Genomic DNA, 70,223 nt, shown 5'->3' with positions numbered 1-70,223 from the left:
ATTTTCAGTGGAGGGAGTAATTAAACAACCTCACCACTGAATTTTAATTAGTGATACAAGGACTATTTCATTGCTCAGCTCTAAATGTGCTTCCTGATGAGGGCATAATATCTAAATAGATCTTGCATAATGCTCCTTCTGGAAGACAGGGAAAGAGTTCAAGTTTGAAGTGCAAGGACTGTTCCCTCCAAGTCAAAGCCTGCTCAAGAGCTGCAGCAGTAACATCATCAGGGCATATGGGTTTGTAGTTTTGTTTTGTTTTTAAAAAAACACTACAGAAGGGAGTGATGTGGTTGAATTTACCTCTGGGAAGGGTCAAACAAGTAGGACACCCTCAACAACTTAGAAGAAACAGAAACTGCAGCTCAGGTCCAGGTCAAAATTTTGGTATGTGCTGCTGAATCCTTAAACAGACATACAAAAAGGAGTGTTCCGGAGGAATGCCAAACTGACAGCAACATTAAAGAGCAATTCAGGAACATACAACGTTTTGCAGCAATTTGCAGGAGATGCTCCAGATATTTAAAATCCAAAGACAGAAGAAAGTTTGAATAAATTAAGAAAAAAGAAAAAAAAAAAAAAAAAGACAGTATGGAAGAAGAAATAGAGATAATTTAGATAGACATGATAAATATGTCTAAGATATAGATATTTAAATATTGGTCATTATTAGTGGGACAATTTAAATCATGAACTGACAGTCCATCACTTAAATTTTCAAAAATCTTTATCTTCGAAGATTAGGGAAGAACCATAGGTTTACTAAAGAAAAGATAAATAAGAAGCATGATACACACAGGGTGAGACAAAATCCTCTGAAGGCTGGATAGCTCAAACATTTTCTTATTTTGTTGTCAAAAGAAAGAAAAGTTGACTGTCAGACTGGTTACTATAGCCCAGTGGTTCCCAAAATTTTTGCCTTACAAATCACTGCTAACCTTCAAGATTTCTCGCAAAGCACCATATCCCTGCTTTAATCACTCTTATTTAAATTACCCTCATAGTTATATACCTAAAGTGTGCATTTACCATGCACTCAAATATCCCCAAGGCCTGAGCACCATGCCTAGCAACTACTACTCCTGTTTTCTTTTCCTGTGTTGACCTGATATCCTACTGATTTCTAATGGCACTGTATCTTTTGTTATGAGAACACTTTCAGTGTAGAATAAATTTACTTAAAATACTTGCTTAAATTCAAAATGCTCTTTCATAGTCTTCCGTTCATCTGATCAGTATTTGTATGTGATTATAAGTTTATATGTTTGTATGCACATGTATGAGAGGAAATGCATATTATGCAGCAGTACAGATACAAGACCACAGGCTACAGCATTAATATGCAAAAGCCATTAAGTTCCTGAACACAGTACTCTGATGAAACCCTTAATAGGATGTAGACTGCTGAATTAATAACATTCATCGTGATTATAGTGAGGTGCCAAGACTAATTGGAAAAGGTGTTTGATCATAAAAATAACTATCAGGGATTTTTTCCCCAATTTTTTTCCATAATGAATTTAAATGTGCAATGAATAGAGAGGGAAAGCAGAGGAGGTTAGAAAAATTATGGCTGGTATTGTGTGTGTTAGAAATACAAGTTAAATTAATTGCACATTTAGTTCAACAATCTTTCATGTTTTGTCAAATTTCAGTTTTTAAAACTCCAGTCTAGGTCAATCTTTGTGTAAGAACAATTCTTTTAATAGAGTTACATACCTGAGCAAAACTACTCAGAAATGTTTCCCATCTACAGATGATATACATGTAGGGAAAAATAATAATAATAATAAAATTAAACTTTACTTGGGAGTAATTTCTCTATTTGCCCCACTTCTTAATAGTTTGCACTTTACCTGCATGCCTTTGGAAGCATTAGCACTAATAGATTATCATGTTGTTTAAAGAGCTGGCAATTTGAAACTTATTCCTGATTTTACACATCTTAAGACTGATAGTATGAAAAAATACTCATGAACAAAAAAGACCAGAGTATAACAATGATGGGCTATTTTTAGTTCAAATAATTTATATCTTAACTCACAATTAATTTATCCTAAATATGAGACATTAAATTTAAATAGAAATGTAAATAGATGAAACTTTATTTTTTTAATTTCCATAGTTTTCTCTCTTTCTCTTTCTCTCTCTCTCTTTTTTTTTTTTTTTTTTTTTTTTTTTTTATGGCAGAAATTAGTTCAAATTTTCTTTTCCTAGAGAACATTTTTCAGGAACAGATCTTGAAACTAATTATGGTGGAGAGGGAAAAATCCTTGTGGACTTAATTACTTGCTATATATGAACAACAGTTGCAAACGGGATCAGTAGTCTTCCTCATCTGGTAGCTAAACTTAAGTACTTCATAAAGTTACCTTTTACAGAAATATCTATGGAGTTAACAAAACATTTTTCCTAACCTGCGCTGAGTAAAAGATTAGTCCTGAAAACTAAAGATGCGATCATTTTAAGAGAGATGTGTCTACAGTGAAACTGGTTCACATGATTCATATAAAAGCTTCCCTTCAAGATGGCGTTCCATAAGTTCGTTATGCAATACTTAATGCAATAAAACAAAACAGAAGACACACATTTCCTTTAGTCAGCTTTAATATGCTTCTGGAGAGCTTAATTATAGCTTGATTATATAATACAAGAAAATGGAAACAGGAGCAACTGGGCAACCTTTCCTTAGATATCTGTCATCCTCTCTCAATTTTTCCTTTCATCTTCACTTCTCCAGTGCTTTCAGTCTCCTTTTTTACTGGATCTTTCCAATATTTCCTATCCTTTTTGCTTCCCTATTCTCACCCCCCTTCCACTGCAATAGCTTTCAGAGAGCAACTGGAAATGCTAGGGCAATATGCTCAGGCAGAGGTCTTTTCCAGTCCATTTTATGTTGCTGACCTATGGCAGCCTCTAGTACATGGGGTGCCTCTTCTCCACAGATGGACCATATATGCAGGAGGAAGCAAATCAAAGACTCAATTCCCTTTGAACTGCATCATGGCTGTCTCAAGCAGTCCAGCTTCACTAGCGTGGGAGCATTTGTTTGGTAATACAGACCAGGATCAGAATGTCAAATGACGGGTCACAATGTTATGTTTGCCTGCTTATATTCCTTTCCTTAGATGACTCAGAGACCTTTAGGTATGTAGGTATTTGAAAATAAGACACAGAGACTCTACACCTCATGAAATTAGAGGTGGGAGAAAAGAGGGCAGCTTATGAAGAAATCAGAGATGAAGTTCCAAAATGGAAGGAAACTAGGTTAGAACTTTTATTGCATGACAGACACTTACCATCATTCTTTGCTGATGAAATAAAGGGTGATATTTTTCTTCATTTGCTTTGTGAGATGACTCTTTTTAAGTACTAATTTCTTGAGTTGAATGTATTAAAACATATATTCAACTATGTACACACACACACACACACTGCTGAGTCAAAGCTGAGGTCTCCTTACAGCAACTTGTGTCTGCAGACTAGATCAAGCAAGATCTTGTGATATTCTCTTCAAACACAACAAGATCACAATTTGAGGCTGGACAGTTTCAGGAAACATCCTCTAGGTGTGGTAAAGATTAGTTGTCTTCACCTGAAGCTTAACAGTATCAGAAGCAATTTCTAAAAATATCATAAAAGTCGCTAAAAATTGTATGGTGTAATGTTGAAGAGATTCAGGCAGATCACTCTACTACCTTTGGTACAGAGAGCCTGGGTAGAAATATTATTTAAGTTCTATGCTATTTGGAGACTAAATGAAAATTACTACTTAAGAATTAGAAAGCATACACTTCTTAAAAAGGAATTGAAAAAATGTGATTTTCACCTATACTTTTGGAATATTTAATTGTGTTTTTTTCCATGTTTGTACCAGAATGACTAGATTTTCTTTTTTAGTGACTGAAATTCTTCATTTCAAATTTAAATGGACTATTGATTTATAATTAATCAGACAATTTGTATTTTTAATAATCAAAACTATATCATAAGACAACAACAACAAAAAAATTAACCTTACCAGGAAGAGGAAAGAGGAGAGAGAAGAGGAGAAACAAATAAACAAACAAAACAACAACAAAAAACCACCTCTGTTTCTTCATATATATCTTCATACATTTCTTCATACACTGAGTGATACAATAGCTTTGTCTTGTTCAGTACTAAAAGAAATTTGGAAAATTTGAATTAGCTACAGTGGAAAATCCAAGTTTAAAAAATAACCAGGCTCAGCATGTTTTAAATCATCTTATACTGAAGACGAGTGCACTTTAAATAGGGAATTTCAGAGATAAAATTGGTTCAACTTCATTACTTTATATTTTCATGCAAATACGTGCAACGTTGCTTTTCTGATTCATTTATAAACATTGCACGTTAGGCAGAAACAGAAGTCATCAGTCATTGTTCAATAGAAAGATGATATATCAAAACAAGAGCATCAAGAACACAAGAAAAAAGAAATTGGTGTTTTTGAATCAGACATTTCAATATAAAATACATGAGGCTATTTCAATGTTCTCTTAATTAAAAAAAAAAAAAAAAAAAAAAAAAAGGCAATGTCCCCAGGGGAAAGACATACTTGCTAAGCCTAAAGAATTCCTTAGGCTTCTCAGACATTTATTGCACATTCTAACAAGGATTATTTTACAAGACTGTCAGTCTCTCATACACCTTTGTCTGTATTCCTGCTACAGCAGAATCCATGGAAATTCCAAGAAGATGGAAAAGGAAAGTCTCCATAGATATTCAATGAATGACATCAAATAAGGACACCAAACTTGTTTTGAGAATGAGAAAAATGAAAAATGAAAATATCGCTGTAGGTCTGCTACCCGTAGGATGCTCTAGGGGATATTACTAAGACAATACGCAGTGCTCACATAATGGCAATAGTTCACTGGGCAAAGAACAAACAAGCAACCTCTTAATGAATGGCTCTCAAAATAAAGCATGCAATTAAAAGATGCATATTTTAGCTCCCTCTAGGATATTCCTTTAAGATGGAAGACATGGTATACCATGGCAAAGGAAAGCATAGGAGAATGCAGATATTTAGATACACTGAACCAACATGAAATTAAAACTTAGGGCCAAGAGAAGAGATATTCAGGTCAGTGAAGAAGCAGAATTCCATTTCTCACATGAGTTTAACACAGGCAACTTCTATTAAAAGTCAGCAATGAAAGTACTAATGCCCCCTCAACTTCAGTGCTAAAAAAATGTCTCTATCACTGGAATTTCAATCTGTGTATTTACATACTCTATTCTCCACCCCCTCCTACCTCTTTAGGAGAAGTTTTTCATTCACTTTAGTAGTATTAGACCATTCCATGTATAAGCACATATTTTTATTTATAAATAAGCACGTCTATAAGTAAAGCCAGTTAATTAATTTAATTCTGCATAGGAAGATAAACTGTTCATTAGGTTAATGATGTACCACAGCCTCTAGAGCTAAGGTAGAAAAAGGGAACTTTCATAGCAAGGAGTAGTATGAGTAAAGAGACTGGTTGCTCTAAAGAAGTGTTGGTAAAATGTTGGTAAATAATAGATTTTTATGTTTTAGTAAAGAATGTAAACATATTGGGTGAAGTTTATAATGCATGTGAAATTATTGAAAATTTAATCCATGTTGTATTGCCTTTGGAATCCTGTTGTAATCATAAGGGCTGAAAGCATAACAAAACAAAACAAGACTTTTAAAAAGAGAGAGAAAAATGCTTTGGGAACAGTTTTTATTCTGGCAGAGTTTTCATTGCTTGTTTAATTTGGTTCACGGATTCTGTCCTCTTTTAATTCCCTTGTCATCCAGAATCTATTACAGGGAGCTAATGCCCTCATGGCACCATCTGGCATTATTTAATATGTAACACCATCTTATAAATCAAATTATAATTTATAATTAATCAGACAATTTGTATTTTTAATAATCAAAATCTTTATTAAGAAAAAAGTGAATATATTAACGCATCACAGCATTTTAAAAAATATTTATGATATGTGGCTTTTCTTTTTCTCTCTTTTCCTGCTTGGAGACAAAGGGTTTCATTTCAAAAGCAGTTATTAATTAAAATGCATCTTAAAATATAGTACAAGGAATTTTTCCAAAGTTTTGCGGAAATATACCAATGGTGAAATTAAAAATGTCATCCCAAATAATGGATGCTTCAATAGTTCAGAGTATAAACAGACAGCTGAATTAGAAATGGTTTTGCACTATACTTGCTGCCTATTTCAATCATTATAGATCCTGGATGGTGTTCTGCAAAGTTTGATCAGCAGTAGGAATTGTGTCCCTTAGTTTAAATATACCCAAATTTACCCTCTGGTATGTCCAGCTTTATACAATGACAAATACCGTTTATCAATTATATGCTTTCTATGCCTATTTAATATTTCGTCTTTCATATCCCACCACTGAAAAGATACAAGCTGATTGGAGTGGGAATAGAGGACCAATTGGATATGGATATTGCACTATAAAATGGAATAAAGTCACTTTTTTCCCTTCCATATAAACTATCAGACAAATACTAAATCAACGATTATTTCTGAGATAATTCATCTGGGCTTTTTAACAAAAGAGCTAAAAGCAAAAGACCAAAAATGAGAAATTACCTCCAGTATGGCACGGCCTCACCTTAAGTACTGTGTGCAGTTTTGGACACCACAATATAAGATATAAAACTATTAGAGATAGTCCAAAGGAGTGCAACAAAGGTGGTGACGGATCTAGAGGGAAGATGTATGAGGAATAGCTGTTGTCCTTGGTGTGTTCAGCCCAGAGCAGGGCAGGCTGAGGGGAGGCCTCATGGTGGCCTGCAGCTCCCTCATGAGGGGCGTGGAGGGGCAGGCACTGAGCTCTGCTCTTTGGGGACAGCAACAGGACCCAAGGGAAGCCAGGAGTTGGACTTGCCAATCTTTGTGGGTTCCTTCCAACTCAGGATATTCTGTGATTCTACAAGATAGTAATATCTGCATCACGCTGCTCCACATTACAGCATTACTCTGGGTATATATTGAGTGCATAAGAATTGCACTAACACGTGTAAATGACACAGCTAAAGATACTTATTGCCTGACTACTCAAGTGCTATAAGACTTCTAAGACGCTCAGTTTCACTTCCACCCTCAATGAACTACTGTCAGTTGCTGCAAGGCAAAGAAGGACTTTCATGAAATTAATGAGGACTACAGAAATTGTAATAGGAAGAGCAGGCACCTCTCAGCAAATCCTGCTAAACCTCTTCTGTTCAAAAAGGCCTGGGAAGGGGAGGAGCAGTGAGTAGCCAGAAGCATGCCTTAGCTCCCTTCAACAGAGCAAACTAGAGTGGACATCTGAGGTTCTCACCACACCTGTGTCACAAACCACAGCCTTAACCCCATGGGGACCCATGGTTGAACTAAGTTTAATGGTTGATATGTCTTGACAGGCATGACTGGGAGGCAGTAAATGCAAGGAAAAACAGTACAAATATGAGGAAGTGCTCTGAATCTGGCTGATGTCCCCCATCCATATCAGGTTTTATGACACCTAAGCCCAGCAACACTAACCCACATTGGAGACAGGCTCAAAATGTGCTTTTTATTTAAAGTTTTCTTCAAAGCCCAAAACCTGTTTCAAAGAGATGTTCCCAAACAGGTTTTCAAAGAAGCAATATTCACTTACTTGATGGATTTGCATGGTAGCAACAAAACTTTACAAGGGCCTTCAAACAGCACCTGGTAAGTGCTATCTTACATTAATCTTAGAAATTCTCATTTTTCATCTTTTTGTAATTCTTTGTTACTAAGATACATGAGAAACAGGAACTTTAAGGGGTGTTTAAAGTGCACTTTCCTCTGCTTCCTCTTCCCTGCCTGCAAGCGTAATCCTCTGCTTGTAATGTCACAGTTGGTGCTTGAGCACAGAGAAGATTAATTTGTCAGAAACAGAGGATTACACATTAAACAGGGGTGCAGACAGGTGAATGTGGTGTACCCCTGGGAAGGGAGCTCTGCTGGCACACAGATCTTGTCTGCCAGCTCCTCACTCGCTGAGAGTGAGAGCAGGGTTGGGATAACCAATACAGAGAAAAAGCGAAAAAGAGAGAACATAAACATTCCAGTATCGTTGATCTTTAAAAAGATACACTGAGGTTACAATGGAAAAAAATAGAAGCAATTTGTGAATGCAGGATCTCTGAGTTAATGCAGACTTAAGCTACGAAGCCCATGCTCAGAAGTACCACACAAAGATGATATTTAACTTTCCTGTGACATTGCACCATTCTTTAGTTTTACAGCAAGAGAAATCCCTCCAGTCAGCCACAAGAGGGGAGGCAGGAAGGCAGCAGTGACAGCAGCATGCCTAGGGACACCACACACTGATCCTGCTCTACCCAGCACCAGAGGCAGAGAGAGCAGGACATGAAGGAGAGCTGTGCTGACTGCTGCTGTCACGCATGATGTGGGGATGGAGAAAGCCCCAAATCCTGAGCCAGAGTGCTCCAGTTGGTTCCTTCAGCAGCAGAAAACTGCCCTCTAGACCAAGCATTGCCAGCTGGTAAATATTAATATATACTGCTGCAGATTTAGCCCTTCTGAGGAAAGAGTGCATGGAAAACTGAAGAGCTGGAGAAGTAAGATGAGTCTCACACTCAAGTGTTATTATAATTAAAGTAATATACAATAAATGTTTATGGCATTTGCAAGACATGGGCTGTCTCCTGCCTACACAGACAACAGTTAAGAAGAGAAGTGGCCTAAGTCTTCACCCCGGTTTTACATTCTGCTTTGCAAATGACTCTGAGTGACCTGCACAGCACTTTGGGGTAAAAACACGTTATTCCTGTGCAAGTCATGCTTTCATGCTTACAAGGAAAAGGCCTGGGATGTGAGATCCACAGGACCCCAAATCAAATGCTGTGAAAGGCAGCAGTTGCTAAATGGAGAGGGACCAGCAGCTGCTGCTTCTGGGAAGGACAAGGCAGGGATGGAGAGAGAACACATGGCACTTTGCTTCTTTGAGAGGCAAAATCTCCCTTCTCCTTCTTAGGTAAAGACTAAATCAGATCACATCAGGAAAAAAAAAAAAAAAACACAGCAGAAAAAGGATTTCTGTATAAAGAGAAAAGCCTCTTTCCATGCTCTGCCAGCGTAACAAGGATTTTAGCAAAGAGCCATGGATGTGAGATATTTACCTTTGAATCCATTTGTATTTTCCTCCTCCAGTTCCTAGAGCTTTTATTTACTGTGTAATGAGCCAGCTAAGGGGCTAAAATAACACATACGGCTTATATCTTTTGCAAAGCCTTTCATAAACGCTGGTCAGACATAGAAGAGTCCCTTGTTTGCTGTAATACACAAACAGTCCCCAGTTGCCAAAATGCCCACACAAAAGCAACCCTGAGAGCCAGCAGCACAGCTATGGCAACTTACCGTTGCACTCAATCCCCTTGTGTTTTCAGGCTTCCTTGGACAGGACATGTAATGCATTAAACAAGAGATTGTGGAAATGGGCTCCTGTACAGTGAGGTAAATTCTTGCATTTTATTCTGGCCTGTATAATTCATAATATGTGTCACATTCACAACATTCAAGTGTTCAGTCACACTGAAGTCTCATTACAGCATATCAGGGAGCATATCTTGCACCACTCAAGCCACATGGCTTCATCAATTTGGACCAAGTGGACATACAGCTAAGGCTACAGAAAGAAGCTCTAGAGCAGGTGAATGAAGCAGGGATCTGTGCACCACAGATCTGTGTACAGTGAAATGCAAGCAACTCTTCCAGTCTCAGCTACGGCTTTGCCTTGACTGTCTCTCACTTAAGTAATGAGCAAGAAACAAGCCAGGCTTCAGAGTTGGTAATGCAGTCAAAGGGGAGAAGAACTCACCAGCAGCGCTGAGATGTAGGCACTGGTAGCTGACTGCCCTGGACCCTTGATGAAACCTTGTGGGTCAATGGGAAATTCTGCTCAGGGCCTTGGGATGCAGTTGAACTCTGAATCCAAAATGCAATATTTTCCAGATTAAAAGCTATACTTAAGTTTGCAATGAACCCTATCTTAATATGTCATAAATACTCTTCTGTATTTTACTGAAGCTCTTCTGCTCTTCACACAGTTTGGGAATTCATAAAATACATGATTTTGTGAGACTCCAAATGGTCCAAGGAAGCTTCAGTCTTCAAGTAGGTATGTACTTAAAGCCTATTCCAGTTTGGATAACTGGAGCACGTCACTCTGTTCAAATCATGTACATAAGTCTTGCTGGAATTGGGATCTATAGGAGCATGTATATCGCTACTAACCACAATATACTGTATATTACTGCAGGAAGAGAATGCCTACAAAACTGCAGGTTAGCCAGCCACTAATTTATTGATGTTGGCACCGCTTTCTGCCTTAAACATTATACAAATTTACTTTTCAAATACTGTTTGAGTAAATATATGTCTAAGGAGGAATATTTTATCAGATGGACATTTCAATGAAATATTTTATTTCTAAGGTGGGATGAATAGAAAGTAGCTAAAGAAATATGCTGATACTAAAATATGAAGTCAAGGAAAGCGCTTTGATAGCAGTAGCAGCAGCTGTGTGAATGACTTGCAGAAAAGAATAAATTTGTTTTATAAATAAGCACATGAGGATAACATTAATAGATATATTTAATTGAAACCTGTAAAGCCAGTGAGATTTTTATCTCCTACACTTCAACATATTTTGTTCCTGCAAAAAAAAGACCGGAGAGATAGTGAAGGTGAATATGTGCAAAGCATGTGGTGCTGAGTAAAAGGTGTAAATGCCATCCTGCTCCATGCTTACCTATTTGTCCCCCCAGAAACATGGGTCTAACTCTGAAGAAATGCACCTAATCTGCACATCTGCAAGCGAGGACAGTATCCTTCCCCCCTTGCTCCCAGAATCTGTTCCTTACAGAGAGCAGTGGCTCAGATTGATGACAATGGGATTTTGCATAGGAAATACCATGAGCTGGAACAGGTCTGAGACTCACCAGAGGAGTGGGGTTTTTGGTCCCTGTTCTGCCATCGGGCAAGTAAATTCATTTTAAGCCACAAACCCATTATGGGTTTTCTGTATTTGGTTTGATGTGGGCAAAAAACAGTTTCATAATATGTATGGAAGAGCAGTGGGTACCATGACTGCTCAGTCATCACTAGGCGTGGTCCTGGCTGCCACTTATACATTCTTTCACTTTTATTAATTTCTCCCTCACTCTAATTAGCAGCTTCAGTGCCAGACCCAGCAGAGGTCTCATCCTCTTTGTCTCCCCTGGGACCTCAGGTCAGATCCTTGGGTGAATATACCTCATTTCTCAGTTGGCCATCACCTGATGCCTTCTGCACGAGGAGGGTGACTCTCAGCTGCTTCCCTTCCGATGCACTTTGGCATCAGTAGGAAGCACAGATCACAGATGACTTTGCTGGGAAGCAACCCTGAAGATGAAGGGAGAGGCAAGATACAGGCAAAGACCTGCCTTCTCCCAGTTCTCACCAGTTACCACAATAATGTGAAAAAATATACACACACACACACACACTTCATATATATGTATCTGGAGAAAAACTAGAGGGAAGAGCTTAAACTGCTTTGCACTTTTCCTTCCCTTAAATGGTTTATTTTCTTGAAATTTGACTTTGCATTTTCATTTTATTGTACTTGTAGTAGTTTCTCTAAGAATAATAGCAGCATCCCTGCTTTTCTTGCCTTTTTTTTTTTTTAACTTAAGAACACTTGATATATACTAAACCTTAACTTGATCTAACATTTCTATGTTAGGTGAAAATTAACACCAAAGCATTCATCTCCAGCTGCCTGAAATCTAAAGCAATGTTGTGTTTAATGGATACTCAATTTGCATGTGTCCAGTTTGTGCTGTAAATAAAATCTGCTTAATCACCCTAAGGAAGTGATTCCCTCCTTTCTCTTATATCTCCCATAAACCTACATCACCCTTATACTGTGACACACTGTCTGAAAATGTTATATGCCTTCACTCCTCCAATGCTACTTCATAAATATATTCTGAACCTAGCAGAAAAAATGTTTCATCAGATGGTCAGCTTGCTAAAATATTTTACTTCTAAGAGGGGATGAACAGCAGAACAGCAGGCAATGAAAGAAATACAGCTATAATAAAGGACACAGGCAGTGAAAAGGCTGTGGTAAAATCAGCATAAATGTCACCCTCTCCTCCCCCACCCCACCCAACCAGAATAAATTTTCTTTATAAATAAATACTGTGAGAATAACATTAATATCTTTAGCTGAGAGTGGGGAACTGTAAGAACAGTAAAAACTGTGCTCTCATATAAGCATACTTTTCTCTTCAAATTCAGGAGTTATGGGATAGAAGCTGTGGTAGTTATTTAATTCCAGTTTGTTCCACGTTGTGTTTTTCAAATGAAGCTGAGGGTGGATCCCATTGTGCAGCTTGGGCAAGACCAGTCCAAAGTCAGGTTTGGTAGTCAGCAAGCTTCATTTTAGTTTTTCATGATTACTGACCTAGTGCACGGTACCATCTAGTTTTACACACAACTTTAGACCTTCATTTGCCTCTTGACTCTGCCTTGGTTGTTGAGAGTGTTTGCAGTTTAGGGCCCTAATGAAATGCATGCACAGCACCTCTCCCACCAGACCCTTCCAAGAGCTGCCATATCACAAATCAAAGTGAAGGGTATTTGCACTCTGTGTTATATTTGGTGGTGAAATTGAGTCTGAGGTAACTGAGGAATATTATCTATGCTGTACCTCTTTTTCATTCTCCCTAGTATTTATTTATTTTAAAATTCTTTACAAATAATGGATACACCTTTAGCAGACGAGGACACCAATCTGATTAAGTGAGAAAGAGAATGAATAGAAAGTTGATAAGATGAGAAAGACAAGTGAAAAGCAAGCACTGGGCAATGCTTATCACTACTAGCAAACAGAAATTAAGACCTCTGTTCTAATAAGACTAGTGATGACCTTAGGTGGGAAGATATCTGTAGAACATCACTGAGGTAAGCAGAAACTAGTTATTGCGAGTACTAGAAGACAAGATAAGCAAAAGAGAGATGAAAAATTAGACCAAGCATCATGGAGAGAGTCTCTCTGTCTAGCCTGGTTGCTATATTAGTTTCTCTGTAGGACAGAGACATTAGGATATTTTTTAAGACAGGGAAGACCTGCGCTGGGTTACCTGGGGTAACCCAAATCCTTCTTCTTGCTCTGAAAATATCAGTTGGGCTCATCTTCAACAGTACCTCAGATTTCCTAATATCATTGATTTCATATTGACTTGAAACTCAGAAAAAAATGAAATGAAATTAAAATTGCTGAGGCAAAAAGACGGAACAACCACATCAGAATATGCAAGCACAAGCATAAAATCAACTTTATGTATTTTGCTTGTTGCTTAAAAAATAATAATAATAATTTAAAAACTCAACACTATTCTTTAAAAGTAAACAAGAACTCAAGATTACATATGCTTTTTTCAAGCTTTTCGCTTGCTCCTGATTACTTGTTCTTAGATGGACTTGCTCATCTTGCTTACCTTCAAATTTGCTTCAACACCTGCACTACAGCAGCACAGAGGGAACCCCACACCAGGGTCCCAAGTGACCTTGGGGGATTAATCCTGTGGCAAGGCCATTTGTTCCTACTTATGTTCAATGAAACTGTTTATTTATGTACCGGATCCAAGACCATCTGCACCAACTGTAATGGGAACTTCCGCTGTGATCATACTGGGAGCGTTAAGGCAAATAATTTGCATACTGTCAAAGCGTTTAGCTTGGGCTGGCTTAACTTCTAACGTTCACCTTCTAAGCACAGGAGGTCAGTGAGAAGGAAAAGGGGGCAGAGGAAGGGAGGTGTTGCAATAGCAGGGGACACAGAAGAGAGGCTAAGATTAGACAGAGATTTGGAAGCTTCTTTTAAGGGAGTAAATCCTTTCTCCTCTTACAGCATGATTCTTCCCCCCTGCCCTTGCCTCATCTTTTATTCACAATTTATCTCACACCCACAATGACAAAATAATCCTTTAACATGTTCTCCAGTGCCTCACAGTGGAAAAACTGACCTGCTGCATATTTAATTGAATGCAGAACTCTCTGAAGAATTAGAAGGAGCTTTTCTTAATCTTTTTCTTAAAATCAAGAAGCAAATTAAAGCTGGGGGGGGGGGTAGAAATGACTCAGTATTTTGTCTTGTGCAAAATTACGAACATATAAAACCAAGACTTAGGACATATATTTATTGCCTTTGTTCTTACCTAATGCTGTTCTCTTGCTAGCATATATGTTGTGGACTGGTTGGGTTTCTTCTGATGAATTTTTATAGTCTTCTCTGAGACCATGAAGAGACTATAGAAAGAGAAAAGTGATTAAAAACTATAGCCACCAAAACATGGTTAGCACACTAGTTCCTTAGATGCTTTGTAAATACCCTTGAATTTGTGACAACCCATTTGTATTTTGGCTTTGACCCATCTCTGAACAACCAGAAGAGCAAGAGACCTTAGGAGAAAGGCCAGGCCCCTGGGCTCGTTGCTTCAGCCTCATCCTTTACCAGCTGTGCATGCAGCCCTGCCATACAGAAACCCTCCCTGGGGGCTTAACACCTCTTATTGGCCCTTTAAATGTCTTCTGCTTTTTTTTGGCATGCTGCTTTAATACTAATTGGCATCATCTTGAATACCCAGAAGAGCAAAATTCTGCAGTGTCATAGCATGACAGAAGCCCTGCTCAGTACCTGAGTACCCTGCAACACAAATTTCTGAGAATTTGTAACCAAATTAAGAAAATAAAAAAAAAGAAAGAAGAAAAAAAAAAAGTACAAACATTTATTTTGAGATTACTTTAGCTAAAGTTTTAGTAGTTTTCTCCCTAAAAACAGAGACTGGAAAGACAGTGCTGTCATCCTGTAGAATTCAAAGGGGGTGAAGTCATGCAGAATATGCTGGCTTTGCTACCTTCCTCAACTTGGCAGGAGAATTTTCATGTTTAATTACTAGGAAAACAAACAAACAAACAAAAAAAGCCAATTTTTTACCTTTATGTATAACAGTTGTACTTCCTCTCCTCATTCCCCCCTGAAAATTTTAATAATGCAGCCTAATGCAGACACCATTTGGCATAGAAAATGTCAGGTCAAATAGAGTGGACAGGGGAGAACAGATTCACATATGGGAAAGTCTTTAGCAAACGTCACTATAGAGACATTTAGACAGACTTTACACACAAAAGAGATACGCAAATGAGACAAGGATGTCAAAAGTGAGGATTGCATGCTAAACGTTGTCTCCCTTTCCCTGCCAATTTTCCCTTCTTGCTTCCTTGTTCTCTCAGACTGGAAATACCAATTGTAACAAGGAAAAATGAAAACTCAAAAAAGGAACAAAAAAATCTAACTCTAGCTTCTGTTGTTGAATGTTTCCTTACATTGACAGCATAGAAGGTGGTAGCAGGTTCCTATGCCACAGCACATCAGACCATGCACGAATCCTTTGGTGGTATCTACTCATAAGGCTGATGCTAGAGAGAAAGTCAACAGTGCAAGCTAATATTTCAAGCTATGTCCTGATGGGATATACAAAGCAATTTCTTTCACAAGGAGAAACCAGCTTGCAGAACAGAAGCAGATGGGTGATCTCACATCGTTTCAGAGATAAAACACAGGAAGTTCACAGTGTGCCAACCACAGTACTGCTAGCTATTCCAGTACATACTTTAATGACTGGAAATATTCTCCACATACAATCTCCCTCCACCTTCTTTTATTAATAATAGTTATATGTATATATCTATAATTATAGATCTGCTTTGACTGCAAAAAAGCTGCCTTCATTTCCCTGTGTGCAAAGCATATGCTCCAACTTGAGTTCTCCAGATCACGTCTTCTCTGCATTTCTGAGGGCCAATTTAGCCATCAGTCTCATCTTGGTTGTTACTCTCCAAGGCAAAGCAACACAGTGAGAGTTACTAGTCTGGGAACACACAGTTCATCTAAACCACAGTCCTGTCCCCATCCATGGCTACATACCAGATTCTCCCTCCCCCAGTACTATTTAAAAGAATTAGTAAATTTGAAATACAACTCCCTCTGGATCTTTTTTTCTTTTAAAAATATTTTCATAACTGGGTAATCTAAAATATGAAAAGCAGTTTTTGTTTACCACATCTTCATTTAGATAAGCGATGAATCTGAACTACTATTATTTTGCACATACTTGCTGGTTTTCAGAGATTAACAGGTTTTTCACTCATTCACAGAATCTATGGTACACTCCATTGTCGTTGCTTCCTGCTGATCCAGAGCTGCTTCTTTGGATTTGTCCAACTTGTTATACCCCAACATGACACCAGGGTACATGGTATGAACAAATTGCTCAGCTCTGGTGGTTCATTTTCAGGACACAGGGGGCCATCCAAATGTCTCAAGGAAAATCATAGCTATGCCAGTTTGCACCAGTTTTTCCTAGAAGAGAGTATTTTCCCCATCTTCTGTTCTCAAGCTGCAAACAAAAGGACTAACCCACTCCTACTACACCTGCAGGAAAAGAGGAACCAGACTGGAAACCCACTGACCAAATCTGCCAAGTCTGATAGCTTATACATGGAGAACAACTCATCTGATAGCCCCTGGAGAATTATACCTTCCAACAAATCATCACAAGACAAAATAGCATGCCCATCCTGGATTCAGGGATTTTTAGGGCTCTTGTTATGTATTTCCTCTATGTCCTTTGCTCACACAGGCAGAGTTAGACAACACAAATATTGTCATACAGATTACTGCAGTTGTACCATCTGAGCTTCCATTCACTTCTCTTTTTGTACCTCACCACTATGGTTTTACTGGGAGATCTCTGCCATCAGCTACCTACAGAGACAGCATAAATCATTCACTAAGCCATCTCGTGTTTATAGCTATTGTGCCAAATTAAGCCCTGGTGTAAGCACATGCAACTCACAGCTGTAGCTGGCTTCAATCCGTTGTGTCTAGAAAGAAACATTTGTTATACTCCCAGTGATACTTTTATACTGTTACCTTAGTAAAGACTACAGTTGTGTAAATCAGCACGTTTTCATTGCCTTCAGTGGATCTATACTGACATAATTCTTTTTCATCTTTATCTCCCATCATACTTGTGATTCTTTGCCTATATTTCTTGCTTAGTTACATTGTTCCTGCCTGTGTCAGGCTTTCTATATCAAAACCAGATTATTTTATGAAAAACTTTTACGTGTATGGTGGACACAAGCATTGAACAGGCGTGGAGCTGAGTCCAACTAACTCAGCCTCCCAGCTCCAGTGGGGGTCTAGAGCTAATTGAGGAATAGAATAATGAGGATGTATTGAGTTTCCTGATTTATTGTAATCAGTGGTGCAGAGACATCTGGAGTTGGAAGTAACAACCAGGCTACTATTAAGAGACATGAATGTGTCTAACTCTTCAGAGAACCCATTTGTCCTTTAGACTTGAACAGAATGCTCTGGCAGCAAGACGTGCAGAAATCTTGCACAGGGCCTTCCACTGCTCAAAACTCAGTGTGTCTGGGGTTCCTTTTTACAAAATGGGACTCCAAATGAGCATAAATAGCCCTACTACTTGGAGTTCCAGAAAATATAAATGAAAAATTGTGAAACAAATAGTGCCTGTTGGAATGTCGCTGGTGCATAGGACTACCTGGGGCTAAACTGATAGGAACATAATTTCCCCTTCACCAACATGGAACTTACACTCAAGGTGCCTATCTCTAAGATTGCTTCTTAAGGTTCCTTTCTACCATCATCTGCATGAAAAGATACATCAGAAAACAAGCCCAAGCTCCAGCCCAGCTTTTAGGGATTGTAGTAGTAGCTTTTCATCAGCAATAGACAAATCAGCAAGGATGCAGAGTAATAAGAAGTTATAAGCCAGAAGGGACCATCTGAGACAAAGCTTCATTAAACCTGCTGAAAGGATTATTGCATGCCAAGTGTCTACTGTTTTTCTAGCAGCAGCTGGCTCCAGGTGCATTCTCAAATATTATACATTAATCCAGGTCCTTTCTGAACCTGCACTTCTTTCCCTCATCCTACTAGTTGTACTGTGAGGTTCAGATCAGAGTTTGTTCCTTGACCTGTGCATAAAAATCTCTGGAAGATGGCAGGCCTCAAAATGGAGTGATATCACTTAGTAATGTATTCCAGCCTGGTAATTTATTTTCTTTCTGGTGTGTGTTCATTAAATTGGCTTCCTGTGAAGTAGGGCTTCATTCTAAAATACCTCCTTTGATATTCAAATGTTTGCAGAACATTCACTCCTGCTTGCTTGGTTGGAAAGCTGAACTGTTTCTCTCTCCTCTCAGGTCATTTGTACAGGACCTTCTGGTGGCTCCCATGAACATGTTTGCAAATCCCTAGATGATCAAACTTTGTTTTGTTCCTTTTTCACATGCAGCTAACCTTTGAAAATCATTTCTAAGGGCTATTCTGAATAGCAGAATCCCAGCTGGAGTTTTTTAAGGTCATGACATAAGATTTATCTTTAACACACATTATGATTTTCTTTGCTTTGCCTTTTCTTTGATTCCCTCCCCCGGTGTTTTACTTTGTATAGCATTATGCTTTTTGTTGCCGTACACCATTACTGCTAGCTTGTAACTAAATTACTCTATTGTAAGCAGCGCTTTTCTGTTATGCAAAGCTGCTCATTGGTGAGGGAGGATGTACACCAGGAGATTAGAATGAGAAAAGAGGCAAGAGATCACCATCATCTAAAGGATGTGGGTTTTCCTGTGAAACATTAAAGGTTCACCACTATTGGGCACATGTATGTGTGGTGAGCAGAGAGCTTATAAGGGCCAAGAGCCGAAGAGCTTCTAGCTGGAGATGTGAGGACTAGTAGGACCTTGTTGCTTTGCTGCTATGGAATGTCCTCTTCAAGCAGCCCCCAGCAACAGGACTTCTATGTTTTTTTTTGCAATGTGGAACTACTGGGGATGCTTCTGATACTATTGAGATTAGTAGAGATTTCACAAGTGAACTTGGTGAGAAGATGGGCAAGCCCTTAAATACTGCAAATTGTACATGTGCAGAGGGAGCAGCAAAGAAAAATGGCCATTATCAAGTAAGCAGCAATTGTACAACACCACCCCAGTTTTCTGAACAAAAGAGGAGAGTCTTGTTTGGCAACTTGTACATCCAGGGGTTCCTCCACCAGACGCTCATTCACAGTGTTTCCATTAGTGCTTCTACTCGGGTCAAAAAGTCATCCTACAATAATTTTTTTTTTTTTCCCTCTAATTTTCATACCTTTTTCTGGAGGGAGGAACTTCAGCTAAGGATGCAGCCAGAACCCCATTAACACTGCACAAACCACTGCAGCAGAGACTTGCAGCAATTTGCCTGGATGTAGAGTCCCACTTGTTTGAGATTTTGCCTTGTAACTAATTAGTAAAGGTCAGACAAAGTATCTTGAGCTTACATCAATTAATCATGAGGTAAAGCACACAATTTCTGGTGAGGTCCAGCTTATGTTGATCGGTCAATTACTTTGTGCTGGCAGGCCACAGTTTGGCACATATTTAAAGATTAGACTATTGATCTAGCAACTTAGCTCTTACCTTTGACCTCAGAAATAGAAACAAAAGACCGCTTAATATTCATAAGCTTGTCATTCCCATAAAGTCAGGTCCATGTAGATTTGAATGGTAGCAGAGTATGGTTTAGTCCCTCATGAACATAATATGAACTGTACATGAGATGCAACTGAGTGAAATAGTTACCAGGAAAAAAAAAAAGAAAAAAAAAAGTCCAACTAACTTGCATTTTAAAAGCATTCACTGCATCAAATATATCGAGTGCTTCCTCATTTGATACAAACTCATTCAGTTCTACTGGCTTCAGCACAGCTCTTCTGGTTTACATTAGCAAAACACGAAGACCTTTAGCTACTGACCTCCTCTGCTCTGTTAGGGATCACGCCTTTGAATACCTAGTATATCTGAAAAAAGGAAAAAATCCAGTTCCATTTTGTAAAAAAGTATTCTTTGTGTTTAACAAAGAGATATAGCAACAAAAAGAAGGACTGACAGCAAGCAGTCCATCTAGTAAAACACGAGTCCAATAGGCTTTGAAAACATAGTCAGAATGTATCCCTAGAGACATGCAGATTATCTATCCAAAACATAATGAAACGGAAAATAAAGATTTTTTTTTTTAAATGGAGTAAATGCATGCGTTTGCATAAGCACTGCCTTTGTGAAATTTCAAGGGGAAATGTAATTATCTATACAAGAAAAATAATCTGCGACCAGTCTGACTATGAACAGTTAATCAATTTCATCTGCTATCATAAAGTTATGAGAAACAGATATCATCTGATAGTCCAAAGTAGAGTCTAACTTCTGCTGCAAGAGACTCTAGCTAGCTAGGACTAGCACAACACGTTCACTGCCCTTGGCAGGGGGTCACAGTAAAGTTCCCTGAAATATTGATAGACAGACATGCAGACTAGAAATTTTTGCTGTGGTAATTTAACACCTTATCAGTTTCAGCTGCAAACCTCACCTTCTGCATGAGGTTACCCTCCTTGCAACAAAAAGGAACAGGTGCTGACTTCTCAGCAGTTACAGACAAGAAATGCCAGCTTGAAGTAAGGGCTGGAGTTTTGCAGTGACCATGAACTGTGACAACTGAGGGATCCTGCTTCTCCTTTCCCAGTCCTACTGTGAAGGGTAACTCCCCAGTGAAACAGGCCAGGCAAGAACATGACTCTTGGTTGAGACTGCTTTCCACTTATGTGATCTAAAATAGCACAACAAAATGATTTTGATGCCTAGTCAGATATTTTAGTCACAAGCAGAGAGAGAGGGTATTTGAACATTTCACTTTCCATCACAGCTGACAGTAATCCCTCCACAGCTCTTACAAGTGATTTTGGACTTTGCTGGATCAGAACCTCCACACTCATACATCAAGACATCCAGCACAGCTGACTAAAGCTTCATTTACATAGCAACTCACAGGCACAGGGTCAAAACCTAAGATAGGAGAAGAAAACAGATCAAAATAGATATGCTGTATTTAGGAGTTGACCTCATGTTGTAGCTCTTCTGTCTTCTCCCAACTTGTTAGTAAGGTGCTGCGTGTTTATTTCTATCTCCTCCCTTCAAAACTTTACTTCACAGTATTTTGACAAAATGGTTTAGTTGCTAATAATTAGAGGAAATATTTTTGTCTGTCCTTAAAGTTGGCAAAGGAAAGTCCTATCAGCATATTTACAACCTGTGTCTAGACTGATAATGTAAATGCACACGTTAGAAAAATCTACAGTTACTTTCTGCTAGGGACTACTTTCCCTTCAATATATTTTATACTCAAAGAAAGAAAAGAAATTTAAGTCGCCCAGACCCAGAGTACAATGCGGTTCTTAATTTCTCATTAACAATGTGTCAGAAGAACTGATTTATCAGGAAATCTGTCTTCCTGTGAACAGCCTTACAAGAGCACCTGTAGTTTTCTTTTTAATTGATTTAGCAATGGAACTTTGCCTCTGGTTCATCTCCAAAAAGAAAAAAAAAAAAAAGGATCTATGATTGCCACATTCCTTTAATAGATATTTCAGTACATTCTCAGAGGAAGCATAAGGAAGTAACACAAGGTCAGTTTGTCAGCATCCTTTGCCAGATGCCTATGGCTCTTGTGATGTGAGAAACAAGAGAATTCAGATCTGGTGCCTGCATTTTCAATTAAATTACTGACATACTAATTTAAATGGTTAAATTCCTGCAGGGAGGAAAAAAAAAAAAAAAAGAGAGACAGTTGCCAAAATGCCTGCATTATTTTTGTTGAATTTTGTATTATTATTAAGACTATGTTAACATTACACAAATGCTGAAAATATAAGTAAAAGACATGGGGTGATCCTGCAGAGGAAGGCATGACTTCACCCCAAAAAAATAAAAGAGGAAAAAAAAAAGAAAAAAGTGCTTTCATGGATCAGTTATTACCAGAAACTATCTGAATTTTACCATAAACCTTCAAGTGCAATTCATTGAACTAAGACCAGGTTCTGTCCCTGCAATGACAGAAGCACTCAGAAGTGTTACACATTTCCAAGCATCAGCTGGAGTTTTGGAGTCATCATTGGGAGCTGTCTGCCTTTTGTTGTTGTTGTGTTTCTCAATGTCTCAGAGCACACATTTAGCAGTTCAGGGGGTATTTCTGGGCTATTTTGGAGAAGCTCAGACCAGGAGCAGGATGCACATACTTACTGTAAGTGTGAATATGAAGAAATTAAGAACTAAGCAGACAGTTGGATTTGGGATCTATTTTTAACTCAAACCAATCTGCAGCACAACATAGATTAATGCACTTGCCATCTCTGCTTCTGTTCCCTCTCAGGGCAGGGAAGATTATCATTGTGTGCTCACCCATCCTTTTCTCCATCTCTATGGATTAAACCAAAACAAGCGGCCAGGAATTCAGATGACCAGCTAAACCAGCAGAAGTTTACTCTCCAAGTGGGTCAGAACAGCAACTGATTGTTTGAGTAATGTCTTCATAAGCTGTGACAGTCAAAAGGGGATACATAAACACAGGCATCCAGTGTAGGGGCAGTGCTCTCCTGCCCCTGAAAGTACCGCAATGCAAGTGCAGTTAGCACTTCCCAGTTTTCCATTGCAGTTCTACTGGGCTTTTGTTTTCACATGAAGGTTTTGCTTCCCCAAAACTCTTCTCTCTTTTTAGATTAAATTATTTTGGAGGCAAGTACTGTGAGAGCAAGTTCCTCTTGAGCATGCACAGAATGGAAATTAGTCATTAATCAACTGAATCCCCACAGTACCACTAACTTAATGTAGTAAAATGAATGATGGAAGGAAAAATAAATGCTTCTGAATTTAACAAAGCAGAAATATTATATCAGCCAAAACACAACACACAGGCTATTCATGTAAGGGAAGGGGGGTGAGGAATCCTTTTTAGATTTATTATTTGTATTATTAATACTGATGGGTTTGGGAGAAGTAGTGAGGAAAAAAAAAAAAAAACAGTCTTCCATCCGGTGGTGCAGAAACCAAATATTAGGCAGTCTGGAAAGAAATGTCTTGAATGAACTTGAAGCAAAGAGCAACAAGTTATATTTTTTTCTTCTTACTTTTCTAAGTAAGGAGGAATCTCTGTAAAAAAGTTTCCTGCCACAAAATGACACAGTGCACCCTCAGGATCTGGAAGATGGATCCTGCTAAGGGGAAATACAACCTAGCAGTTCAATGTACAAAACTACTCTGCTGTTTCAGAGTAGGAGAGGAATAGAAAGAAATATGTTCATTGGTGACATGATTCTGTATCTTTCTTACTGAGAAAGCTTTTGCTTTAATGAAACAGTTCCCAAACAGGTGAAAAGGATTGAATGCAATAGAGCAGTTTCTAAACAGGAGACATCTCCACACCTGGGGATGCAAGAAAATAAGCTTGCACTCTTGCAAAATGAGAACGGGTATATGAAGCTTGATGTTCCCTGCCCTCAGGACATGAAGACATTGCTGAGAGACCAAATCCCCAGTCCACGACAACTAGTTCAGCAGACAAAGGTTGTCAAAGCCCCTCTGCTTCCCCCACTGCCCAGTCCTGCTGGGAACACCACATTCTTGGTTCTTCATGAAAAGAAATAAGTTCTGGCAGTGCAGGGGAGGGAACTGAGGACAGAAAATCCTCAGGCCTTTAGTCAGGCCCCACTTATGCTCTTGATGGTTTATAGGTTTTGGTTGGGCCCAGGAAAATTAGGCTTCAAATTAAAATGGGCTTCATTAGTGAGCTTCATTAGCTGTAAACAATCCATGTTTCATTAAGGGGCAAGAGAACAAGCACACTAACAGTTCTCCTAGGAAAAAGTTGCACTAAAAGAACAACAGGATATTAAAGGTATAAAACAGGTAGTGCCACAGTATGAAAGGGAATACTCAGAGCTGCAGAGATGCAAATTCTCCCAATTTATATTAAATACATTGGAGTTTGCTACTGATGAAAATTTCATCCACTGATGAGAAAACAGATTTCAAAAAAACATTTGAAATCAATCCAATTGGGATCAAATACTATTTCTGACTAGATTTGCGTATGGCCTTTCAGATATAACTGCACAGCAAAAAAAAAAAAAAAATTGAGCATCCTCACATACACATTTTTCCCTTGAGAACAGGTTCTGTACAAGCTTTTATTTTGATTGTGTCTAAGAATTCCCCCACACCCTCCACCTCCACATAAAGAATTCAGTTTACACTTTCCTGGCAGAGTTAAAGAGTGCCCCAGGAATAAGCTGACGTGCAAGTGAGTAAAATTCAAACCAAAGAAAAAAGCTGTAGCATAGGGCAGCCCCTACCCTTGTGCCAAGCAACAGGGAAAATTGGCTCTAAGCTCCTTCTGATGCTTTATTGAAATGTGTTGGTTTTTCCACACGGGAGAACTACCCTCTGGTTTGTACAATGCACTACAAACTCACAGTTCTGTGTACACGATTTTGGATAATCAAAAGCAGCAAGCATGCCAGAAATCTGTTTACCCTATGCAAACAGTGTTACCTTGTATTGATTTCCTTGGTGCATGTTAACATAAATCTGACATTAACACTAGCTTACCCACCACTCTTTTTGTTGATAAAACACTGATTTATAAACTGTGTTAACGTATGCTGTTTCCAGACTAACATCTCTTGGTCCTCTCAATGCAGTGATGAGGAACCTTTTGCCATTACCAGTCAGTTGCCTTTACTGAGCACAACTTTTTTGATTTCCCTTTTCTTTGGAGGCTCTGTTACATGATTGGACTGGTTTCCTGGGTTCTGCTATAATACCTTGCCATTATGCCAGGAAGCACAAAGACTCAAATATTTTTCTCTCTAAGATCCCAAGAGGGGTGACTGCTAGGGATCACTCAGGAGACAGACTTGTAGTCCTTTAATTTAGTAGATGTCATATACCGACTCAACCCTCATTCAGGTACTTTAAAAACAACTTGTTGCTGCCTCCCCAAATAGAAAACTCACCACACTTATTCACAGCCAATTTGACACATTCCCTCTCTAGTTAAAACCAGGTCCCTCTTCTATTGTATTTGATGACTTCAAACATATATATATATATTTAAATAAACTATTTTGCACAGGATTATGTGTTTTTAAAAAGACTGCTCTTTTTAATCTTTCAGGCAGAAAAAAACATACATGAACATCAAGAATGCCTTTTGTACCCCATGTTTCTATTTTTTAGTCTCTGAACACAATATGGAGCTCATTCCATTGTAAGGCTATGGGTGTTTTACGTTTCTATTTATCAAAGAAAACAGAAGTAAACATTTCAATTCATTCATTCTTTAACCCACCTGTTAAAATACTGCCCTCTCTTTCTTTGGATTATTCAAGCCAAACCCTGACCACTAGTCACACCGACAGATGTGATCTCAGCATTCACAGGACCTGCTGTTGGCTTCCTTTCTAATGCCTGCTGCTGTCACACAACAGCTATTCTTTGTTTATTTATGCTTGTCACAATCTGTTTCCTCCCCTTCTGTAAGATTATGGGGGTTACGTGTAGTGCACGCTTAAAAACATGACTAATTTTCCTAAATAAAAACCAAATAGTTAACAGCAATGAGATTATTTGAAAAGAACAGAAGCAAAGACAAGCACTATCAGGGAAAAAAAAAAAGTCAGAAGCCTGGAGAATCATTACTGATATTGTGACAAGCTGCTACTCTGAAACCTATTCTAAATAGATTCTCAGTAGTTATTAGGGAATTGGCAGTTGGCTACCAGAAGGAAGGGAGATAAAGACAGACAGAGGGAGATATTTTTAAAAATATTGAAATTGCAAAGCCATTTGCCTCTGTTAGGTTAAATGCTGCAACTTAAGCTCTTTGTATATCAGCCCATGAGGCTGCAGTGACAGATGTCTCCAAACAAGTCAAAAAAGGGGCTGTTCTTTTTTTTTACCTAGTGAGTAATACCTAACAATCAGCCTCCCAAACCAAGAAGTCTGTCTGCTCATGAGCTGGCGATTTGCAGAAATGTGTGGTTGTGTTTTTGGTTTCCACAAGGTGGCCTCTTCCAGTAACTTTACCCAGCACAGGTACCTCCGTGCAGAGTTGTAGATCTTGTAGGCATAACCTTGTTTCTGCTTCACTCCCTTTCCTTCCCCCAAATGGAGAAGCATGTAAGAAAGACATTAGGGTCATGAAAACAAAGTGCCCCTCTAAAAATTCTGATAGTTTATCCCATAGATCAAACCTAAATAAAGCAATCCCCATATTCTTTGAAAATACTCAGATCCTGTTGGTACTAGTAATTATAACAGATTGGACCTACAGCTTGGGTGTGCCCACCATGGTCTGCTGTGTTCTCTTAACACCTGCCAAGTCCCAGACTCCCTAGCCTGGTTCTCCAGCCTTATCGCATGCTGGTTACTGGCATGGGGGCAGTTCATTTCCACTGTAAACAAGTTAATTTAGGAAAAGCATAGTAACACTCCAGATTTGTGTTAGCAAACACTTCCCTAAGCTATTTACACTGAAAAGACAAGATACCTCCATTATCTTCACTAGCAGTACAAGTGACCATTGATCACATTAATCAGCTAGGGCTCTACTCCTATAGTAAGGTTTAGGCACAGAATTACTAAAAACAAGTCAGCAGACTTCTTTTCACATACCACTGTGAAGTCTTTGCAACAAAGAGTCCCTATCCTGCATTTTTAAACCTTTTTTTCATATAAAGCCAAGCCAGTATGGCATTAGCAGAACTGAAACACTAAAGTCAAGCATCAGACATTAGCACAAATGCCAAGTAACTGCAAACTTAAGAATGAAGCAATATTTTCACAATTGTGATGTTAGCCTGAGATTCAGAAAGCCTGGTTAAACCACAGCTCCTGAGCAACCTTGAACATGGACTGAATTTCAGGTTCCCAGCTCTTACAGAAGGGCTGGCTCTTCTTTACCTCACCTCTTTGTCCTCTTGTCTCTTTGGCCTACTTGACATCTTCAGCATAGAAAGTGTAGCTTATTGTGTGTTTATTGTGTCTCACACAGTGTGGTTCTGTTTCTGTAGTGATATTTGACTTGACTATAATAGAATAAATAAAGCAAAGAGGACCCATACAAAGACACATTCTTCTAATTTAAGCTCAAGTCCTTTACCTAAAAGCAACATTTCATGCAGCAAGGTCACAAGCAGCTTTTAAGTCTGGGGCTGTAAAACTATGCTATCTTTGCCATCTGTCAGAGACCCCTAATTCTTTTAGCAGCAAGATGAAGGTTTTACAAGGAGGATTTTTTTTTTTTTTTAAATACACTGTATAACTTCCCCAGTCAAAAAAAAAAGCCTATCCTTAAAAGCTTGAATCTTCACATTCTCTTATTCTCTTTGGGCAGTTTCCACAATGTCTTCATAAATGGTTGATACCAGTTTAAAATAGAGCTCTTTGTGAATGCTGTATGTTTTATTCAAGGCCCCAAATATCTTCCGGACAAAAACATGTTCTGTTAGAATAAACAAACACAGATCAGAGGAAAGACAAACCTAAAAAAACCCTCTGGGTTTCAGCAGATTACAGTTTACAAGTGGCCGCATATTTTCTCTCCTATTCACTCTCCTTTTGGCCATCAATTGCCATATTTTCCTCCTTTAAACTCGCTTCTCAAAAGCTACAAATCTACTGGAGTATTTCTATAGAATAGCACCAAACACGTCATATGAATGAACTTTCTAGGCCTAAATGAATCTCTGGCATTCATGGATGTATTTGAAGGCATCAATTTTCCCTGCAGGACATTGTTATGTGTTAGTTCAGAAGAAGGACAGAAGCTGGTAATAGATGATACATTGGGGTGCCAGAGCTGCAGTGAGGCTGAAGGAGTGCCTCAGTGCACAAAATATGTCTCTGGCCTTTCTGGAGTGAGAAGAAAATGACAGAAGTGTGAGATTTGAGCTATTGCATGGCACTGGACATGTCTAGGGATGTGATTCTACATTTTTATGGGAGAAAAAGCCACAGTGTATGCCATGAGTATGCATGGGGATGACAGAAATGAGGTAGAAGGCACCAGACCCAGCAGAGGTCTCTTAACAAGACTGTTTGAAAAAAAAGCATTGAAAGCTTTATCAAAAATAGAAAGCAAAAGGTGTTAATTGTAGTTTTCATCTCACAAAGCCAACTCAAGAGGAAAGCAAAGTAGGTTAGAATCCATTTCACATGCTCACCAGTTTTGCAGACACCTTTTTGAGGATGATGGGAGAATTGGCTTGTGGAAATTGTTCTTTCTAAGGAAAACACTGCCTTATGGTAGACTCAGCCTGGCAAAATAAAACAATTGTCAGGGGAAGTCTGAGATCCTGAGCACTGCCACATTCCTCCCATCTTGGTTGTAATTTTTCCGGTTCCCCCCTGCCCTCATCTCACCATCACTTCACCAACCCTGCAAAACATATCAGAAAAGTAAATATCCTAGAGTAGTATAAAGCCCTGATATCTGCTATAGTGAAAAGAGTCCTTAAAATTACCTTCAGAATTAATTTTTAGATAATAGTTTCTCACAAGATAGACCTGAAAAAAGCAAGGAGCTTCTGAAAAGTGAGGAGCTCCACTTCTCTACTAGTTTGCCTTCTTTTAAAGCTTTTCTTAACCAAAATTTTCAGTTTCGGGAGAAAAGAGTGCTAAATACAAAAAAAGAATGCACATTTTTTTTAATTATTATTATTTTTAAATCAGTATTGAAGGGGAATTCAGGATTTTTTTTTCCAGTCCAGACTATTTTTCTTTCTTTCCTTATACTTTCAAAAAGGAAAAGAAAAGCAAACATCAGGATGTTAATTCTCTTGTCTGCATACAGGCAGATATAATGCCATTTCAGAATTTTCTCAAGCATCCAGATGAGCAGCAAAATAAAACTTTGCCTTACCGCATACACAAGTCTCAAAAAACAGTCTTAAAAGGAGGTTTTAAAAGGAAAACAAAGGCACTTTAAAACTTCTAAAGCTAATTTCTAAAGCTAACTGGAGCGTGGTTCTGGAACATTTAAGGATTATTAGCACTGGAAATAACATTAACCTGGTCTCCGACTTCTATTTCCATCCCTCACATGAACTGTTAGGAGCCTGCAGAATTCCTAACACAAACCTATGTCATTATTTCAGTGGAAGCAGGGTTGCGGTCCTCTCCTCTATCAGACCCATATACAGTTGCTGTGTGAATCCAAGGTTGGAAAAAATAGGTGCTGCCAGCAAAACCAAACCAAAACTAAACAGAAAACAAAATATAAATAAAACCTTATAAAGCTCTATGGTTTGGAGAAAAATAAATGCTTTCATAGTGTTTCTTTACCTGAAACTTTTATCCACATCCTTACAGAGGCAGTGAAGAGTTATGCAGTGACTGCATTGTCTTTGGGGTTAGATTATAGATATTAAAACACTTCATGAAAAGAAACCTGAACAACAACATCAAAAACAAACAAACAAAACAAACAAACAAACAAAAAAACCAGCTTTGTGGTGTACTTCACTGAAAAATACAGGTGTATTCAGATCTGTACAGAAAGACATAGCTATTTGTCACAAAGTCCCAGACCACATTATTTTTACAAAGGTGCATCAAAAATTCAACTAAAAGTCAGTTTTGACTCCAGAAGAAATTGCAAGTTGATGAATACAATAACCTTAACATACCATAGCTTAAAAAATAATTCAGAAGTCTTTGTTCTTTGAAAGCAGAAAGCACAACCAATATTTAAATTATCTTGGCCTTAAGAAGTTGTTGAAGTGGAAGTATGAACTATAATAGCACTGGGATGCATTTTTTATTACACAAATTTATTGACCGTAAACTTTGGAAATGTTTTATTATTATACAGAAGTGCCAAGCATCAATCACTTCTTAATGAAATAGCAAGGAAGGAAAGTTTACCTCACAGGAATTTATGAAAGTGTTCAGATACATTTGCATGTTTCCCAGAATTCCGTAGCCACAAAGTGACCTAGGAAGACGGGAAGTTGGTCTCTGGAGTCTGGTCCAGGTTTTAGCTTTTTTATTGCTGGCTTTCCTATAATGCAGTAAGTACAGGATATGTATTCAAACAAGTTTAAATGTATGAATTTGACTACCCCTGCTAAATTAATTATGGGCGGTGATCTGACTCCCCCCAGCATAGGAACCAGCCTTTGAGCTATTACCAGAGTTGCCTTCACCAGCAGACAGGACACTGATAGTTCTGGAGGCTGTATGCCCAGTTCTTACTGGAGGCTCAAGCTGTTTCTATTTGTCCTCCAGATTTCCTCCTTGAAGGGACAGGTTTTTCAAGAGCCATGGATATTTTAGACAGTCAACTCAGATGTCTCTTAAGAGTAGGTGGACACGTTGCCTCTTCAAAGATCTCCCTCTGTGGTTATATTGGAAATGCCCTGGAGTTCTGCAGAGGCACCCAGATCTCAGCATCTTTCTCCCGGCTGGAAATGATTTTTGTGCTTCTTCCTGCGCTTCTTGAACTTTCAAAAGAGACCAGGTTCTGCCCCTATATTCAAGCAGGTCATAAATAGCAAGCTGGGAGGAAAGGTCTTCAACAAGAAATTGCTTCCAATCTCAACCCAGCACAACCCGAACTTATCTATCTTCCCCCACAAAACAGAAAAGTCCATCATCTTTTGCCTATTTTTTCCCTTCGTTTCTGCCTGAATGCAGGTCTATGACTAGTCAGAAATGACTGACTTTTTTTTTTTTTAAAAAAAGCATGATTGGTAGGATGTTACCTGAATTGTAAAGTAATTTTATTTTTGCCATATTTTTTACATTCTAATACAAAAATAAATAAATAAGTGAATCCATGCTGCATTTTTACTCCTGAACACTGGATGAAAAAATTATGTCAATTTTCAACCTTAGAAATGACTACCAATACCTCAATTTTTTCCAATCCTTATTTCAAGGTTCTTCACAGAGAAGGATTCCCTAATTTTTCAGACACCCATTCCCTGAAAAACAGACACTTTTGCAGCCATGTAAAGGAGGCATCCTATTTCAAAATTCAGTGTGTATAGAAAGATGTTATTAAAGAGTGCAGAGAAGCAGCTACCCTGTCATCACAGTATGTTTAACCAGCCAAGTGACAACAGAACAGCTTTTTCCTCTCCATCACCAGAAGAAATATTGCTTAAGCCTCTATTTTCACATCACCTTTTCTTGTCACTTCTTTTCTTAAGCTACTCTTGTTTGCTCAGTGTGTTTAGCAGACATTTATCTCACTCTATCAGCAAAGATTAAAGACTCATACTACCTAGTAATCCAATTACCCTACATGAGAAAAGCAAATGTATCTTTGGTCAGTGCCCACAAAGCTCCAGGAATCCATCACAATAGAAAATGAGATCTAATTAATTGCGTGCTTTGGTTTAGCCTCATCCACGTCATTACTTCATTCATTTCTAATGTGTATGTTAGCAGAGATTTAGTAGTTTTAAAATACAAAAAAAAAAAAAAAAAAAAAAAAAGGAACAGCGTACCCTGAATGCTTGGGTAATTATATTGCTAAAGAATCGTATCTGAAAAAAGTTGCTTGTGGTGAGAAGCTCAAAAGAGAAGAGAGTTACAGACCCTTGGGACAACATAGTACTTATGCAGAAATCCAAGTGTTTGACCAATTTGACTAATCCTCATTTTATGTTTGGGGGAAAGTGGATACTCTTCACAGGTTTGTTTTTTTTTTTTCTTCTTCGAACATGTTTCACATGACCTCTTAAACCATTTGGCTTTAACAGCAGATAGCACTTTTTTTTTTCTTTCTCAGAAACCCAGAAGTAACCAGGTACCTGAGTAAGAACTGGTGGAATAAAACAACACGAACAGCATGATGTTGTAGATAAATGGATTGGCATGGTATCTTGACAACTACACTGGGTTGAGAGGAAAGGGTTTTGGTCCTTTCTAGGGTTATGGCGGAACTGTGACTGGGTCTCAAGGCTGGAAAGAATCAGAGAAGAGCTGTGAGAGCTATTAGAGGAGAAGCCAACACATGTTATAAAGCAGAAGAAGCAAAGAAAACCTCTCAATATCAATTAACCAATACTATGCCTTCAAACAGCTTGCCCACGAGAGCAAATGGCTGGAAACCTCAGATACCTTCCCTACAAAAAAAATAAAAAAAATAAAAAAAATCACAGGAAAGTTACAGAACATACTGTTAATAGCAACCCAATTAGCCACTAGGAGAAAACATAGGAGAAAACACCATTAGGAGATCAAGACTAAAAGCTTTCTAAAATATATGGCATAACTCAAATAGAAGTTACAGGATAAAAATACATAGAAAGCATTAAGCTACAGATCAAATAAGGATTCCCTTCCAACTTTGAGAGTCAGTGAAAACAGCATTATTTTCTTGAACTTATTAATGCTAAACAAGTTATTGTGAGAATTTAACTGTCTCTGAATACTATTGCTTCAGAAGAATGCTTTATATACTTTAAGTGGTTAATATCTTGTTTAATTAGTGCTTTAACTTTGTGCTACACTAGAGCTCTAGGAAAGGAATTGGAAAAAGAACAACCAAATCTTCCCCACCAAACAGCACTTAATCTCTTATGAGATTATCAACATTCATATTTTTCCAAAGCTTGTATGAAATTCATTTGAATAACTCCACTTCTTTCAAAAGACAAAACCATCACCTGTGATATCTATTGATTTTTAATAACTGAATACTCTCCACTGTCTGCTACTGCCTTTAGTGTTTTGTTTTCTTAAAGTTTGAGTTTCTAAGATATAAAGCAAACTTCCCTTAGCCTTCCACTATGGCAAGCATGCAGGCTTGCAATAAAATGTCCATTTTCTAGGTATAAGACCATATTTGTGCTTTCAAATATATGTATATATTTGCTTTCCCTTCTCAGTCAAAAATGAAAATCCAAATTAAAATCTTAATGATATTTTTCCAAAGGAACAATATTTTTGAGAAAGCAATGAACCAGCAAATGCTCAAAGAATATGCTTTTCTTCCTTTTTCTTTTTTTCAAACCCCAGTCCAATGACATAGTTAGGAGATTAAGTAGTCAATATTCACTCACAGAAAAGAAAACCTTAAGTGTTCAACTTTCATATTGAAAATATATATTAAATTTCAACTTTGTTTTCAGATTGGTTACGATGTTATTTTATATATCTGTTGCTGAAAACTCTTTTTCAAAACAAATAACTAATAAAATAGCAAACTACAGTATTGTACAAAGATAATAAAGATGTTTTCTTCGTATGTTCAAACCTCACTCATAGATCTGACAATTCCATGGAAGTCACCCCATAGATGTAGGTTACTACAGAGATGCCAACAGCAATGCATTTTACAACTCCACACCCAAAACTCTTCTCTAGAGAAATACTACAAAATGCCTGACACAGAGAAAGAAAACAAAACAAAACAACACCTTTTACAAAGCTTCTGAGCTGCCAGGCTATCACATCCAAAAGCTCCATATAGAGAAGCCATGGGAAATGGCTGTATCCCCATGGTAACAATCAGAACAGCATAATTGCCACACAAACTCACGCTGTGTTTGTGTGTGTGCATGAACGTACGCTGCATTTTGAACACAAGGATGTGGCATATGTTTTCAGCCTTAAGTCCTGGGTCCAAAGCCAGCTGCAGACAAAAGACCCAAAAAGTCCAACCACGGCATCTCTACTAGTGTTATATGTATCCTGAATACAAGGCAACACCTAAACCAGGTGTCTTGTGTGTGGTAGGCTTGGGCCATAATGGAAAGAGAATTTTAAACAAACCACAAGACCCTGATGTATTTGTTCTGATGGTGATTTCCTTGTCTTACTGGTCCTTCAAAAGCCAAACCAAGCACCTAATACTTCTAACAGAGAAAGTTAACTTTCCCACCAAACACACACACACACTATCAGGTACATCCAGGCAGAATAATCACACACAGACGCAAAGAAAATAAAGTTCATCTTTTCCTGTGCTGTTCTACAAGGTAGTGCTAATTTTACATTGGGTTTAGCTCCTTGGTGATTAAGTGCCAGGTATGAAATTGTGTGCACATTGCAAACTACACACAGATTATTTTTACTTCAAGTAGAAGAAAATGAGAGGCCAGAAAAAAAAAAATCAAGGAGTAGGGGAAAATAAATAAATCACATAGGAGACGAGGACATGGTGGCAGTTTAAAAACTAAATGTAACACAAAGATGACTCCTGTTGTTTGAAGCTTTTCTGCTGGTATAGAAGTTGCCTACTTTATGATGTCGATCTCAAAGACAAATACAAAAGGAAAGTTAGTCAAGAGATCAATTTTGTTCTCCAAATTCCCAGAAGCTCTACAGCATCCATCAGTGAAATAACTAATGCAGTACTTTTTGTTCTATGCAGCATGGTCTTAAAACTGCTAGAATAAAACACTATAAGAAACTACATGAGGAGTCTTGGAAAGCTGTTGTAAAATTTAATTTCTTTGGAGATCATGAATGAATCTAGAATACGACTCGTTCAGTCCTCCTTTGCCCCGCAGGAGAAGTCCAGCAGGGAATCCCATCCATGTATTTCACAACCAAGACTTTACATGAATGAGAAGTCCCACTGAAAGGCTTACAAAGCAACTAGGGGCACAAAACCCTATGTTTTTGTTCCCCCCCCTCCCCCCCCAAACCACCATTTAAATCTTTCGAAATGACTGGAAAATAGCTAAAACAACATGAGGTTTGCTTAGCTAAGAGGAAATGAATGAAATCTAAACTGAACATAATTTACTGGCTGATCAACATAGCTGTACATAAAGCAAGTATGGAAGAATGAAGTAGCCTCTTCCACTGCAAGTAAAATATTTTAAATGAACCAGAACTGGAAGCCTGCACAATTATTTTGTCCATTTAGCCTTGGAGAAAAGAGTGGGTTCAGACTGACAGAAAAATTATGCAAAGACGTACCCACCGATAAGACACTGAGGTAAACAGTGATCATCATTGAGACCTTATGAGGCAGCACAAAATGTGTCTTTCCCTGGGTTCCTTGAGTCCTACCTACAACTTCTTTTTGAGCAAATCTGGTGATTTTTTTTGTTTGTTTGTTTGTTTGTTTTTTAAAAAAAGTCTTCTGATCTTGATGTGGTGCCTACTCTCTAACCTCCTGCAAATGCAGTGGTCTATATTTAGTGCCCAAGTTCTCAGAGTCAACACTACTTACAACCCACTGTGAAGCTTTTAAAATTTTGCATAACTTTAATTGAGGAAGCGATACCAAAAACTCCATGAGTCAACCAGTGCAGACCACTTGTAAGGGCTTTGGATATGAACTGGAATTGTATAGTCACTGGTGTGCAAAAATTAACTACTTCCATTTAAATAGAAGTAAAGAAATGGAGCTTGACTTTTTAAGACTCTCAGCCTACCTCCCTAAAAAAGATATCGCAAGGTAGATGTGATTTGTAACAGCTTTTGTTATTACTCACTATAGTCAACCCCTTCAAGGAGCTAAGCTACAACTTGGCAGCTGCATCTCCCACAAACTTCAGAGGAATTTTTAGATGTTCAGCAACTGCCAGGATATGGGTCCTTGATGTTTTGACAGCTATGCTGTGTACATTATGCCCACATAATAGAACAACACCTTGGAAAGCAACAAGATAAGGAGAATGAAACCCACTGTTTTTCAATTCTGATTCTTTATTTCTTCTGGATAAAGATATACTGGAAATCAGGGCTTATTTTCACATCTGTTTCAGGGGTGGGGAGCACAGTATCTGAAAACAAGAGTACACCAGTGATGACTCAAAAGACTTCAGGTGTCATTCTGAAGCAGTTCCACCAGCTACTATGATTTCCACAAGTGTTCTTGCTGTTCAGAAACATCCAAGAAGCCTGAAGATACTACGGCATTTGGGGGTCCAGAGGCACTCTCTGCCTGCAAAGCCACAAGCATTATTCAGAGAAGATCTGTACATGAGCAGCAAGTGTGTAATCAAGCTCTTCGCATGTTTCCTGCTGAAGTTAGCCTAGTCAAAGAATGATGCCCTAACCAGTGACATTAAGGGTAAGATTTGAGCATTGGATCTGGTGCTAGTTGTGGAACCTTTTGCCAGACTTGAGGTACAAAATGCTGTCAGCACCTTTCATCAACATGCATCACATTGCTTAGCTAATGGAGCTTGGAAAGCTCTACTATTTTTCAATATTTTCTCCATTAGTGTAAATGGATGAGATTCTGCTCCAGGCCACATATGAAAGATGAAAAATTAGGAGAAAGAGACACGAGTAAGTGGAAAGGTATGTGAAGGGAGTGTAATTCATATTTCTTTGCCTCAGCAAGGTATATTCTTCCCCTTAAGAAAGTCAAAGGTTACTATCAGAGGAAGCCAGCAGCTGTTACATGTTTTGGTGAACAAGATGGAAAAATCATTCAAAAGAAGCAACAATCCTGACAATAAGATGATTTTTTTTTACTGCATTCAACATTGTATCAGCATTTCCCTCCCTCCTCCTTCCCCCCAACCCCCCATTCTGTGTGTATCTGTCAGTCTCTTCTCCTCCAAGCCAAACGCCTAGAAAGTTATGAGAAATTATTTAAAAAGAAAAAAAATAACATCTCTCAAGACTGGAAAATAAAATATTACTTTCAAAGTGTCTTTGGTGCTGAATCTCTCTTTTTTTAAAAAAAAAAAAAAAAAAGTTGTGAAATCTAAGGGTAAAACTAGAAAGTTAAGCTTTACACAGAGTTTGCTCACATTTTATTAGAGCAACCCATATAGCTGAAAACAAGAGAGTTTTGAGTAAAAACCCTTTCTCAAAAAATAACACCTAAAAAAGCTTTCTGGACTGTTTTGAAAAAAAAAAATAAATAAAAAATGACCTCTGTAAATCCTAATAATTAATTAAAAACATGTTCTCAAAAGCCTTATTTTTAATACCATATTTAATCCAAATTTTAGCAATGCAATCTATCCATTTACAACAGAGTTAGTGATTTTCTGACTAATTATATCTGCGTAAATACAATATGTTATGTCAGTACTAGACAACAGAGATCTTCACATGGAGACCAGTTGCAGGCTTAGATGATTTTTGGTTTCTTCTCTAATTATTTCCAGTTTTTTCTTCTGATGTAAGTTGGTTTTAGCTTTCAGTATTCCTCAACTGACATATGTTATCTATATATTGTATATGCATCTGTTTTTGCTGTTCATGTTGTAAGGAAAAACAAAGTAAATCTAGGAATAGATGAACTCCCTACCACTCGCAAACCTGCCATGAAGCACTGCAAGAAATTCAAAGTATCCTTGCTCTGGCAAATTAATCGGAAAGTTTAAAGGAAACAAACAAATTGGTAACCTTACCACTTATTTCTAAGCCCATGCCTATTATTTCTAAAAATAGGATCTGGATTCCCTTCCTTCTTTATTTATTTATTTTTAAGAAAAACTAAACTGGATAGAAATAGATGATTAAACACAAAATGAGCACAAGAGAAATTATAACCTCACAACTACCACAGCCCTGGCTGCTGGATTGAATCCTCAGGGTATGATAATACTCTGATGCACAAAATTACATTTAAATAATGTTAGGGTTGGGCTGTGCCACAAACCAACAGATGCTGGGAAATTCAAAGTTAAGGATGACATTTTATCACCACTGTTCTTCACAAAAAGAAGGAAAAGTGTGTAAATTAAGGACATAATTTCAGCCTTTCAAATTAGTTCTTCAAGGTTTATTGGCTTGTTACAATGATAATGTTATTTTAAGCACAGATTTCTGCATGTTAAATGCCAAAAGCTTTCTCTGTATTGAGGCAGTGCTAAGTCTACCTAAGAAAAACAAGTGATAAAATTGAGGAGCCAGATTCCCAGAGAACCACCAAAAAGAATCACAGTAAAAATCCTAGCATATTTTTGGGAGAGGAGCAAGAAGAAGAGGGCGATGTTGCACATCATGCCAAATGCAAACACAAAATGCAATGCTTGACAAAAATTCAGAATGAATGGAACTAAAATATTACCCACACAGGGAACATAAAACATTGCAGAATTGATTCCTCCAGCATAAGTAGTTGTGTTTAAACCCTCATTTTATGATTCTTTATTTGTGATGTAAATACACTTGCAGAGTCCCAAAACATCAGAGTTAATTCTGAGACAACTAAAGAAGTCTCAGTAGTATTTACTTTGAAATAAATAATTGAGAAAACAATTATTATCTCATGCACAGAGATTAAAACTACACCTGAAAATCATAAGATTTAACATAAATGACATAGCAAACAAGAAACAAAGTGGCACAAAAAATAGTTATTCGATTGTAGAGCTTAGGGATATGGTTTAGTGGGGACTGTTAGTGTTAGGTTAGAGGTTGGACTCGATGATCTTGAGGTCTCTTCCAACCTAGAAATTCTGTGATTCTGTGATTTGATCATTTCTTTGCTTCCTACAATTCATTGCAGTTATGTAATTTATTAACCTCTGAGAAACCCACATTACTCTTCCAAATACTTCTATAGGAAAGAAAAGTTAGATTGCTTCTCAGTCATACCTGATACTATTCAGGAAAGTATAATGAAAGAAAACTACCTGAGCAGTAAGAATATTCACAACTAAGAACTGAGATTTTCCAGCTGCTCAGAAGTTGAGTCCCATCCATGGCACAGGATTATATATATGTCTGTATGTTTATATATATATATAAATATAAATATATATATATTTATATATATATATATATATAAACAAACAGACAAAAGAAAGAAGTATAAAGAGATAGAAAGAGATGTAAGAAATGTGATGCACGAATTTTTGTGAACCTGAATTAAAGAAAGAGACAAAAAGAATTGGGAAGAATAAATAATATCTAGTTCAGGAAAGAGTAAAGGGGCAGAATGCAGAATGCAGGCATAAAAAACACATTCAAAATATCCAAAGCTTAAAAATACAAAGAAAGTATTTCAAGCCATATACATGCATATATATATATATATATATATAAATAAAAAAACAATATAAGCTTTAGTTTTAAAATATTTTTTCTCACTCTAAATTAAAGATTTAGACTTCAATCCTAACATAACATATGTAAGCTAACATATTCCATTTATTTCCACCATGAAGATAAATGAAACTGAACATACAATAAAGCAGAATACTTACTAGGTAGAAGCAGACAGAAAGCAACAGGTCCTCATGATACAGCTATGGAAGGAGGAAAAAAGAAAGAAAATAACAACACTGTTATAAATGAAGTCTCAACTCAATCTGAATTTAATAATATTTATAAAAGAAATATTTATAAAAGGTATAAAAGACAAGTAAACAGCTCTGGGTGTGCGGGGAGTCTACGCTCCACCAACACGCACACACGAACATCAAACATTCTAAATATACAGAACATTGCTTTTACATACTAAACCCGAGTATGCCTAAACATTTGTACAATCAGAAAAGGTAACAAACAATCCTTTAAGTTCCATGACTTAACAGTCTCCATTTTTTCCATTCTTTTTCTTGATTGCAAACAAGTCTCCATTTTCCATTCCTTTTGAACAATATGTCTTGCTTTAAGTTGTCAAACAACTCGGCCTTCGGGCCTTCTTCCCGGATCAAAGAAAAGCATATCCGTCTCCTTTTCAAGGCCAATAGGCCTGGGTGAAAAGACACGTCCAGGTCAACAGGGGGCGTAACAGCAAAAGCCTTCGATGGCAGTAGTGGGGGGGGGGGGGGGGGGCCGATGGCATAGCAGTCAGATCAGTAAAGGAGCCCGCAGCTCCCTCACTGTCTGGCAAACCACACGTTTCTGACTGTGGTCCCACAGGGCTCTTTAAGCCCTCAGAGATTGCTCGCCAGGTGCCGAGCAATTCCACTGCAACCTTGTCGTTTTTAGTTGCAGAGTCCCACACCTTGACCTCAATTTGGTCTCATGTTTCAGGCTCATAAACTGTCCAATTGTTAATAAGGAGAATAAGCTTTAAGGTTACCAGGACAGTCTTTATTTCTAAGGACATATGACTCCCCATAATGTGCAACTGCTTACCAGCGAGGGGGCAGTTGTGTGCGTGGGTCCGCTTCTCTCTGCTTGAGCTTCTCTCCAGCTCCGGTGCACCTGTTTCCAGCGACTTTCAGTACGAGCTTTGAGCGGTTTGCTGAGTCTAGTCGACCCTCTATCTTCATGAGGCAATCAATGTGCCTGTTCCCGTCCTGGTCTCCATTCTGTTAGCCTGTTCCTTTTCATTCCTTCTTTCTGCTTCTTTATTGATGACATAACTTCGTTATATCGCGTTGCCTTTTTTTTTTTTTTTTAATCTCGAGGACAGGCTCCCCTCTTATACCCTTCTCCCCACAGCAGTTCTTTTCAAAACAACTTTTCATTGGTCAAACAACTTTGCAAATAACAACAACAAACACACAGAAACTCCCATGCCTTAATGGCTAGAGAACAAGAAACTCGAGACTGCATGGAGTCTCCTGAATAACCCTTCTTTGTTCCCTCTAAACTCCTGATGGCCTCATCGTTAAGAGTCTACTGTTATCATTAACCACGGGGCTTTCCGACCCCCATGGCCACACTCCCAAATCTCCCCCTTCTTTATTAATACCAACCATTTTCTCGACACGAATTACCACTCCATATATAACAACATACAACTGTAACTCTTTATCCAAATTAAATAGCCAGCCCCACCACATCTGGGAAGGAGAGTTTCTGCATGAATACAATTGCATGTGGAAGATCCTTCCAGAAAAGGCAATATTCCTATGTTGCAACATTGGCTCTGAAATAATGTGTCACATAAAGCGTTTAAACTTGTTAGTGACAAATTTATTCAAGTTCTTATGAAGAAAAATTTTGGGAAAAAAAATGGAAAGAATTGTATGTTTTTAGTTTCACTGGATTATCCTAATGAAATCCTTTGAATCTGCAAATGATGAGTGAGGGCAGCCCACACTTTGATTTTAGAAAACATGAACATGAGTCTGTCCAAAGCTAGCATGTTAAATAGTTAATGATAAAACAGACAAAATTATTTATCACACAGTCCAGCCTCAATCCGTCCAACTTTCTCCCAAAAAACATCTACTTACTACTTACTTACTTAAATAGCACTACTGTTATTTTTATCTCATAAGGTTTAACATATCATTTGTTTTTTCCTCTTTTGATTTCCTTTTTCAAATATGTGCTCCTTGATGGTTTTCCCTCTACCATATTCAGTTTCCAAATTCTACTTTATGAATGAGCCTCATAGCTGTTTTTGCTCTCTTTTCCTGTATTTTATTTTCTTTAGATTCACAACTATTGAAATCGTGTGATTTATACTCTCAGACAAAGCTGATGTAAAAATGCATATTCAAAAAATCAAGATGCATTGTAGTCCACCTCGGGCTTTTTTTTTTAAGGCAATTACTTTGCCTTGCTTTGTTACAAAGGTAAGGCAGCTGAATAAATACAAAAGTGGAGAAAATGAAAACAGCTGAACCCTGTAGGTTCTTCTCTTTCTGTTGTACTCAACAACACAAATTGGGGTGGTGCAAAATACTGAATCAGATAACATTATAATCAAAAGTTAGATGAAAAAGAATCATAGGAAAACAACATGTTTCCTAATGGAATTTGTGAATAGTTCGTAAGCTCTTCTCTTCAAATTGATTGCAGAAAGATAAACAACATTAAATTTATTTTCAGTTGTTTCTCACACCCTAGAGATCCCAAATGTTTCCTTTCTCCCCTAGGGCCATCAGTCCCTGCGGTTGATTTTCAAAGCCTGCAGTTCGGCTGGGGGGTCACATGTGGCAGAAGGTCTCAACACAAGCAGCTTCCTCTTGAACAATTCCATAGGACCAGTTTTCAGGCAAACCACTAGATCCTGGAGAGCTGCAGGATGCCAGCAGCAGCTAGAAATAGGCCAGCAGGACCACCCTGCAGCCTCCTCGCAGGCGCAGAGGCTCCCTGCTTCCAGTCCACCAGAGCCTCCCTGATAGCCTGAATGTGATGATGTGCAGGGTGTTTTCTCACCCTGAAGCAATTTACCGACATGTTCGCGGTGACTGCTGTGGGTTTTGTTTTGCTTATCATCTTGCTAATGAAGTGTTTGTTTGTGTGTGTGCTAGTTCTTTGCGGAAGAAGCCTCCAATTTGTCATGCTTGTGTTGACATTGCTTCATCTGCAGCCTAAACACAAGCAGAGATTCCACAGAAATCTTGTGGGTGGTTAAGTGTTTAATGCCTTATGTAGAACAACAATGAAAGCCAGCCAGAAAAACAACCTGCTTTGGGTGACAGTCTCTCTCCAATTTACCAGCTAATCAGGACAGTTTTATGACAGAGCAGTGCTCTTGGTCTTACAGCTTGGTGAAGAGTATAGGAAAAAAAAATGGAAAATACTCAAACAACTTCAACAACAAAGCAATTTTCATTAAAGGTCAGTTCTCTTTTACAGATGCAGATTATTCAATATACCTACTTGCAGCAGCCTTGAGCTTGTTGGCAAATTTGCCCCTATATAGGGGAAGAAGGCAAGATACTGATGAACAAAACTGCAGCTGCCATCCTGGAGAAATAAAGTGAAAAGGAATATGAAAAAGAAATCAATCTCCCTTATCACTCTCTGGCTGCACATTGCACTTCTGTCTGCCATGCTTATATAGGCAAATCATTGTATTATCTTTCCTCTTGTGAATAGTCCCACTGAAACATTTATGAAATGGAGGACATATATGGCTCATCAAAGGCTATGACCCTGTGGATAAATCTATGTACCTCCCTGAATAAGTCCCTGCTGTACTCCTCTTCTATAGATCTGCTCCAGAGCACACTAGTTCAGTGTCAGCTCTGTATAATACCTGGGGGCTTTTTAGCTTTCATTGGTATTCGATCTAGGATGAAGCTGACTTTTATAATAGTTGTAATGTCCCTTCCACCTAAGGCATGTTCCTTCCATGGCACTTGTAGAAGCTCCACAAACTGCAGCACTGAACAGGCCACTGTGAAAGGGATGTCCAGGTGCTACTTTGACTATTAGCCACTATAGCACATACCAGCTTAATACGGAATGTGTTAACTCATACCAGCTTCCAGCAGAAATAAAAAACAGCCAACTACCACCAACAAAACAGAACAAAAGTACAGTGAAGGAGCTTTATGTCAAAAGGTGGCACACTGAGTGACTCACTGAATTCTCCATGGTGGGTGAGTGTTGGAGTGCCTGGAGGCAGGCACTACTAAAAGGGAAAATGAAGCAGCTTTTTACTCTCTGCTAGAGTTCAAAATGATACTCTTGCAGAAAGACGGACCACTGCTTTTGGAAATGTCCTCCAATGCACCCCACTCTCACTCACCAAAAGCTACCAGCTTGATTCCAACACTGCTCTGTATGAAATTGCATCTTCTGCCTAGATGAGTTTGCAACTCCTTCATCCTTTTATTCCTCATCTTCACTTTGGATTTGGAGAACATCCAGGGAAAGCTGATTTGGAAAGACCAAGTTTTGAATCCTGTCTCCCATGACCACTGACATTAATGGGAAGAACTGCTCTGTTTGTGAAGGATCATGAGGCTGAACAGTGCAACACTTCATTATCATGCCAGAGCTCATACTCATTCCTGGTGCGTAAACATCCTTTAAGACCTATTTTCTTTTCTTTTGACTTTTTGTTGGCAACCCCCTGTTCTTCAGCACAGAAAAAAAAAAAAAAAAAAAAAAGGGATCTACACAAAGGGTCACTACCCCATAGCCTTCTGTTTTCCCTGTCCTGCTATCTGTTAGTTTCCTGCTTGCCTCCATCTTTGCAGCAAATGAGGATCACCATGGCATAGTCCTTCCAAGAGGCAGTGCATACTCCTACCACGCTACTAACTCTCCCAAGTATTGGTCTTTTACATCTCTTTACCCAGTGAGCCACCAACATATAAAATATTGTTAGGGAGCCAAATTTTCCTACTTTATACTGAAAATCACCCTATTTTATAGCCAAGAATGAAAGTCCTTGTGAGCAAAAGCAGACTTAATTCAAGGTAAACAGGAAGAAGCAACATCAGAGAAGCCTTGACAGCTTAGTGCAGCTCAGGCTCTTTCTCCATCTCCACTCCAGCCCCCAAAATATGTAGTCATTCAATGAAGTGCATTGGGACTTGGGGTTGGAAGGTGTTAGGAGGATGTCAATCATCATTAGTATAATTATCAGAGTTAGACATTATGTATTATTTATTCCAAATATTTATTCATTATTGTGTCCCAGCTTAATGTAAGCTACTTGAGGCAAATCTGTTTATTATGAAAGTATTAGTGAGAGAAATTCTGAAATAGAAAAACAGACAAATAAACAAATAAACTTTGCCAAGTTCCTTCAAGGAAGAGAGAGTGAGAAAGAAGAATAAAGTTTTAATAAGATGATTGATCCTAAAGCTGTCAGGTTGTATTACTGCCAGTAAGCAAGCCTCTTTTGGGAGCACAGATGTTGATCTAATATATTTGGTCGGTGATCTAATTTAATATGTTAGATCTCCTGGTAGACAGTCAGTTTTCTTCCAGTTCTTCAGGGTAAAAATGAGGAAAAAAAAATCATAGCTGCAAAAGCCATATGTTCAAGATTTTTTAAGTGAGTAAGCTTACATATTATGTAATGTAAGCTGGTGCAGCTTTGCTGGAACCAATACCACTATCTTGATTTCTGTCTCTCAAAATCCAGTTTAGTATCAGCAGTCCAGAATGAGGCACTGTAGTTTCTAAAAATTTCATCTTACTTACTTTTGCTACCCATTGTTTTTAATATGATTTATTATTTTTATTATTAGCATTACAGTGACAGCAAAGGATTCGGAGGAAGTCATCCTATATGCTGCACAGACATGTAGTGTAGTGAAAGATACACTTTCATAGAGGGGCAAATCTTAGAATTATCCAGAACAGACTGCTGGCACATGCTGAAACAGAGGCAAATGAAGCTAAGTGATTTGCTCAGCTTCATGGGATCATGGTCAATAGTGAAGCCAGCTGAGCTAAGTATTTTTAGCTAATATGTGGCAGGGTTATTATAAAAAAGGGGATCTTTAAAATTACTTTTTCTCTCCGTGCACATTTTTTAAAGAAAATTCCTTTGCCAAATACATAAATAAATAAAATTTATGGAGGTGTGAAGATGTTACAGCCCTGAGTTCCTGAGGCCACTGCTCAATTTGGTCATGCTTTTTATTTGGATTTTCCTATAATTGCATTGTCTATAACCTCTTTTCTTGCATTTACATTGGAAGGCCCCAAAGAAACTTTAGCTTTTTGTTTTTGTTTTGGTTTGGTTTGTTTTTTTTTTTTTTTTAATAAGAAAAATGAATTCATGTGTCCCAGTGATTCTTCAGTATAAGGACCAGCCTTGATCTGGTTTTGTCACTTCAGTTCCCTTCCCATTCTCAGTGTTTGAAGTAAAAAGAGAACATATGTCCATATTTGGCAGTCCTCCCACACCACTGGGTAGAAAAGATGGGATTTTGATCCTGCAGAACCATTTACTAGGCTTCTAACCATAATGTGCCACCACTATTTAAAATCAAACCTCAGTTGGTCTCAGCCCTGATGCCAACCACTGCCAGGAGATGCAGACATTCACATAAAGCAGAATCAGCATCCTCCCGTCCTTCCAGTGAAAGATCCCCTAAGCCACAGGAACATAACAGCTGAGTCATGTCAACCTAACATTGTACCTACCACAGTATTGCCACCAACATCAAACACCAAGGGATAAATACAGAATTAGCATTAATTTATCATGATATTTCCTTGGAATACACTCCAAATTGCCAATGATCTGCAGATAGTTCATTTTTAATGCAAGAATTAGCTCAACAGCTAAGTTTCATGAGAAATCTCTTTGGATCTTGATTTATGACAAAGAAGGAAAAAAAGTGATGCTGTCATGACATAAATACATAAATGTTTCCTTCTGAGAGTCCATAAAGAAAAAGGTGAATGTCATTCTAATTGGATTCTAATGGGAATTTTTATTTTTTAAGTTCCGCCTCTCTGTTTCTCTCCTTCTTTAATGTTGTCAACACTGTTGTTGACTTAATGCAAATGGGATTTAAGTAATATGCATTTGTATTTTTGCTGTCATGGTTCACATCATGGTTAAAGACAGGTAATCTGTAGCCTACCAACAAGCTAGAGGCAGAAGGGGAAGTGAGAGAAGATTTTCTGTCTTACAGAAAATTAAACTTAGACACTTTTTCAAAGGATTTAAAATGAGAACCAGATTGGTTTTTGCATGTAAATGACCCATGTGTTTATCACAGCAAGAGACTGGTAGATTTGGACACATCAACCCATGACAAATAGGTCTCAGGGACACTGCCTGAAGCCTTCTCCTGTTCTAAGGCAGTGGAAAGCAACAAAGTTCTACCTGACATATTTTAATCCAGGTCATTTAAAAGAAAGAAGGAGAGCTTTTTATTGAATGGAGAAGAGAATATCTGATCACAGTTTCTGACTGGATTTTATATTTGGGATAATTGAGATAGAAGAGATACAAGTAAGTCCAATACCACCCCAGCTAATGATGGAAATCAGCTCTTGCAACACATTCCTGTTTTTTGCACGTATCCCCTCTCAGTCTATCTGGAAACATTGATTACTGAGGTTAAACTTTTCTAAATGTAAAAAATAAAAATAAGAAATCAGGAATGAATAGCAGGATCAAGTTATACTTTGTTTCCCTAAAAAGGGGGGGAAAAACACTTTCAGTTAATACTGCTCATTTTGATAACAATAATAATGTTGAAGCGGAAGACAATGACCTAAAAGAAAACCTAAAACAATTAACATGAGCTCTCTGCATCATACACCCTCAATGCAAATGACCACATATTGAACTGGGACAGAGGAGGGAAGGCAGGAACTCAGTAACTACAAAAGACAGGACAGTTTACTTAATGATGGACAGTGACTTTTTCTAATATATAGGCCATTTTTTGAATTAAGAAATTTTTGAAGCCACTTTCTCTATGGAAAATATGAGTAGGAAACAAGAAGATTAAACATTTTTTTAACTTTTCAAAATGATTCTATTTGGATTTCAATTTAAAACAACTTTTCAGGTTTCAATTTGACCAGTAAATTGTTCGCTGAAGAAAGGACCTTACCGCATTGTTAGACTTACCACATCTACAAAATAAATATGACTCATATGATTTTAAGTACCTATAAACAGTAAATCCTGGATACAGTAACATCCCTCGAACATAGGACAGCATCATCACTTAGATTAACACTGGTCATCTGAGGCTCTGTTGTATTTAATTGCTTTCCCAGTACAGCAAAAAGTCCATGATAAAAATGATAATTAAAACCTGATCTTAACCTTAATTCAGAAACACACACTTAACTTCATCTTCTACCCTGAATGGATGCTGCAAACAGCTGATGGAGCATTACACCTTGTTCTATCATCTTTTAATGGAGGGCACTCAGAGACATAAGGCTAGATCTGTATTTCTGAGACTTTCAAATCATAATTGCTTGGCTCCTTTCAGATCAGAAAATATATTTAACAGTTGTTATAACCTTGCTATGGAAAACCCAACCCTACTATTTAAAACGTCCTGTAAGGACTTCCAGAACAGAGACAAAACAGAGCAAATAAGAAAGCAAGACAGAGCAAGTAAAGAAAGAGACAAAGAACAGAAAGAACAGCTTGCCCAAAGTTGTTCATCAGTTCCCCAAATAGTGATATAGCAGGTTAAGGATCCCTTCTCCAAATTCTTTAATGTTGAATATTCACATCTGCTTTCATTCTGACTCCTTTAAGGAAAAAAAATCTGACAGATCTGAAAGTGTTCAATACAAGTCCCATCTTTTTTCCTTTCACTTATGCTTGAATAGCTCGACTCTCTCACCTCTTCTTCTTTTCTTTTCCCTATGTTACACTTCAGTTTGAATTATGAAATACACAGCATGATTTTCCTGTGCTGTTAGAACTATTCTAATATCCTGTCAGAGGTTAAGACCACAGTGGAAAGCCAAGAATGGAAATAGTGGGGGAAAAGAAAGAACACACTCCAAACCACAAAACCTAGGACTTGAATGGCTGAGAAATACTTATTTGAGATGGTAGTGCTATATTTTATGGCAGAAAGCACGACTGTGTAGAACAAAACCAACAATGTTTTGGCACTAACAGGGGGCAGGAATGTCTATGGACAAAGCTCAGGAATACAAACTAAATGTTGGTGGAAAGCTGGAGTAGAGTTGTGCTGAAGAACTGTGTGAAGTAACTAACAGGGACTAAATTACTGTGCCTGCTAAGTTCTCAAACAATGATACATAGGCCTGACTGCCTTCCACTGCCTCTGTATTTAAATATTAATAGGTAGAGCAGGGTATTGTCAATTTAGAATCATAGAATCATAGAACGGTTTGGGTTGGACTGGACCCCACAAAGATCATCAAATTCTAATCCCATGCCATGGGGGGGGGAGGAGAGGGGAGTCGTAACACAGAATAAATTTGCACTTATTTGGTCTCTTGTTCTTAGTATCATCTGAAACTGGAGATCAGACCAAGCTTCTGATGAAAACCATAATAACCTCTAACCATACTATGCAATTTAAATTGATCGGTAATAAGAACCAATAGAATGATGTAAAAAGTAGTGTAGAAGATCAGTCTAAGTAATTCTTCAATGGTATGAAAGACACTTTTCTGACTGAAATAGAAGTGACAGTGTAATGTATCTTGATTCTTACATCATTAAAATGAGACTTACTCCAAGGCTTTCAGAGAGACATTGGACTTTTCCACATCCAGCTTTCGCAGTTTATTGAAGCTGCTAAGTCAGCAAAAACATTGCAATATTTCATTCAATGTTCTAATTCTGCTGAAAAATCTATCCAATTCTCCTTTAAGACTTTGAGATTCTCTTATATGAATCTGTCAGCAGTGAAAAGCATTGCTATTCAAAAGGAAAACATAGCATGTCTCTCTGACAAATATCAGAAAAGGTCCTTAGTGACAGCGATGTACTTTATTTATTTATTTATGCATTTATGTATTTAACTATTTTACATGAATGCATCCAATAGCCCTCTTACCATACAACACAGCATGGCAACATCATGTGGATATTTCCCTTAGCCAGGCCATTCCTCCCACCACATGGCTCCGACATCCCACAAGATGTCATTTTTAAATGTTTGCATCAGTTCATCCCTCAAAAATTCAGGCCCTTGCAGTATATAATGTCTGCCCACGATCTTGATCTTCCTGAAATTTAGATTTCAACTGTCAGCTGAATGGCAAACTTCTCATTGAAATGTCATTTCACGCACAGCTAAATTTCCTCTTCTTCCCCGCCCTCTCCCTGTCACTAGCAGAGCTGTTTTGAGTCTAAATAGTCCTGATCTACATGACAAAAGGGTAACAAGACTTAACTAGAGTGCACATTTCATCAGATGCAGCATAGACTTTCAGGTAGCCAGATGCTGAGTGCTATCAGTGCTATCTGATACCCAGATTATTTCTCTAAACATATTGAGGACATCCTGCTTCTATTCTCACACATTTTCAATGGCAGATGTAGTTCCATGGGCTGCAAGTTCTAAGTCTGGACCTATCCAGACCTTCACCTTTTGGGAAACAGCTGTCACAGAGGCAGAATATATCCAATGTAGTCAAATAAACATGTAGTAAGAAAATCCCTGGCCAACAATCAACCAGCTGGCAAACCCTGGAAAAATCTCTTTCTACTGACAGGTTCTTATTCAACCTCATTTTAAATACCTAGAGTGGATTAGTTTGGGTCTAAAGAGCCTAGATTTGTAAAAACAGATGGTATAATGGATCACCGAGGTTTGTGAACTACCCTTCTGGATTGATTACAAGTAGATTTAGGTGCTTTTCTTCTTTCATTGGTGGTGTGACTAAAACATCCATACACGAGAGTCTAGTGCCATTTCCAATGCTGAAATGTCTGACACTTCTAAGCAGGGCTGCTGGCTGTGCTCCCAAACAGAAATATTTTTAAAACAGACATTCAAGGCACGATGGGGTCCCCTAGATGCTTATGTGTCTGTTAATCCCATCCAGACTGTTTTGAGAATCAATATGGAGAAAGACTGTTGCAGTAGCTCTGATGTGTATGTGGCATTGCAAGAGCCTTTCTCCCACAGGCTACTTGAGAGCTCAGCACCTAAAAACCGGCCTCATGTTGGGCCGGCCAGACATGGGAAGACAGGTCTGAGAGTCAGTACAGCATTATTATTCCACAGAGCTACCAGATTACTGTAAGGAAACCTTGAGGCCTATCTAAAACTTTTTTTTTTTTTTTTTTTTTTTTTTTTTTTTCCTGCCCCATGAGTCCTGCCTTGTTAGCATGGCATGAACTAGCAGGAATTGTGAAGTGGTGCCTTGGCTCCTGGGACAGAGAAGCTGCAAGATGGTCAGTGCTTCTGGTTCAGCATGGCTTGCTCTGACTTATCTCTCAGGCTGGATAAAGCTAAACTGCCTCAACCTAGATCTGTGCCAGAGCTAATGATCAGCAAATCCAATTAAACTGCACTGGGATCTGGACTCTCTCACATCTTAGTAGCTCAAGTACTTCTGTATTGCTGAGGTAGATGCAATCATGAGTCAGAAATCAAATCCCGTTTCCTCTGTTGTATTCTCTATGCAATAAAGGGGGAAAAATACATAAACTCCAGACTATGCTTCCTCAAGAACAATGTGTTTTCTTTGACATGAATAATAATTAGCCTGGGGAATGATTACCATGAGCTGTAGTGTTACTGGGCACATTGAAGTTAAGACAGATTTACACATTTTTTATGTAAAGACATAGCTAAGCTTAAACAGAAATCCAATGAGGGAAATCCGACAGGAGCAGAAAGCAGTAACAGACCCAGTACAGTCTCTCTGCAGATTTAAAAACCTGTGAAATTCCCTGGTTTTGGACCACTCCCAAATGGCTTGCCCAAGACCACGTAGGGGGTGTGTGATGGACAGGCAACATCCCCCATCTCCAGCACAGCCCAGCACTGGTACTGCCTGGGCCCTACTGGAACTGCTCTGGATTGCTCCAAGAGCAGCTTCTGTCTGCCTTAATGGAAAGAGTTATTACAACTGATGCCAAAAGGTGCTGCTCATGAATACATCTTCAACAGGGGGATCAATAGGACTCATATGCATTGCATATATCCCCCAGGTCATCTCTTCCAGCTATTGATATTGATTTTTTGTTTGTTTAATAAAATAACATAAGAATAGTCTGTATTCACACTCCAAAATTTAAATGCAAACAACTTCCTAAAGTAACTAAACTAGAAGAGATTAAAAAGAAAGAGGAAACTCATAACTTTGACATTAAAATACTTTTTTTTTTTTTTTTATGGCAAGTGCTTTCTTATTTAACCCAAAGAAGAAAAATCTAAGACTATATATTTTTCTTTGATTTGTTAGCAAGACTATTGATTGTTATGTAAAGAAATGCTGCACGTTAAAGACTGGGGTTATTTGTGTCAAAAATGCTGCAACTCTGTGCTGCTACTGCACTGAAAACCAAAGTAAGTTTTAAAATGAATACCATTCCCCTGCAGAGATTTTTTTTTTCCAACCAAACAAATCAACCAAACACCCCTCCCCCCAAAACAACAACAACACCCTAACAAAACAAACAAAAAAAGGAGGGGAAAAAAGGGAATATAACACATGCTATGTTAGTCTTGATGTCCCCTAACCTGTGTTTATCATGTCTTCAACAAACACAGCAAATACTTGGAAGGAAACTATTATTTGTAAACAGAGATAAGGTGCCCAGAGGACTGTTTACAAGCAGAAATGTAAATTTTTATTGCAGTCTGAAGAGGAGTTATCTTTTCATAAAATGTATAATTATATTGGAAAACGCTCTATTTGGTGTTTTTTCTTTCTTTTTTTTTTTTTTTTTTTTTCATGCTGGTTTTCTGTTGTCCCGCTGTTTGCCTTCATCCTTAGGTGATGGAGGTAGATTTTTTTCCCCTTCACTGAGAATCTGCACCATTTCACACCAGTTTTATCCTACTTAATGTTCTTTAAATCAGGCTTTAAATCTAAAAGCTAGGAAATGTGTTGTATTCTGGTCATTTCCTGCAAGTGAAGTGTTTCATAGTTAAATTGTGCCTGTAAATGCTCTGTTATGAAAAGAAACTGGTCTGGCAGCAAATGACAGTTCCTGGTTCCAAGTGCTTGCTCCTTGCATGGAACAGACTGAGAGCTCCTGCTCTCCTGCTGAGCTCTTTCCTATTCGGGGTGAGTTTCTGGGGAAGTGTGAACCATCCTGTGCTTTTCCAACATAGCAGCACAGCAGACCATGTGAGAGGAACAAAAAAAACTCTAAACAATAGTATGTCAAACTTTATAGCTGCTGGTGACTCTGAATACACCATGCAGGAAACAGCCAATTCAGATGCTGGCAAAAATGAAATTCCACAACATGATGCCAAATTTGATGAGCTTTTTTGTTTGTTTTTGCTTTATTGTTTTGTTGGTTGTTTGCTTGTTTGCTTGAAGACCTCAGCCTAATCTTTCTAGTGGTTATTTATAGGAATATAGAACATTACCTATAGAGTGGCAGAATTTTTAGTACCAATTACATGGCCCCTGCAGCATGGAGGCATCCAGCCCAATATCTACATCCAGCAGCACCTCCCAAGAACAAAGCAAAGACCCTTCCCTATTTCTCCTTTCAATTTTGTTGACCTTGAGCAGGAAGACAGCTCATGAGAAGTACAGGGAAGAAGAGGGGCTATAAAGTCCATGACAGTTATGTCCAGGAAGTATAGGGGTACCAGAAGTAGAGTGTAAAAGAAAGACGTGCCATTGGGACAACCTCCTTAAGGATAAAATAGTTTGTTTGCTGCTGGAAGTAGATGGCTTCAGGCTTGGAAAAAACATTGATTAACATTCTGAGCAGCTCTGTCTGCCAGTGAGAAAGACAGATAATCTCACCTTGAGCCTCTGCATATTGTTGCTTTTCTGATTATTCTTCCACAGGGTCAGAAAGAAGTCATAATACTACAGTGCTGTTAGAGGTTTTTCATTCCAATTAAAAGGTGAGTCAGCTGCAATGTATTTCTTTCAGCCTTGACAATTAGAACAAGCTATAATAGATCTATTTGCTGTATAAACATAAGAAAATCCCAGTCAAAATAATCTACTCATTATAGTTTGTTATCTAATGGATTTATTACACACATTTATTACAGGTATTTATTTTGTGCTGATTTATCAGTCCACTACTTGAGGAAATGACAGGAGAGCAAGAATCATAATCCAATTTCTTATCCTTGCTCCCAAGGTGGGGATACAAGAAGTTAAGGTAAGTGTGGGTATTTGACAGTCACACTACCTGGCATCATGCAGCGTGGAATGATTGCTTTGTCCATTTCTTTCCCACCTTTGCAGAATAGAAGGCCTCAATCTACCAAACAAAGGAATAAGGAAATCAGCAATCTAAAATCTAGGTACCTAATCTGTGTTAGTCACATCAGCTTGCACTAGAGTCAATAGAGAAAGATTATCTTCTGAGATGATTAATCTGTGCCTGAGAGAGGTGTCTGAAACAGAATGAATTTATCACACTCTCTGCTAACTAGGAGCTTGGACAAGGAGGTCAGATTGAACATGTACCCTGTAGATAGCTAAGGTCAGGGAGATGAATGCTTGCTTACCCATTCTTTATCGAGGTGTACTCTCATTAGGTGCACTTGTTGCATTTAGAGTAGCAGAGTTCTGTCTCTATTGCTGCACAGACAGCAAACTTCAGTAATATTAATCAGAAATGTCCCTAGTCCCTTTTTCTGGACATACCTCTCTGCAACTGTGTAATACAAACTGCACTATAAACAACACTATTTCATCTCTCTGAAACTCAATGACTTTGTCAGAGAAACACTGCAGCCATTTAAACACTGGAGAAGCAGGAAGGAGACGGAAGTCTTCACTTGCCTAAAGATGCAATGGAAAGAGATAGAGATAGAAACACATGAAAAAAAGAGGGTTGCTCAAACTAAAAACGCATGTTGAAAGTAATCTAAGCAGCCCCTTCTGCTCAGTCAAAACTGGATGGGAATGAGATTCGTCACTCAGATGAGCACAGGTAAGACAGCATTGTAATTATACATTGTTGCCATCTATAATATGGTTATTGGACCTTCCGCACATTGTAAATGAAGGCTTAGATTTTTATAAATCATTTTTGCTCCATGAATTCATAGGGATACTCCTGAGAAATACAAAGGTTATATTTATGCTTAAAATTGCAAGCATGGTTGGCTTAAAACCTGATGAGTTACTGAAAAAGACAAAAGGGGCAGGTCAAAATCAGAAATGCCAAGCTAAAGCCCAGAAATCCCTCAGGTTTATAGCACAATACATTTTTCTTCTTTCAAATAGGAAAGATCTATTCACAACACTATGCTGTAACTAGTGCCATGCTCCTGAGCAGGGCCCATGAAAATGGCCAGGCTGCAAGGCATATTGAGTATGAGCTAAGAGCAAACTAGAGGGATCAGCACAGCCTTCTGCTTCCTTCCCCTGCTCCTCCCCAGACACCAATGTGCCACATTTCATACAGAACCCGTTGGGGAATATGAACAGCATCAGTTCAGTTTGGTAAAATCCAAGAGTACAACATTGCTTGTGTAAGGCAGGGACATCGTTACTCCAGTTTGGTCTGGCAGTAGGACTTCTAAATGTCCAATATAAAAAAAGATGAGCGACTAGCAGGAATGTTCACATGATCTGGGACCTGGTGCAAAGACAGTCACAAGGGACTTTCTGCAACCAGTAGCCATGGCTACACTGAGCTTTGTAATTCAAAATCTGTTCTACATGCTAGTCACATATTTCAGTAGCTCCCTGACTGGGTGTGAGTATCTCCAGTAAAAGCACTGTTTCAAATAAAATATGCTGGTGGGAATCAAAAGCAGAGTTTAGAGAGGATCACACCTCAGGCCATGCGGGGTCTTCGTCAGGCATGTGTTTCCACTTGGAGTGAAGCTAGTCTGAAAGTTGTATGGAAATGGTAACCACTTCCTGCACATGCAGTGAACTTGAAATTTCTGTCAATTCTTTCCCTGGTTTAATGTTGAAGAAAGAATAACAACGCCTTTAATTGGTTCCTGTGTCCTGGGAGCTTCTGGTACATAAGAAATACCTTGAGGAACTGGCTCCTGATCTATTACAGAAAGTGAGCAAATTTAGCCAAAACTAAAAAGCCAAAACAAAACATTTTCAGAAGAGTTCTGTGCACCAAGTGGTTTTCAGCCAGCTTCACTGCTAATATCAGGTTATGGCCTTTCGTAACATTCTGCATTTCAGAAATCTTCTAATGTGCACATCCATTGTCCTGCAACAAGTTAACTTTCTTGCTTAGCTGCTTGTTACATCTGTCAATCATGTGTGAAAACCCATGCCAGAAAGTAATCTAATGCCGCAGTTATACTCAATAGCAGTGATAAGGATGAACTATAAGGCTCAAAGGACTTTGGTGGCAGCAAACTATGCACAGCCTGAATCCCACCGTTTCCTCTCAGGCTAACTTTCATTAAGCCTTTACCAGCCAAAGAAAAGAAGAGAACCTGAACAAAATAGAAAGAAACTAATATTGAAATGTGAACTTCTGACAAGAGATGAAGCAAGCATCTACTTGCACACAGGATTTTTTTCATAATCTTGCAGGGAGAGAGGAAGGTGGAAAAATTTAAGCAGAAGATATAATTCTCTATTTTCTATGTACTCTTGACTCTTATCTGTATTCCTGGAAAATAAATAAATAAATAATTAAATAAAAGCCAAACTTACTCTTTTGCAAAACATTAATAGTTTTGCATCCAGTGGGCTGAGCCATGCAGGTACCTCACACTGGGACAACTGGAACCCAGTGAGAAGGAATTTAAAAACAAAGAAACAAACAACACAACAACAAAAACATACCTACGTCCCCTTCCCTCCCCCCCCCCCCCAAAAAAAAAAAAAAAAGAAAAAGAAAGAAAAACCTGGGAAAATAACAACTTTATTTAGGCTCTTTCCTGCCTTTCTTTATAGCTGAGCCACTGGGAACTATCTCACTTTACAGAGGAGGGAGACAGATGGAAAGATGCTCATGTTCTAATTTCTTTTTCCTTGTCTGACTACTTATATAATACATTTTATCAGCACATATATCTAAGGCTATCTCAAGAAATGGATCACAACTATAGCTGGAAACAAATCAAATAAACTGCACTACAATCAGTGGAGTTATTTGTGATTTAAACCAGTGAAGAGTATTTGCCATTATATTTCCTCCCTAAATTTCTAAGGAAGAATAACATAGTAGTAGTAATAATAGTAATATACAGATGGAGAGATGGGGGTTGGGGAAGAGAGCCTAAGAGCCCTGAAGATGCTGACCACTGGAATGAGACAGAGTGCACTCCCTCTTCAGCCTGATCAGTAGGAAGTCTGGCCATGCTGGAGACCAGGGCTGCAGCTGTGATCAGATGAGCAAGATGTCAAGTTTGATGTGAGTATACCACCTACTGGGTGTCCTTGCTGCTTTAGACTCTACAGATCCAGAGTAATGCACCCTTCTAGCTGCCAGATTTCCCCCACTACACCTGAGGCAGGCTGATCACGACAAGACACCACGGTATCAGTCAAACAGGAGGGCATTCTCATGGCCAGCATCACAAACAAGCCAAAAGAAAGATGTCTTGGCAATGTAATTTAGGTAATCTCCAGGAGAAAAACAAAACAAAAGAGAACAAAAAGAATAGTAGCAGTAGTAAAGGAATGGAGGCATCTTAACACCCCTACCCTTTGCCATAAACCTGCACGTACAGCCTGCTGCAGTACCAGTTCAGAGGCTGGGAGCAATCCGGTTAATACGGTCACCTCCCTAAGGAGTCATGTTGGCTCACTCAGAGCTGGCTGCAGCACTTCTCAGCAGGGTGACATAGGATGTACACCCCCTCTTATTTTCCCAGGGCTTTCACAGCTCTTTTCAGTTAGGACCGAGACAAAGCTAATTTATTAGATTAAATGCATACAGAAATTTCTCTTCCCCTCTACTCCATGGAAAAGAAGTATTTGAAACAATGTCCATAAATTGTTTCAGATACAAATACACTGTAGATTTTGACAGCAGTTTCAGCACCAGCAACTGGGTTCAGATTTATTTTTTTTTTTTTTCATAACTGGCTATCATATTGGCACCATGCATAGGTTTCCTGAGCTTTCTATCTGGAGGGAAAAAATGTAGGAGAAAAGGAGAAAAGATTTAATTGGGGGGGGGGGGGGGGGGGGGGGGGGGGGGGGGGGGAGAATTGTGATCACTAACACAACACACATTTTAATTAATATTGGATTATGTTCCCCCAGAAATCGTGCATGAAACATTTTAAATAGATACATATAAATAAGAATGATATTTCTTACCTGAAGGCAAATCTCTCATTTACCTAAATCAATACGTATTGATTTATGGATGATGTTTGTGTCTTTATGTATTACAGCAGCTTGGACTGATCCCTTGGCTTTTCTTATTAGAGTCACTAGTTTGCCATAGATGATAGTATGCTTTGTTCAGATGTGTTGAAGGCAACAGAAACACTGTTCAAACATGCATCATCATTCATTTTTCCTAGTCAGCATTTAAGACAATAATACCTCAGGTTTAGGTGCTCATATAATTTAAATCAGACACAAATGCAAGTTCAGGAAAAAAAAAAAAAAAGGCCTGGATGGAAGGATGGACCACATGGAAAATCCAAGTGTGTGTGTAACCTAGATAAGTTTTGGCTTTAGATTTCATAGAAAGGTTACCAAAATGTCAGCCTGTCACATCTTATTAACAGTAATAATAACAACTTACACTTTCGAATGCAAATGCCATCTGTGGATCTTAAAGCTCTCAGCAAACATTAGCATACCAGCCCTGGAAAGACAATGTTTTGCTTTTTACCTAGGGAGAACCAAGGCAGAAGGAGAAGAAAGAAAGGAGAACTCCAGACGGTGCCTGGAGATGTATCAGAGATGAGAGCAGAGTGGAGAAAAGGTAGACCTCACAGAGGAAAACATTGGAGTAGCCAAGGCAGAGTGAAGTGCTACTGGGGAAGGCGGTCTTCTTATTTTGATATCTTTAAATCACATCCGGATCTGGTGTAAATCACGGCTAAACTAAATTGTACTAAGTGCTATACACAGTCCAGCCCAGTTGTCCAGTAAGTATCAGCAGAGATTGGTAACAGATTGGCAGAGTGTGTTTTTTGATCTGCTTCATTCTTTCCAAATGCTGCAGATGTCCTTTGCTTAAGAAAGCCCCAACCAAAACCAAATCCAGCAATAACTTTCACTAACTTGACTCTAATTGAACTGTCGTACATGTAACCATTCCAGAGAAATGGTGATTCCCACAATCAGCTGAAAGGAAAGAGGCTGCAGGAAAAATAAGGCAGAGACACAGATAAGAAGATTTTATTCAGCTTTATTTGACAAGTTTTATTACACTGAGAAAACATAATGTATCTAATCTCTTTGCAGCTGTTGCAGCCCTTCAGCCTTTATTACTTAAATCCTATTAGATATAAAATTGTTTCTATTTGTCAATGGCATGATATCTTCTTTTATTATTATTATTATTATCATCAGAGAGTCTTGCAAGTATGGCCATGAACATAATTTCTAGTCCATCTTCTTACCAATAGTTAAGGTTACCCTGTAATGTTTGCCTGTTTAAATGACATACTTTTTCAAAAGGTCTGGAGAACGGTGTGCATTGTTAGTATACACACAGCGGCACTAAATAGAGCTCAGCAAGTAACAAAAACCTCTGCAAACAAACCAGTATAGCTAATTATTTCTATTATGGGTGCTGCAATTCCAGTGATATTGGGCTCAGCTGTATACTTACCCATATGAAGACCTTGAAGCAAAGTCTTTCATCACTATACACAGGTGTACTGGGTCTGGCTGGAATGTTAACTTTCCCTGCCGCAGCCCATACACCACAACAGGTTTTTCAATTTTTCACTTGTATAACTTTAATTCCCTATTTTTCATGGAATGATGATGGATATTCTTTTTCCAACAGGAATTCCCACCATTGTGAATAAATAATGCTGTTGCATTGCCTGTTTCTCTCCTTGTCCCTAGGATAACCCTGTGATTCACCTAACCCTCTTTTAGTAGGATGAGAGGGGTGCCCCATCAAAGTGTCCCCTTGGAAGTGCAGTGTGGTGGTGTCGTGGTTTAACCCGGCCGGCAGCTAAACACCACGCAGTTCTAACTGAAACCAGGACAGGTGGCACGTGGAAAAGTATGTACGCCTCATTTCCACTTGCACACCAACTCATTTTTGAGGCAAAATATTTTACCTTTGGGGAAAGTGAATTGTTAGCTTCACTGCCAATGAAAGTCAGAAAATGTCAACATTAAAATTCTGTTACAGCTGTTTTCAACAGATGATTTTTTGACCAGATGTTCTTGCAGCGTCAGCAGGTTATGGCAGAGAGAGGGTAGGAGAAACATTAAGGCATTGTATGTTGCCCACCCACCTCCAGGAGACTAGAGTTTAACATTAGCATCTCCCCAGATGCCTGCTCTTGGCTGCACCGGGAGCATCATATTCATCCTGCTAAAAAGGGCACTTTCATGCTGAACAAAATTAGTATTTGAGATTCCTAGTGCCATAAAAGTTTAACAAATGAGTAAGACACTGATTCTGGATGCATAACAATAAGGAGGGGGAGTTGTTTTCTCTTTTGCCTATTGTTTTTTATTGATATTGTAATCTCTTTCTCTCTTTTTATTAGTTTAATTTTCTTTTGTGTAATTTTGTTTTTATGGAGCAGATTCGTCCTTGCTGTACCTCTGGTAGGATTTCAGGAGAGACAAAGACATCTCTTTGTTTTTTCAAGAGATAAATAAAACATTAATACCTTTTTCAAAACTTTCATATTTAGATGTTATGGGTAATTTTTCTGTAGCTTCTCTTTATTGACTATAATAGTCATGGCCAAGATGCAGCTCACGGGTAGTTCATGATCTGCTTGCTTATCAAATGTGATTTTCCGACTGCATATTTTCATATACTGAAATGTGAAAGGCATTAATTTTGGACAGCAATATGTATGGAAATGAAATGAAAAGTTCAGGAGCTAAGAGTCGCTGCCTCAAGCAGGAACAAGACACTGTGAGGCAGCTGATCTCTGGTAACTCACTTCCAGAGCAGGGAAAAGCTTTTCACTTGCAGCTCTCCTGCTGTACATCATGCAGTATCTCACAAAATAAACTACCAAGCCAGTGGCCAACATACTAGAATGATGGGCAGCCCTCCAAGGTGGGTAGCAGAGAGTCAAGAAGCTAGGTGAGATCACAGACATCCAGAAACAATCACATTTTCCAAGAGGAAAAAAAAATAAAAATGTAGAGGCAAAAGTAGGTAGGGGTATGTTTTGGAGAGGTGGAAGTCATACAATTCATGAAACTGAGACTCTTGGTAAGCCATGGCAAGTAAATCTTACATCTTAATGATCTTTCATTAATCTTTTCTTTTAGTGAACTATTGGATCAATGTTTTCAGGCTGTATTTCTGACAGTCAACCATGGTTTAGAGATAGAAAGTCCAAGGAGTGACTACGGAAAGCCATGATAATGCAGACACAATCAGAACTGAACTGCTGAAGGAGACAGATCTCTTCCAATCATATAGGTCTAAAGAAAAACCTGCACACCTAAAATAGGACTTGAAAGCTTTCTTCATTTCTAAATCTTAAGCTGTGAAATAACACTAATTAAGCAATCTAGTTTGGCAGCATCTGATCTCGTTAGGCACTTGTATTTTTGATCTAAAAATTCCCAGGGTGGGTTTTTAACAAGCTATGACCACCCAGACTGTTTGTGTGCTGCCCACTCTTTGTGCAAGGAAAACAAAGGACATGTGCAAAGACACCCTTCAAAGATCTCCAAGCAAAGCCCATGTGGTGGTTTTGCCACCACTGATGGCCAGCTAAGCTTCACCATGCTGCTCCCTCATTTCCCTTCCTCAAAAGAACCAGAGGAGAAAATATGATGAAAAAAGGCTCATAGGTTGAGATAAGGACAGGGAGATCTCTCACCAATTATAATCACAATCAAAACAGACTCCACATAGGGAGATTAATGTAACGTATTGCTTATTGCTAATAATAGACTAGAGCAGTGAGAAACTAAAAACAAACTAAAAATACCTCCTTACCGTACCCCCATCCACCCTCTTCTACCTCCTCCCCCGAGCAGCACAGTGGAATGGGGAATGGGGGCTACGGTTAGTCTGTGACACTTTTTTTCCCACCATTGTGCTTTGAGGGATGCACAGAAAGACACTTACCTTCCTGGGGCAAATTCAACAGGACAAAGAAGGTCAAAGCATCAGTGTACTCAAGGAAGAACATGACTCTGCAGTGCATCAGTATATAGGAGGAGGTATTGGAGGCAACTGAGTCATATGGGCATTTTCTGTTTATTTATATCTCATTTATGTATATATCCAACAAAATTTAATGTAAAGTGCATTCATGATTTCTAGACCACTGAGTTATGCTCTTCCTTGCTTTTCTCTCTATTCACTGGCAATAGGGCTGTTTGGTGCTGGGTTGGTGCCTATTTTGCTCAGAGACCCAGGCAAGTGATTCAAATAAATGTAACCCATTCAAAATGACAGTGCTCATTACAAGTAGTTGCTAAAACCAGAAAGCATGGAGTGCTGTGTCCTGAAGCCACTGAATTGTTACAAAAAGCAGTGTTGCTCCTGCTAGAACATTTAATGACTCAGTTTTCCTATTTTCTGTGCTTGAGTGAACATGCTGAAACTACTTTCCAATTAATAAACGATGATCTTTCGTTAGACTTTTCAATAGTACAGACATATTTTTAAGCACACCTGAAATTTAATCATATATATAACTCCATCCTCTAAAGGTGAATTTATCCATACCATGATCACAATTCACAGTCTTTCCAACACGAAGACCACTGGAAGAAGAGTGAACATCCAAGGGTCTCCTTGAGATTCCAGACAACTATAGCAGGATATTTTCAGTTGGTTAGGTATTTTTTTCAGTTTTGTTTGTACAAAATGATAGTGTTTCTATTGTGCATTAGGAGCAAACAAATAAAACATGGCATGCACTAGAGTATTATTCTTAGTATTAGCAGAATATAACATTTGTGCTTTGATATTTGATGCATTACACTGAGTGTGTCATTCGTTTTTTCAGAATCTAAAAATAAATAAAAATAAAAATAAATAAAAATAAATAAAAATAAAAAAGTAGTATTCTGAGGATGTGGCACAGTGTCAACTGTCCATAACTGGGACGTTAAATAATTATATAGTACTTAGTACAGACAAACTTCAGTGCAAGCATTAATAAACAAATCTTCATAATGCTCCTCTGAGAAACTGTATCCTCACTTTGCAGATGGAAAACTAAAAAGAAGGCAAAATCTTTATTGTTCTGTAATAACTATTACCAAATGATTATACTGTCAATCATTCATTCCAGCTTGCTAACACAAAGCATAATGCAAAAATTAGAGGTAGTTTATGCTAAAAAAAAAATAATTAAAAAATCCCCTTGAAACTTGAAAAAAAAATAACTTCTCAAAAAAAAAAAAAAAAAGTAAAAACTGCTTTTCTCTTAGGTCTAGATTTAGGCTAGAAATCTGCATGAAAGGAACGTATGTTATCAAAGACAGTATTATGCCCCCAGAATGATAACATGACTTTACAGAGACTGAAGCACTACTTCTGAAATGAACCAAATTTAGTCCATCAAAATAGCCTAATTAATTTAGTAAGATTTAATAGCAAATAATTTTGCTCATCTCTGGAGCATTTGCAAAACTGACAGGTGAGATTTAATTATACAGAACCACGATTTTCAGGGGAAGTACCAGTGTCATCTCCAGCTCATGCAACTTACTCTGTTCATAAAGTATTTCTGAGCACTGATTCCCATTAAAGTTACGTCTAACACAACATTTTTATATTGAGGCTACAGAAGTGAGTCATCCCTATATCAGTATGGGTTTCGGATACAGAGGACTCTTTAAAACTATGCTTTGTGTAGCAGAGAATACTTCATCTTTCCTGTTTATGTTATGACAGTGTTTTCAAGACCGCCATAGACCTGTGCCAGGTTTCAGCATACATTTCTAGTAAGTGATAGGATGGCTTAAAATAACTTTGAAGCCTAATCTAAATCATCAGAGCTGCTGAAAGAAATAATTTCACTGCATCTGGTAGTGAATTCCTGCCCATTCTTTGGTCCAGACCTTGCTGTGCCATGAGAGGGATCAGGGCACTCAGGAGAACACGGGTGTTTTTGTTGTTGCTGTCTTTTCTGATATGACTCATCGGACACCTACACCAGCACTGGGTCTGGCATAAGGAAGATGGGGGAACAAATAGCCTTTGATGAAATGAAAAGCAGCAGCACCCTTTTCTAGAGCAGCTTGGATTTAAACTGCATTAAATCCAATGCAAAACTGCAGCTATTGTGTCTGCCCCCAATTAACAAAACAAACAATACAAAGGCAGCAGGAAAACAAATATGGCCAACAGTAAAATATCAGCTCAGTGATAGCTATGAAAACTAAACATCTCTCAGCTCTGTAATTCAGTCCTAATGAGCAGTCTGGCTGAAGCAACAGGGTATTAGATAATATTTGATTACTCATCAATTAATCAAATACATGGACGGTTTCACTAATTTTTCAGCCAAGAGGGGCTGTAGAGCTGTTACCATAAACACACATGGTAATGTTATGCAGTGATTCAGATTAAGAGATCTCAGTGAACTCAGCAGAGAAAGGATTTGGCCAAGGCTCAAAAGTATTCTATTGTAGTTTAATGTGCCAAACAAGACTTGACTTTCTGGAAAACCGCCGTGCTACTTTATTTTTGTTACTTAACAAAACACCGAGGGTTTTGCTATTACCCCATTTGATAATCACTCCACTCCAGTTTTGTTCATTTATATATATATATATGTGTGTGTGTGTGTGTATACACAGACACACACTTAATTGGTCCTTTTTTTTTGATCAAAATTTATTATTTTTTATTTTTTTTATTTTTATTTTGAGTGTCTGACTTACAGAAAGCCTGGCTTTCTATGTTGGTCAGTCTTTTCTGTTTCACAGTGGATCTTATCTGAACTTAGCCAGCTTTATAAACTGCTGTGCACTTAATTAGACTCTCCAACTGAGCTGAGTTTCATCAACATGTCAGCAAGGGATTTCAGTGCTGGGAATGGTGGAATAAATTACTGATGCATTAACTAAATGTATATCTGTTACAATAGTTGTAGAAGGATAACTAGGAAAAAATAATGAACTCAGATTTTTCTACTGATTTTCAGTGCTGAGAACCAGGATGGCGAAGCCAATAAGTCAATAAGAAGCTTTCAAAATTTTGGGGTGCTTTTGGCAGCTGAGAGTGGGAGGGCACTGAGCACAAGGTCAGCACTGCATCACTTTGTTTCAGTGCACAGAAACCAGAGATATAAGAGACAGATTTTTTGCAGATCAAGATGGTCCAGCTTGATGTAAAGACAAAAGTGCATTTTTAAGCCTCTTTTGACTCTGTACCTATTCTAACAGCACAGGAATCTACCTTGACGTGGTGTGCAAGCTCCACATGAATAGTTGCTGTATATTAGGTCATACTTTGTGCAGTGTGCATGATAAAATAAAAAGCAGAGTGCAGCAGTAAAGGTTGCCTGTGAAGCCTTAACTCTGCCCCATGCAGACTCATTGTATAGCTCAATCTTTAAAAGTACTACCTTTATTAGAGTTAAAATGCTGCACTGAGATTACGGTCCACAGATTTTAACCATGTAAATATGTTCTTTCTCATTTAATACACTACTGGATTTTCCTATTATACACAAACAATATTTTCATTAGCATTTTTCCAGAAAATCTAGCTGATTTTTTAAATAACTTTATTATTATTATTATTATTATTAGTAGTAGTAGTAGTATATTGATTTCTGACTGAAGAACTGCTTTCAATTTTGAAAAATGAAGAGTAACAAAATTTCAATCACTTTTCCCAGATCATTCCTTTCTGAGGGAATTTTTACAAGCTTATTTTGTTCATGCAAGACTATAAAGCAGCAAATACAAACAACTGAAATACATGTATGTTGAGGCTCAATAAACTATCTGCCTTATGTCTTTCACATGAACCCAACTGCAGCATAGTTTTGAGACTTAAGTAGCTGAACTGGAGGGGATAGTAGCAAGGAATGACTGTCAAATGGAAGTCTGCATCCCTTTTATACACACACACACACACACACACACACACACACTTAGGAAGCCTTTCCTTGTAGAAAGAAACAGATGATGAACTAAGAAGTGGACATGCCAGCAAGCTAGCAGAGAAAATAAATCCATTACATGAGCTATGTAGTAAACACACAATGGCAGAGTAATTAAAAACAAACAAACAACAACAGAAAACAACAACAACAACAGAAAACAACAACAAAAACACAACAAACAATAACAATTATTTTAACGTGAGAAGCAATTATCGGGGAAGAATGGAAACTGGGTACTGACCAACTTACTTATGGTAAATTGGAGGCTGGCAGTGACATGTATCCATCAGAGATAACTGGATCAGTAAAATAACAAGGAGGTGGTGGTGGTGGGTAGTTATTCCCTACCACACAACTGTTGTGTACTTGGATCCCAATGGCAAATATTCAAACTCGAGATAGTTTCCTGGATATAACATTTCAAAGAGCCCATCACCTTTACAGAAATTTAACTGACAAAAATTACACCGCCCAGCAGAAAGCATCTGCTTCTTCCCTTGCACAATATGGCAGCACTTTAACAGCATGACTATCATCAGTTTAGGCTCCATAAGGAAAAGGCATTATTACAAACACTTAAGATTTCAGGAGGAACTGGTATAATCAGATGATGACTGCTCAGATTTCAGCTTTCACTCTTCCGAAGTTTTCAAAATAACAACAATTCAGTAATCCCCAAATGACTGTTTCTCTCTCAAAGCACGAAACAGTATGATGATAAAGCCCCCAGTAAGTCCTTTTTTTGAAAGGGTCTGTCACTGGCTTAAGAAATACTTTGCCATTTTCTGTCCCAGCTATTTGCACTCAGATATGTTTGGGGATAATTTCGCTTCAGACCCTGCAGCAGACGTCGAGCAAATAGAATGTATTGGCTGTGAATAGCTCTTTTATGTTCACCTCTCCCCACATTAACATTTAAATTATCTGGTCCCCTTGCTGGGTTTGATGGGATCTTTCTGACTAATGACCAAAGAAAAGTCTGAAAGCTTTCTCATTAGGTGGAGTGCGCCCCAATTACAAATACATCACTGAATATCCTCATATGTAGGTAAGTGTATTACCTAAGGGAGAAGTTCTGTAAAAAAAGCAGTAGATCAGTAACACCCATCATCCAGTGGCACTGGTACAGCCGTGAAATTCTCATGTCACCTCCTGAGGGCTGCTGGATTAGGCGTGAAGGTTTCTCCAGTCATATAAACCTTGGTCCTGACCCTGTCTAGTTTGCAAAATCTGAGATCATTATTCAAGTAGCATGGCTTCAGTCTTATTGTGACTCTAAAATGTCTGCAGGGAGGAGGTGAATTGAAAAAAAAGTCATTCACTGAGCATGTTCTCTAGGCTGTCCTAAAGACAAATTTGCAAAGAACTTTCCTCTGAATGTTGATGTTAATATGTAACATGACAGATTACCACTACAGGTTTGGATAATGTAAAGACAAAAATTCATCTAGTTGGCAACTTTTTCCATTTTTTTTTTTCCTCAGATAATAGGATACTTTCAAAGGCTGGTAAATGGAGATTGCTCATAGCATCACTTCCCAAGCTGTGTTTTGTTTCTAAAATACAGTATTTGCAGTAAGAAGTGAAGAAGATACAGGTTTCTTTTTCAATATTTTTTTTCAGTTTTCCCCCAAAGCCAGACAAATCAATGATTTCCACAACATCCTTCAAGTGTTTTCAAAACTTAACTACCCCTTGCATGAAAAATCATACCCCGTTTGTTCTGAATGTGGCCTTCACTCTTTTCATTTACCACTCCTTGCTCCCTTTCTCCCTTGTGCCTGTTCCTCATGGAAATCTGTCTTTGGTAATGTGACAAAGCTATGCAAGAGCAAGACGAATTTTGGGGGTTGGTACTACAAGAAGAGACATTAAAATACTGCCCATGGAAAATTTGCCTTCTCCAGCCCTTTCAAGTTACTAGAACCCTTAAATTTAAGCTTCATGTAGTAGGTTGAGTGATGGTCATAAGCATATACACATGCCCAAAACAATGGGGGTGATGCTCACAGCTGTAACTGTCTCAGGAGCAGGAGGGAGGCTGTTGTGTGGTGGACAGCCCTGGGATACTGAGTGAGCAGCGGTGAGGTGGGAGGCAGGAGCCAACCATGAGGGACTCCATTTCCACAAAAGAAACTCAGATAGAAAGGTAGCTATTTTTGAAAACAAGTACAGAAGAGATAAATAGCAGGTGCTGTGAGAAGCCTTTACCCAGACACAGTGATATCCCACTCTATCATCTTGCTGGGCATTAAACACCTCCCTTGGCAGCATGGAGTGCCAGACCCTTCCTGTGGCTCCAGGGACACTTCAGTTCATATAGACTCGTATGTCTTTCCCAGGGAGCCAAAGCGTGTCTGTCATTCTCCCTTTCTTTCCATATAGAGGCCAGGATGAGCTGGGCATTTGTCACTTCTGGCTCCAGCTAGTTCAAACCCACAGTCTATCTCTTCCATATTTCAGGCCACTGCTTTGTTATCATCCTAATCTCCACCTCCTTTCAGTACCAATGTAAGGTTTTGGTATCATGCCACAAAGCACTGAGAAGATTAGAACAAAACAGATTTAGAGACTACATTTGAGTGTAGTTGAGACTGCTGGGGCCCTTTGGGATGAAATGAATGAGGAAGCCTGGCACAGTCTGTGAGTGAATTAAGGGTGATGGATACCATGGCTGAAGGATCTAGGCACTGCAAAACTACTAGAGAAAGGGGAAAAGAAAAAGAGCTTGCTCACCTTCAGCAAGCATTTCAATGTTCCTTGGGTGATAAAGTCTTTCCATTTTAGCAATATTCTAAACTTCCACTTAGCATCACCAGCCTTCCCTTTCCCTCCTCCAAGATCCCATTCTAACTAAGAAGAGAAATGAAACAGCAAGGTGGTGCCGCTGTCAGAATTTACCTTAATGACATCTACTGTCTTCCATGACAGATCGTGACCAGATACAAAAATAAAATGAATGTAAATGTGGTAGAAGAATCTGCCATTAATTTAGTGAAATGATTACATGAGAATAATTTCTCAACACTTGTAATCCTTCTCAATGGCTCTGGTTTTCCAACCTGATCCAGATGATGCCTGAGTGCAGCACTGCCCTCTGCTGGATGTTGAATGCTCTTCAGACAGCTCTTTAACTGCTCCTTATAAGCAGTTAAACCCGGGAAGTATCATTGGAGGAAAAAAAAAAAGGGGGGGGGGGGGTGTGTTCAGGGTTTCACATAAACATGAGTTAACCTTTCTCAGGAAATCATTTGTGATGGTGTGGGTTGCACAAACTGCCCCAAATACTTCTCTATGTCCCTGCTCAAAGATCAGAACCGGCACCTGAAGAACTTAATGAGATGACAATTTCTAAAGGCTCTGTGCTGAGTTTTCTGACATGGAGCACATTTCATACATGGAGCACACCTGAGAGAGCCTTGCTTTGTCTTACTGTGCAAATGGTGTAGGTGTTGGCATAAAGCTTCCAGTCAACCAAAGAACATCCTTCTGCAAACACCCACCTTTTCCCAGTCACTCACACTCAGCACTGCAAACATTCTTGAAATCAAAGACTGAGTCAACACTCCAAACAAAACGAATCACTGACCAAAAGAGTGACTTTAGTCAACAGCTTAACATCGGAAATATAAGATTCCTCAGCATGTCCTGGTAACCAGACTTCTTGTTGGAAGAGGTCTTCTGATTGTTTTGAATGTATCTTGTCATCACTGCGCCACCTTAGCCTCACTCAGCAGAATTCTAGGAAATTTCTCTAAGTATGGCAGGAGATACTCAACAACAATTCATTACCTTCCGTACTGGGCTGCTATCACATTATTCACTATTTTAAAGTATCTGAGCTCAGAAAAGAGAAGTTCAAGAAAGAAGGATAAGAGACATCAGAGATGGTCTGAAAAACAACCCAGCAGCTGTTCAGCCAATGTGCACTGTATACAAATGTTGGAGTTTATTCCTATTTTCTTCCAAAGCCTTAGTTTTCATCCGGTTTTACTGTCAAATGACAAACAGCAAGGAACAGCCACAACACCCCACCTCCAGCTGTGATAATTAATAACCTGTCAAGACAGGGATCTGGCTGCCTTAGGAAATCTAATGCCTGGCTAAAGGCAGTGAAAAATACTGAAAAAAAAAAAAAAAACAACCAAACAAAACAAAAAAAAAACACAAGGAAGGAAAAAAGTGCACAATTAAGAAGTTATGATCAATGAGGAAAACAACAACAAACCACATCTTAAATAAAACAATCTCTTTCTATTTGCATGTGTATTTAAATGGAGTTAAAGCTTGTTCAAGGACTCTATTTGCAAAGTAGAACAAAATCCTTAGGGTAAGAGTTCTATGTAAATGCAAACTGTTCCTATGATTTCCAATCCAATTGTGAAGACTGGTCTGTCGTTCTTATTCCTGCAAAATTCTTCCCACTTATAACTAGAACTCACTGAAGTCCACAGAAAGTCTTCCGCTGGCTTTGGCAGTCTTTGGATTTTAAATGAAACAGAATTAATTCACTTTAATGATGAATATCCATTTTGAAATTGGGTGAAGATAGTTAATTTCTGAAGTCCCCTTTTGAAGAGTTGATCCATCCCTTTAGCATTACAGGATCTAAATCTCACAATTAAGCCACGCTGTATGAGTAACTAAAACTGCTATGGCCTACATGGCAAATGCTAAAATAACAAAAAATATGTTTTGGTCTGGACAAACACAGCTTTGTCTTTTATCCGATACCTTTAGACAGAAATATCTCTCTTTTAACCCTTGTCATCACCAGCCCATCAAAAGGGGCTGATTATAAAGTCTTCTTGCTGGGAAACTCAATACTAGAACATCATT

At 38.4% G+C, this 70,223-nt stretch overlaps 1 long non-coding RNA gene across 1 annotated transcript; it reads right to left on the bottom strand.

Annotated features, from left to right (window-relative positions):
* Positions 1-14,269: 14,269 nt before the first annotated feature.
* On the bottom strand, positions 14,270-40,949 carry LOC137858708 (uncharacterized). The gene is made up of 3 exons (XR_011097936.1): positions 40,048-40,949; positions 39,168-39,209; positions 14,270-14,364 (listed from the first exon to the last, which is right to left on the bottom strand). It is a non-coding gene; the product is annotated as an uncharacterized lncRNA (long non-coding RNA).
* Positions 40,950-70,223: the final 29,274 nt, after the last annotated feature.

This window comes from Anas acuta, chromosome 6 (assembly GCF_963932015.1).
Source record: "Anas acuta chromosome 6, bAnaAcu1.1, whole genome shotgun sequence".
Classification (NCBI taxonomy): domain Eukaryota; kingdom Metazoa; phylum Chordata; class Aves; order Anseriformes; family Anatidae; genus Anas; species Anas acuta.
The sequence above is the reverse complement of the archived record's forward strand: the minus strand, read 5'-3'. Positions and strand labels throughout refer to the sequence as shown.